Source organism: Chelonoidis abingdonii, chromosome 3 (genome assembly GCF_003597395.2).
Source record: "Chelonoidis abingdonii isolate Lonesome George chromosome 3, CheloAbing_2.0, whole genome shotgun sequence".
Lineage (NCBI taxonomy): Eukaryota > Metazoa > Chordata > Testudines > Testudinidae > Chelonoidis > Chelonoidis abingdonii.
The window spans coordinates 14,094,331-14,155,380 of record NC_133771.1 but is presented as its reverse complement, the minus strand read 5'-3'; the positions used below and the strand labels follow the sequence as shown (position 1 = coordinate 14,155,380).

General features: G+C 43.7%; 2 protein-coding genes across 2 annotated transcripts in view; both read left to right on the top strand.

Moving 5' to 3' along the window:
- Positions 1 to 5,222, top strand: part of LOC116832876 (cytochrome P450 2K1-like) — a 17,854-nt gene extending 12,632 nt beyond the window's left edge. Inside the window, exons 7-9 of the mRNA XM_032793969.1 lie at positions 2,007 to 2,191; positions 4,048 to 4,189; positions 4,954 to 5,222. Of these exons, the coding sequence (XP_032649860.1) occupies positions 2,007 to 2,191; positions 4,048 to 4,189; positions 4,954 to 5,141 (515 nt within the window). The 3' untranslated portion in view covers positions 5,142 to 5,222. The remainder of the gene's footprint in view (positions 1 to 2,006; positions 2,192 to 4,047; positions 4,190 to 4,953) is intronic.
- A 14,643-nt stretch (positions 5,223 to 19,865) lies between these two features.
- On the top strand, positions 19,866 to 54,401 carry LOC116832875 (cytochrome P450 2K4-like). Its single transcript, XM_032793968.2, is given in 10 exon segments — positions 19,866 to 20,145; positions 23,308 to 23,470; positions 25,191 to 25,340; positions 29,518 to 29,678; positions 34,733 to 34,906; positions 39,898 to 40,039; positions 43,574 to 43,758; positions 43,991 to 44,012; positions 44,015 to 44,131; positions 47,768 to 54,401. Coding segments are annotated over 10 exon segments (1,503 nt in total). The 5' UTR covers positions 19,866 to 19,959; the 3' UTR covers positions 47,971 to 54,401.
- Positions 54,402 to 61,050: the final 6,649 nt, after the last annotated feature.

The window sequence follows — 61,050 nt, the reverse complement described above, 5'->3', positions numbered from 1 at the left end:
ATTAAGAAGTGATGGGGCCAAAAGAAACCTATTGAGGTTAAAAAAGGACAAGTGCAGGTCCTGCACTTAGGATGAAGAATCCCATTCACTGTTACAGACTAGGGACTGAATAGCTAGGAAGCAGTTCTGCAGAAAACGACCTGGGGGTTCGGTGGACGAAAAGCTGGATATGAGTTGAAGTGTGCCTTGTTGCCAGAAGGCTAATGGCATTTGGGCTGTATAGTAGGGGCATGCCAGCAGATCGAGGGACATGATCGTCGACATTGTGTAGGCTCATCTGGAGCTGTGTCCAGTTTTGGGCCCACACTACAAGAAAGAGTGAAAAATTGGAAAGAGTCCAGTGGAGCAAAAAAATGATTAGCACAGAGAATCCTGTGGCACCTTATAGACTAACAGACGTTTTGGAGCGTGAGCTTTCGTGGGTGAATACCCACTTCGTCAGACGCAGATATGGGCAATTTCCAGGGGTAGTATATATATGCTAGCAAGCAGCTAGAGATAACGAGGTTAGTTCAATCAGGGAGGATGGGGCCCTGTTCTAGCAGTAGAGTGTGAAAACCAAGGGAGGAGAAACTGGTTCTGTAATTGGCAGCCATTCACAGTCTTGTTTAGTCCAGAGCTGATGGTGTCTGACTACCAAAGGAGGCCGCCAGACAACTCTCCAATACCAAATTCTACAGGCCACTTCCTCAGATCCCACTGAGGAATACCACTAAGGAACTGCACCATCTACTCAGGACACTCCCTACACTAACCCGCCGGAACAAATCAGCATACCTTAGAGCCCCGACCAGGGTTTATTCTCCATCTACCTACCACCAAAGATTCTGTTAGTCTATAAGGTGCCACAGGATTCTCTGCTGCTTTTACTGATCCAGACTAACACGGCTACCCCTCTGAAAAATGATTAGGGGGCTGGAGCACATGACTTATGAGGAAAGGTTGAGGGAACTGAAATTATTTAGTCTGCAGAAGAGAAGAATGAAAGGGGATTTGATAGCTGTTTTCAACTACCCGAAAGGGGGTTCCAAAGAGGATGGGTCTAGACAGTTCTTTGTGGTAGCAGATGACAGAACAAGGAGTAATGGTCTCAAGTTGCAGTGGGGGAGGTTTAGGTTGGATATTAGAAAAAATGTTTTCACTAAGAGGGTGGTAAAGCACTGGAATGGGTTACCTACGGAGGTGGTGGAATCTTCTTCCTTAGAGGTTTTTAAGGTCAGGCTTGACAAAGCCCTGGCTGGGATGATTTTGTAGGGAATTGGTCCTGCTTTGAGCAGGGGGTTGGACTAGATGATCTCCTGAGATCCCTTCCAACCCTGATATTCTATACTTCTATGATTCACACACACACAGACACCACAGTCCTCGCCCATGTTCAAATACAAGACCTCAGGCATGATGTCATCCCTCACAGTAGGGAGAAAACAGACTCAACTGTCATGAAAGTAAAGAGAATTCTTTATTGAGGCTGCTGGACTCAGAGAGGGCCCTGCAGTTTTCCCTCGGACGAAATCACTCTTTGCTGCCTAATGTCCCCAGACAAGGTCTCCCTAAATCCTGCACTGCAGTAAGGATGGAAGGGACCACTGTAAACCTCAAAGAGCCTGATCATAGCAGATGTGGAGCACACTCAACTCTCATTAATCAGTGGAATCTGAGGATGTTTAGCACCTCACAGGATCAAGCCCTAAAAGGAAAAACCCTGCCCTTTGCACTGAGACAGTACCTTCTCTGCACTCAGTAGGTTACTACTATTCACAGCTAGAAGAGGCACGCTTACCTCTGCTCCCAAATTACCCATCTGAGCCTTCTTCCATTTCAGCCTTGGTAACTAAGGTTGTCAGCAGCAGCATTTTAGAAACAAAATGTTTGCGTCCTAAAGGGTTTGGATTATATTGTTTAGCGGGTGTCAGTTGTATGTTTTCTTCTCTGTGTCTAGTTTCTCATAGGAGTTCCCACCACCATAGTATCTGAGCACCTGCTTTCACTCTCTTTTAATTGTTCAGAAAAAGTCCATGAAGAGATAGAAAGAGTTATAGGATCTGCCCAGCTTCGTTATGAACATCGGACACAAATGCCATATACGGACGCAGTCATCCATGAAATTCAGAGGTTTGCTAATATCCTGCCAATGAGCTTGCCTCATGAGACTACTGAGGATGTCAGACTTAATGGCTATGTTATTCCTAAAGTAAGTTTTTTTTAAGAAGTACTTTAATTACCAGGACCTTCAAATTCACCAATTAAAACAGAATAACAATGGATTATTTAAATTCCTCCAGACCAGAAATCACATGACCTCATGCACCTAAATGCCATGGTGATCAGTAGGGATTGAACCTGGGGGCTTCAGCTTCAAAAGTACTAGCCCATCTAACTGCAGCTAAAGGAGTTACTCTGATAGCTCTGGATAAAGTAGAAGGCCATTCTCCTCACTGGGGCTAGCACAACCCTAGAGAGACACACATGAGAAGGGAGGATATTTTTTGAATATTTCCTTTTCTCTTTAACTTAAGAGAACTAAAGATGTTTTATCATGAAACTGCCAGCAGACTGAATTCTCTGTGAGCACTTTGGCTTCACATGTGGTGATGAGTTCACTGAAGCCAAGTCCTTCTCAAACAATAGCCTCCTCTCCAACACAGTCAGTTCTGGCTCATAGGGCAGGAAGATGGCCACTTCTGGCAGCATTCTTGAGTGAATCTGGACAACTCCCATCCACAGACTAATCAAACTTTGAACTTCTTAGCAGCTGAGCTCAGATAAGGCAAACCACAAAGTAACACATGCAGTGGTATCTGCAGTGCTCTGGTTCAAACCTGTGACATGCTTATGGGAAAGAGGGCAGGGGGATGCTGTCCTGAGAGTTTGTCAGCTATTACAACAGGAAATATTAACAAGTCAGGGTGGGAAGTGGAAAGAGCCTTAGCTCTGGGCACCCCCAGAGGGGAGATATCTGCAGGATACTGGTCCTCGGTCAGATCCTCAGCTGGTGCAAATGAACTGAGCAGAGCTCAGGTGTGAAAGTAACTTACAGGACTTTCCGGTACTGCTGGAGTCCTGAGGGGGGCGTGGCCTCATCCAGAAGAGGCATGGCTTCATCCGGAAGAGGTGGTGCCACTCAAGATTTAAAGGCCCCAGGGCACCGACTGTGGCTGGGAGCCCCAGGGCCTTTAAATCAACCTGGGGCTCCCAGCTGCAGAGATGGCTGGGAGCCCCCGGGGCTGAGCTCCGGGCCCTTTAAATCCCAGCCCCAGCCCGGCCGCCAGAGCCACAGGCGGGATTTAAAGGGCTCTGGGTTACCCACAGCTGTGGGAGCTCTGAGACCTTTAAATCCCGGCCTCAGGAGCCGCAGGAGGGATTCAAAGGGCTCTGGGCTGCCCGCTGCGGCGGGGAGCCCAGAGCCCTTTAAATCCCCACCGTGGAAGCCAGTGCGGCCTGACATGGTGTACTGGCTCTTGCTGGTACGCCGTACTGGCTTACTTTCACTTCTGGCAGAGCTATGCCAGTTTACACCGGCTGATCATAGAATCATAGAATATCGGGGTTGGAAGGGACCTCAGGAGGGCATCTAGTCCAACCCCCTGCTCAAAGCAGGACCAACCCCAACTAAATCATCCCAGCCAGGGCTTTGTCAATCCTGACCTTAAAAACTGCAATGAAACCTGATGATCTGGCCTGTTATCTTTCTGAATGAAGCTCACAGTTTGTGGTCAATTTGATATTTTTATTAGAGCTGGTAGAAAAATGCAATTTTTTAATGATTATTTATTTTAAGGATTTTATTTTTAATTGAGGGTTGTTTTTTTTTTGTTTGTTTTTTCCTCTCCCAATTTCATAGAAATTTCCAGGAAATAACAGAGAAGCTGTTTCTCAGTTTAAAATAATTTTTCATTAAAATTTTCTATTTTCAAAAACAGTTCTTAGTAAAAGTGTTGGTTTGGGGAAAATTGTGCCAAAAATAGAATTTGCCATTTTTGTTGTTGAAATCAAAGTTCAATGGAAAAGTTTTGAATCTTCTAATTTTTATTTTGTGATGATTTTTAGGGTACTTATATCATCCCCTTACTGGCTTCTGTGTTGTATGACAAGACTCAGTGGGAGAAGCCTGGAGAATTCTATCCTCAGCATTTCCTCAGCACAGATGGAAAGTTTGTGAAGAATGAGGCATTCATGCCTTTTTCAGCAGGTAACTTTGCTTCAAGGACAGCAGTTTGCCTTCGCCTTGTATCTTCCCCCTTCTAAAGCATCATGTTGGATCTCAGTTTGTATTCAAGGAAGGACTGGGTAAAACTCTCTCAATGCTGCTCCGCAGTTGGCTAGACAGATACACTCCTTGTCTCTGTGGGTTGAGTTTGATACTTCTAAGCCCTACTGAGTAAGAGACATGAAAGGACTAAGCGTGAAAATCACATTGTTTCCAGAGATGAACCAAAATCCAGAACCAGACACTCTGAAATCTTAGAGGCAGTGGACTCTGGACCCTGAGCCAAAGGAGAGCAGGAGATGGCTCTTGTCAAAACCCATCATTGCCAATCCTTGAGCAAGTGAAAATGGCCCTTAGAGACAATACAGTGTGCTCCCTTCAGCCTTTAGGCTGTTCAGGAGGTTCTGTCTGTCCCCTTGCATATGGGCACTAGCTTGCCTGGATGACCTTTATGGTCTGGTAGACTGAGCAAGGTACTAGAAATGGGGAACATTTGATTTCTAGTCCTTCCTTTGCCCGTTACATCCAGTGTGACCTCAAAGAGGTCACTTAGCCACTTTATACCATAGTTTCCCATCTATAAAATGGAGGTGATAACACTTATTTTCTAAGACTGGTGTTGTGAGGATGAATTAGCTAATAATTGCTAAGCACTTATCTACAACTCTTTCCTAGAGTTAAAACTCAAATCTGTTGTGTTGCTGCTAATTTTGAAATCCTTCCATCCCTGGTTAATTTCATTACAGGTCGGAGGATCTGTGCAGGTGAGACTCTTGCCAAAATGGAGCTCTTCCTCTTCTTTACAAGTCTCCTGCAGAGGTTCACTTTCCATCCTCCTCCTGGAGTTACCAGCTCAGACCTGGACCTCACCCCAGCAGTTGGGTTTACCACACCCCCAATGCCCCATAAGATCTGTGCTGTGCCATGCAGATAAACTACAACTTCTCAGGAAAGTCACACAAACTCAACCTTACTTCATCCTACTGCTTATTCTTCCCAGATACAGCCAGCTACATGTGACCCATCTTTATTTGCAGTATCTATGGATATCTTAATAGTATTGTACTATATGCTTTGAGAACCACTGTAACCTGCTAATTTCTATCAGAAAACAATAACACATATATAACTCTTGCAATGTTGTGAAAGATCCATTTCCAACCCTGAGTACATGGCCATATCTTCAAACCAGCAATCATCATTGCCCAGAGTTGTAGTTATTATTTAGCCATTTTTAAATATTTCACCCCAGTCCCAAGTGTAACTGGGCGTCTTGCCCCTAGGCTGGAATGCCTGGGCCCAAGACAACCCTGATTACAAGATGAACCCCGCCAAAGAGAATCAGGTGATTCTAACATAAAGGCAGCAAGATGTTGTAGTACTGTCTGTTGTACATTGTCTGGAAGTCAGCTGGGGCTGGTGGAAGGAACTGCTCTGAGAAGCAATTTGGGCTTCTGCAGAGCCCTAGCCAGATAAAGCCTGTGACTGACTGTTAAAGAAGGGAAGATGAACTGAAAAACGGAGTGTATGTTTGAGTTGTGGTTTTTTGGCAGACCGTTGCCAGCCTGAGGAGAACTAATGAAGAGTCAATTAAAGCCTTGAGTTTAGAAGGTCTGGGGAATGTGTGAGTTTTGAAAGGGGCCGGGATGAAGGGGAAATAGAGGCAGGGTAGCTACATAGGCAGCCGAAGCCATGAGGGGGCTCTTGGAAGGCAGTAAACAGCCATGTGCTGCAGCAATATCCAATAATCATGTATTACGTTTATTGAGGAGCTTTCATCTATTGTATCAATTTAGAGGGAGTATATGGGCCCAAAGAGTCACAGCAGTTAACTTCCTCCAGTCACTGTCCAATATTATATGGTGTTAAATACAGTTTGGCATTTGTTATACAGAGGCCTCAACCCGTTTAGTACCATAGCAAACACACTTTTTTAAACCTTTTATTAAAGATAAGGAAAAACCATTAATACGTTACAAACCAAATGCTTTAAGTAAGGTTTATTTTTACAATATCCTTTGTTCCCTGTTCCTTTAGCTGGAGGGAGTATTTATAAAGAGCCCTCCTCCTGTACGTGTGTACACACACACACCCTCAGATCTGGGCACAGCATTTCAAGAAAGATGTGGAGAAATTGGAGAGGGTCCAGAGAAGAGCAACAAGAATGATTAAAGGTCTTGAGAACATGACCTATGAAGGAAGGCTGAAAGAATTGGGTTTATTTAGTTTTTGGAAAAGAGAAGACTGAGAGGGGACATGATAGCAGTTTTTCAGGTATCTAAAAGGGTGTCATGAGGAGGAGGGGCAAAAACTTGTTCACCTTAGCCTCTAATGATAGAACAAGAAGCAATGGGCTTAACTGCAGCAAGGGAGATTTAGGTTGGACATTAGGAAAAAGTTCCTAACTGTCATTCAGGGTTAGTTAAACACTGGAATAAATTGCCTCGGGAGGTTTGTGGAATCTCCATCTCTGGAGATATTTAAGAGTAGGTATAGATAAACTGTCTATCAGGATGTGTCTAGATAGTATTTGTCCTGCCATCAGGGCAGGGGACTGGACTCGATGACCTCTCAAGGTCCTTCCAGTCCTAGAGTCTATGATCTATGAATTTATTTTGCAGACAAATGCTTCGAGGTGGGGTTGGGGGCGGTTCTGTCGCAAATGATTGGAGAAGAGAACACGCCGATCCTCTACCTAAGCAGAAAGCTGCTCCCAAAAAGACTGATAGTATGCAGTAGTCGAGAAAAGAATCGCTTGCTGTCAAATGGCCATGGGACACTGCGTTATTACCTCTTAGGCCGGCGATTTACTCTGTAGTAACAGACATGCACCCTTCAGTGGATGCAGAGAAACAAGGAAAAGAATTCAAGGGTCACCGGTGGTTCTTAATCCCTCCAACCATTCCATTTCCGCATAGGACACAGGGCTGGATGCCACTATGGCAAACGCTGATGGCTTTCACGAGCACCGCCTGCTGCATTCCAAGTTGCTTCAACCCTATGATGTTGAACAGAGAGGGGGGATAGTGTGATGGGCAAGGCCAGTGGCTTAAAAGTACTAAGAAACAGGTATGTTAGCCCCAGGCTAAACAATCCTAGTATCCTTGTAACCAAATGGCTAGTTTGCTCCAGGTTAATCAAGGCACCTGGGGCCAATTAAGATCTTTTCTAGAAGGCAGTGGAGATAGCTACTTTAATTAAAACACCTGCCTGCCAATCAAGGCAGGTAATCAGGGCACCTGGGTTTTAAAAAAGGGCTCACTCCAGTCAGGCAGGGAGGAGCCAGAGAGGAAAGGAGCGTGTGTGAGGAGCTGCGGAGCAAGAAGGCAAGAAGCTGAGAGTGAGGAAGTGTACTGCTGGAGGATTGAGGCAGGAACAAGCTTATAACGACACCAAGGAGGACAGGTCGCTGGGTGAGGGATAAAGAAGGTGTTTTGGATGGAGGCCAATAGGGGAAAGTAGCCCAGGGAGTTGTAGCTGTCATGCAGCTGTTACAGGAGGCACTATAGACAGCTGCGATCCACAGGGCCCTGGGCTGGAACCTGGAGTAGAGGGCGGGCCCAGGTTCCCCCCCGCAAACCTCCCAACTCCTGATCAGACACAGGAGTAGCTGACCCAGACTGTGGGTTCCACAAGAGGAGAAGATCACTGAGGTGAGCAAATCTGCCAATAAGCGCAGGACCCACCAAGGTAGAGGAGGAACTTTGTCACAGTTTTAAGTGAGTTAGTTCAGTAAAACTCTAAGTTAGCTTCAATAGCGCTTAGGTCTAACTTCTTCTAACCTCTGCACCTCCCACTCAGAGAATTAAGGAACCTGGACCTGAACTCTTTTGGCATGTCAGACTTTAAGACTATATTGGTCTCAATGTGAGCATCCTGTCATACCCCCAAGGGTTCTTTCCAAACTCTGTGTAGTCTGATTCTGGCACAAGAGCCTTATTATCTTCTGATTAGATTAATTGGTGAGCCTAGAGCCCATATTATCCAAATTAATAACATTGACCTCCTAAATCAGGCAACATTTGCAAAAAATATTTTATCAGCTCTAGTCAAAATCGACATCTTAAACTGCCCCTGCAGACCAACAGCGCATATCACAACATGCTGGGGCCCTGTGATCGGGATGAGAAACTACAAATAAGCAAACTGCCGCAATTTGCATTTTTTTCATCTTCTGAGCTCATTTACAGTGTAACCTCAAAGGGGTCTGTCTACACTGCAATTAAACACCCATGGCTGGCCCAGCCAGTTGACTCAGGCTCACAGGGCTTGGGTTAAAGCTGTTTAATTGCAGTGTAGCCATAGCCTCAGGCTGTGGGACCCTCCCAACTTGCAGGTTCTTGAGCCTGGGGTTCAGCCTGAACCCAAACTTCTACACTGTAATTAAACAGCACATTAGCCAAAGCCTAAGTCAACTGGCATGGGCCAGCCTTGGGATTTTAACTGCAGTGTAGACATACCCAGATAGGCTTCAGTTCAGGACAGTGCTTAACTTTAAGCAAGTGCTTAAGTCCCATTTAAGTCAATTGATGATCACCTTCATTGGAGCCATACTATCCAAGTAGCCTAATAGTGAAGTGACTAACTCATGGAGGATTAGCAAGATCCTCATTAGAAAGGAATGATTGCAATCTCCCAGCCAGATCTAGGTGGATAATAACCCATCTGGGTCACAGCTGCTATACAGAATCACAGAAATGTAGGGCTGGAGAAGTCATTGTAAAACTCTATGCTTCAAAGCAGCAGTCTGGAATCCACATATTCACTACTGTCTTATAATTAGGTTACGTTTTGTACACAGAATGCCTTTTAAAAGTCTTGATCTGTTGAACATTAACACCCTGTAGGACTGTATGTGCTGTCACTCTGTGTCAGGGGTAGGCAATCTATTGCACGTGAGCTGAAGGCAGCACGCGAGCTGATTTTCAGTGGCACTCATACTGCCCGGGCCCTGGCCACCGGTCCGGGGGCTCTGCATTTTATTTAATTTTAAATGAAGCTTCTTAAACATTTTTAAAATTTTGTTTACTTTATATATAACAATAGTTTAGTAATGTATTCTAGACTTATAGAAAGAGACCTTCTAAAAACATTAAAATGTATTACTGGCATGTGAAACCTTAAATTAGAGTGAATAAATGAAGACTCTGCACATCACTTCTGAAAGGTTGCTGACTCCTGCTCTATGTGACATTAGAAGTTTTACTAGGTGTGGGTTACTGAAATATGTTGTGAGGTTGGGTTCACCCACAACCAGCCTTTCAGGTAGAACGATGGAGTAGCCAGACAGAGGTTAATGGTTCATCAGCACCCACCAAGGAAAGAATCCACTATCCCAGAAACTGTACACCATGGAGACTTCTGAGAGAGCACGTATGCAGTGGATACTGTTGACCAATGGGGACTGACTGATCCCCAAGTCACAGCATAGGTCTTTCCAACAAGCTGGAAGAAACTATAAAAGAGGGGAAGTGACATCACCACTTGGCCGCACTCCTCCACAACTCAACACCTGGAAACACATCTGTCAGACAAAGACTGAACTGGGGGAGCGTGGTCCCAGGCTGGAAGGCAGTCCCAGCCTGTATATTGAGGATCTGTGACCTGCTTGTACCATCCGTCAGGTTGAGACACTGCTTGATTCAAATCCTGTTTAGTTTGTTGAACTCAGACTACAAATTTATTTTTGTTTCTTAAGTAACCAACTTTGATTTCTATGCCTGCTATTTATAATCACTTAAAATCTATCTTTCTGTACTTAATAAATCTGTTTTATATTTTATCTAGAGCAATGCGTTTTGGTTGAAGTGCTTGAGAAATCTCAGCTCAGTCTACAAAGACTAGTGTGTGTCGTTTCCCCATCGAGGGAGGGGCAGACTGAATAATGAACTTACAGTGGTCAGGCTTCTGAACGGGGCAAGATGGTACAGTTCTGGGGAGCTGCGGGGAATTGGCTGGAACCTCTCTATTGTTGGTTCAAGAGCGGCTGGGTAAAGCATTCATGTAACTCAGTTGGGTGTGTCCCTGCCTGTGGCTGTCCATGTAAGTGCAGTGCCTGCCAGAGGTTTGTGGCTTGACAACAGCATCACAGAGTGAAAGGGATCCCCCAAGTTGGTGGGACAGAGGGCTCAGCGACTCAACAGTCCAGCTTCCTCCCCAGGGACCCCATCACAGTAATCTAGTCTATCCCCCACAACAATCAGGCAGGACCATCCCTCACAGGTGTTTGGCCTGTTCTTAAAAACCTCAACTGACAAAGATTCCACAGCTTTACTAGGGAACATTTGAAGACACTTATCAGGTTCCCCTTGATATATGATCATTTAAAACCAGCTGGGACTCTAACTGCACCCTCAAGTTGCAAATTAGAGTACCCAACCGTGCACATGTGCTTTCAGCAGTAGCACAGTCTAAAATGGGAGATAATCCCACATAAGGGGCAAATAGTGGATGAGATTTAAAGACCCACAACTTTATGTTGTAGTCTGGTGAATCTTGGATATCATCCCCACAGCAGTAAATGAAAATAGAAAGTACCTGCTTACAAAAGGCAGAAAAGGGGCCTCTTTCTTTACAAAAACTTTTCTTTTAGAGTCAAAGAAACATTTGGCTCAGAATGAATTATTCGGTTTTCTTCCACTTGAGATTCAATCCCGCAGGTACGAGATGCCAGTAAGGATGTATTAGTTTCCCTGCAAATCTAAACAAGATCCAGGTGGAGTTATTCCAGCTAGGTCAATATAGTCTTCATTGACCTATAGTTGATATAAGCATTTAAGCAACACGATAACTGAATGCATGCTCATTGGCAAATACTGCCACTGGGACGTTCCAATGCGTATTTCAACATTTTAGTGAACCAGGACTATAGGGTCAATCAGTCTGAACACAGTGCCGTTAACGAGTCGCAAGAACACAACGGAACTAAGCAAATACCACAACTCGTTCCACCTTTTGGATATAAGGGAGTGTACAGGAGAGAGAAAAGCTCTAAGTAACTGAGCAATATGGCGTGAGTGGCTGCGTCCAGAAGTTTACATTCTTAGGCCTGCTAGCAGTGCATAAGTACATTGACTTATTTATTCATTTCTTTTTGTCTGTATTTGTTGGTACAGGAGGTAATCGAATCAAAGGGGGCGTCAGTATAGTATGGGTGTAAGGATATAGTTTAATTAAAAGATACTGGTTAGTAATTTATTTTGAAATGAATGGAATGTGGTTGAGACTGTGAACCACTCTGTAACAAGTAAGATATATAAGACATGGCAACGGATAGTAATTCGTGCATATGATTTGGAGAGTTGCATCTCCTGTGCACCTTATTTGAGCTCAAATAAAGTAATACTAGCCTCTCCCACTTCCGGTGTGGTTATTTGGAAGATACGTCACACCTGGGGGCAAATGAACCCAACCGTTCTCTCCCGCAAAGTACCTTTAAGAATAACATCACTCAGTGGATATTCATGAGAGCAAATGCCAGTGAGGACAAGATATTAGCGAACCTCTGAACCATATGGACCAACTGCACTGATGCTACGGCACTTTAGTGCATGTTCAATTGTCGCTGGAACAGACCACTATAACTCTTGCGACTTCTTCTTGGACTTGCCTGAGAAATATCATAGAGGTCAGGATAACAATTATCTCTAGAAGATGTCGATGCATTAGTGCCTTAAGAAAGTGCAACAAGCGATAGAGGATGAATAAGCTCCTCCAATACAGCGCGAATTATGTTGAGTAGTAACTGATAAATGAAATGTTTTTAATTGATCATCTTATTAAGTACTATCTGTTCATCATATCAACTGCACGTTTGCCTACATTGTTAACTTCTGTTCACTGTTTGCTATATTGTAATTCAAACCCCATTAAACACTCACTCCACTTTGTAAAGCTTCCTCCAACCGCTTCATTGAAACCCGTTGTAAATCTAAGTTAGTTTAGATGTGTGAATTGAGGCATGTATGGATGAATGGAATCAACCTCCAGCCCCAGTCCTGTCCTGATGAGAAAAGTTCAACTACCAAGGTCTGAAGACCTAGATACACCAGCTAAACAAGAGTAAAAAGCATCCACCCTAAAAAGAAAAAGAACAAAAAGAACAGTGAAGATCAAAGCCAGGTTCAAGCTGAAAGTCACATCTGCAGTTGACGGGATTCAATCCAACCCAAAGCAGCTGACACAGCAAGAACTATAGACTTTGAATCAACATAAAAGCCTGTAAAAAAGAAAGGGTGAAGATGAGAGACTTTGTGGTGTAACATTCTGCTGCCAACATGAGCCGCACCTGCTGATTGATAACAACAGCAGAATGAAAAGCAACATCCCATGAACTACAATTAGGAAAATCCCTTATAAGCTGGACTCTGAAGACTGAGGACTTTGAGTTCTATGGTTCTTGCTTGCAGGGCCTCCAGGAGGCATCAGTTGCACCTGACCTCGGACTCGGCTTTCCACTGATGTACTAGAGTACCTGGCCAAGTATTCTGTCACAAGCAACTTTAGGCAGGTAACTTATAATATTCTATAGCAGTAACTTGAAGGAATGAATAATGTGTGAATGGCAATAAATATGTGTATATGGTAATAATATATATTAGTATATCATATAACATTATTATATATATATATATATAATCATAGGAATAAGTAGCCAAACAACATTGTTTGCTCTTATCTTTTATTTTATTATGGTATTTACAATAAATGTGACAAATGTCTTGTCCCCTTTAATAAGATCCTGCTAGTTTTTATTGGTATAACATCTGTTTCCAGAAATGATGGGGATACTGACAGTATTAGAGCTTATAAACATTTATTTGTCAATATCAAAACTAAATAGACAACTTCTGAAAGCACAGATAACCTATCCTATTACTTGGCTTGCCAAAGAATAATAAACAGTCATTTAAACTAAAGCTCACTGCAGAAACTTTGATGGCACTTATTCTGTTGGAACATGTCCTTCTGTTAAAACTGAAATGCTTCATGAAATCGTGTCAAGTCTGCTGAAATTTTGTTCAGGAAGAAAACTGGGGAAAAGTAAGTTCTGGTAATGTAAAAAATGTGACATTTTTTACATTTTTGCAGTGAAATATTTTGATTTTTTTGCTCTGAAACTTTTTGTTTAGAAATTTTATTTTTTTGTATTACATTACACATTTTATATGATAATATAATACAAAATTAAAATGTCAACTTTTTTACATGAAACATTTTGATTTTGTTGAAATATTTCAATTGCCACAAAACATTTTTTTTTTTAAATTTTCCCCCATGAGGGAATCTCAAAAGCCTTTATGAATGGAACTTCCATTTTTGCACAGTCCTATTTTTAACCATCAGAACTTCCCAACAATCCTGAGATGCATGAGTACTATTCCTCATTTTTACAGAGGCTGGCAAGGCCACATACAGGTTCAGCTTTCAGGAGTTCCTAGCACCCAGGCCTGCGTCAGACCACTAGATCATGCCCTTCTGTACTTAATCAAACAGGAACAGGCTGTGCTACATTGTGAAATAAAATCCTTTACTAATCATAGGTCAAACAGTTTTCAATGCCTTTGCAACTGAGGCTTCCTTGTTGACTCTGTCAATTTCATGCATGAAAGATTTTTCTCATGGTGCCCTGAAGCAGCCTTCAGGCAAGAAGCCACCAAGTAGAACTGGAAAGGAATGATTTTGTGAATGTCAGAAGCAGAGTTTGAGATATGCAGGCAATGGTTTTGTGTGTGGTTATTATAAGAGCCAAAGAGAAAGGAGTTAGGAGAAGCAACTGAAAAAACATAAAAATAAAACCAGCAACAACAAAACCCTTGCTTTATTATAGAACCAAACTCTTGTCCTCCAGAACATAAGTGGCCAGAGTTTGACCTCACCTCATTGTAATCAGAAGTAACTCCACTGACGCCAGTGGAGCTGTAGCGATGTAAATGAGAGCTGGTGGTGTGTGGTCTATATATGCAAGTCATGCCCAACTTACGGTGAGTTGCCCAAAGAGCGAAAGATGTTAATATGACCCTGTCACTGTTCAGTGTTAAAGAGTGTTAAGCAAGGTTTGGAGTTTGGTATACAGAGGCCTGGGCCTGCCTACTATTATGGCAAATGTTGTCACAGGTGTTGTCAGATGCTACCGGTGTGGTGCTCTGCTCTCTCCTTGTTGGTATCACTTGGCTGCGTGTGTGTGTTCCCTCTTGATACTGCCCCAGCTCTGCAGATAGCTGACACAGCAGACCCGAAGAGAACCCCCAATGACCACAGAGTCTAGTAAGGTTCGAAGTCACGTCGGCTAGGTTTATTGCAATCTTGGACACAATGGCAGTTCCCCGTAGATTACTTAGTCTACTGGGCATACTACGAGAAAGTGCCTCTTGGCAATGGACCCGGCTCAGTCAGTGGCAGGACTTTCCACTGCCCCCTCGGCTGGACAAAGACATCGCCCCAGGGATGCATTCTTATACACAGGTACAAACAAGTTACACATCACTCCTGACGTACTGAGGTGCAACCCCTCTACATAGCCAGGTACAACCCCTCTACGTAGTAAGGTGCCGCCTCTCACCTTGTACATGTTGGTTTGAACAAAACAACTCTATCCATCATATTACCCTTTTGCCCCTGTCATTGGGATGGGTCGGCCTGTTCCTTGTTATCTGTGTGGAATGTGCAAGTATGTGAATGTTCTGATCTCTAGTGTTCAGTACCTTTTAGGTACGTATCTTCTTGCAGCATCAGCCCTTTCCTTGCCAGCTTCTGTGAGCAGGGCCTGCCTCTGGCTCACAGCTTAACTTTGCTTTATGTTAGCAAAGTCTTGACCATTACTTTAGTTCAGGCCTTAGGCCTCATACCAGGCCTCTGATACCAAGGTTTATATCTCAGGGCCTCCTCTTACTACAGCAAACACATTAGGAAATTCCTGCCAATGGTTAAAAGTGTATTGATTGAAATGTACAAAAGGGAAAGAATCAGAATAAGGGAAAAACCATTGCAACTGAAATGGAGTGATTATGCAAAACAAACAATGAAAAGCTGTCAATGGTTTTTTTTTGAGAGAGAGGTTGAATATTGGTTAAAATTTCTTATTCTATCACAGAGTCCTTCTTGGTGGGCATAAACAGATTATTTCTGTCCAGTTTTCAGTTGGGAATATATTTGCTTTACTGCTTTTGGCAAAACACACAGAAACAGAGGGGAGAGAAGAGATAAGATAGGACAGGTGGGGAAATACAGCTTTTGTTGATGTTCTCAGAATGCAGGGCAGCGGGTCAGTCACACACAGATAGATGTTTTAGGCTGGTTGGCCATGACAGCTGTTGCTCTGGATCCCAGCTTGCTTCCCTGACCAGGAACATCAAATGGTTGGTTGGCTAATGTTCCTTTCCAGTTTAGGGCAACCAGATTTATAGTTCATTCTCTCATTCTTTTGTGACGCACGTGAATGGTATGCATGTCTGGGCAGCTGGGAAATAATCCAGCAACAAAGAAAAAATCCACAGGAAGTTTGGCACCTTTTGACCAAGTACACCAATCTTTTTGTAAATATTTGAGATATTGACTTTTCCTGGCAAGACTATTCATAGAAAGTGCATTTCAAAGTGGCCTGCTTGTCCCTCTGCCCAAGGAAAGATCCTTTCCTAGCCAATTGGTTTGACCATGTTACCTCTCTCTGCATCCCTCCACTGGCTTCCCCTTCTGATTGCTTCCAACAGAGAATCATAGAAACATAGGGTCAGAAGGAGCCTCAAGAGGTCATCTAGTGCAGGCCCCATGGCAAGGCAAGGTTAAGTATACCTAGACCATCCCTGACAGGTGTTTGTCTAACTGTGTTCTTAAAAACCACCAATGACAGGGATTCCACACATAGGCACCAACTCTCTGTGAGAACTCCGGGGTTTGAGTTCCCTCCCAGCACCTCCCGTCCCCCACCAAACACCTGTGATTCCACAACAACCTTCCTACGTAACCTGTTCTACTTAACTATCCTTATAGGTAGGAAGATCTTTCCTAATATTCAACCTAAATCTCTCTTGCTGCAAACTAAACTGGTTACTTCTTGTCCTACCATCAGAGGACATGAAGAACAATTGATCACTGCCCTCTTTATAACAACCTTTTACTCATTTGAAGACTATTATCATGATCTCCCACAGCGTCCTCTTTGCTAAGTTAATCATGCTCAGTTCTTTCAACCTTCCCTTATAGGTCAGGTTTTCTAAACCTTTTACCATTTTTGTTGCTCTCCTCTAGACTGTCTCCATTCTGTTCACATCTGGTGCCCAAAACTGGACACAGTGTTCTCACTGATGCCTCACGGTGCTAAGCAGAGCGCGACAATTATCACTTGCCACTTACATATGACCCTCCTGTTAATACATCCCAGAACGTCATTTGCCTTTTTCTCAACTGCATCACAGTGTTGACTCACAGTCAATTTCTGATCCACTATAACCCCCAGATCCTTTTCTGCAGAACTGTTGCTGAGTCAATGAGTCTCCATGTTGTATTTTTGCTTTTGATTTTTCTTTCCTAAATGCAGTTTTTGTCTTTATTGAATTTCATCTCATTGATTTTGGACCAATTCTCAAATGTATCAAGCCTTCACTCTCAAGGCCCTTCACCACCAATTCCCATCCTGCCCATCTTCTCTCATTCACTGTTAAGATGTTGAGTCCTGGCTCCAGTTGACCAGTGACACCAGCCTTCATTGCCCATGTGTTACATTTTCAAACAAGCACTCTGGTGTTTTCATAGAATCATAGATTCATAGGACTGGAAGGGAGCTCGAGAGGTCATCTTGTCCAGTCCCCTGTACTCGTGGCAGGATTAAGTATTATCTAGACCATTCCTAATAGGTGTTTATCTAACTTGCTCTTAAAAATTTCCAATGATGGAGATCCACAACCTCTCTGGGCAATTTATTCCAGTGCTTAACCACCCTGACAGTTAGGAAATTTTCCTAATGTCCAGCCTAAACCTCCTTTGCTGCAAATTAAGCCCACTGCTTCTGGTGCTATCTGCAGAGGTTAAGAAGAACAATTCTTCTTCCTCCTGCTTGTAACACTCTTTTATGTACTTGAAAAATATTATCATGTCCCCTCTCAGTCTTCTCTTTTCCAGACTAAACAAACCCAATTTTTTCAATCTTCCCTCATAGGTCATGTTTTCTTGACCTTTACTCATTTTTGTTGCGCTTCTCTGGACTTTCTCCAATTTGTCCACATATTCTGAAATATGTCATACAGAGCTGGACACAATATGCCAGTTGAGATCTAATCAGCGTGGTGTAGGGAGGAAGAATTACTTCTCGTGTATTGGTTACAACACTCCTGCTAATACGACTCAGAATGATGTTTGCTTTTTTTGCAGCTGTGTTACACTGTTGACTCTATTAAGCTTGTGGTCCACCATGACCCCCAGATTCCTTTCTGCAGTACTCTTTCCTAGGCAGTCATTCCCCATATTGTATGTGTGCAACTGATTGTTCCTTTCTAAGTGGAGTACTTTGCATTTGTCCTTATTGAATTTTATCCGACTTACTTCAGACCAGGGGTCAGCAACCTCTGGCACGTGGTTTGCCAGTTTGTTTCTCTGCCGCGTTGACAGGTTTGGCAGACCATGGCTCCCACTGGCCATCCCAGGCCAATGGGGGTGGTGGGAAACTGTGGCCAGCACATGTCTCGGCCCGTGGCACTTCCCACCACCCCCATTGGCCTGGAATGGCAAACTGTGACTAGTGGTCCACAGAGTGTAGCTCAGCAGGGAATAACAGAAAGAGAAAAGGAGCTGGCTGCACCTCCCTGATCTGAGGTCCAGTTCTATTGCAGCCCAGAGACAGAGTTTAGAGCAGTCATGGGGCTGTTCTAAAGTATGCTGGCTGGATTAGTCCCCGGGGTTCATTTACACTAGCTAGGGATTGTTGGAGCACAGCAGCACACCAATCATAGCCCCTTCCACTTCTTTGCCAGATGCTATGTGGGGTGGTGACCCAGGAGCCAGAGATAATAGCCTACCCAGGTCTGAGGACACCTCCATGGTGAAGGAGCTGCCCAACTTGTTAATCAGTTTAGCCTCATTTTGACCTTAAAAGCCTAACTCCGTTTCTCATGTTACCATTTTCCTTTTGTTTCATGCTTTTCAGATCAAATTTCCTCCTCTGCGGCTCAAAGAGGCAGAGAAAGTTTGGTTTCAGAGTCTTTAGTTAGGACTGAAAGTATTCTCATTGTTTATATGTGCACGCACACCCATAAGTCTATTTTTAAGCCGTATTTCTCAGATTTGTTCGGTTCAAACTTGAAGTTGATTTTTTTGCCCTGCATATATATTTTCAGATGCCTGGACTTCTGAGTCATTTCATTGTCTACAATCATCTCATAAAGCAATTGTATACTAAAAAAATACAAGTATTCAACAACCACAGGAGATATACAGTTAATGAATCTAGCTAATTATAAGCAAAGCATGAATCAAAGTCGTGAAATGAGCTACAGATGCAATAAAAATAGGGTATTAAAAAGTTTAATAAATGGAGTAGGGCACCAAAGATCTCCTCACCTTGGGCACTGTTTGGTCTAGGGCTGGCCCTGCCCATGTGTTTTGAGGACCTTGACAAACACATTCAGAAGAGCAAGTACAGATCAGCTCCCTGTTTGTCTAAAACACATACCTCAGCAATTTCAACAGAGATCTTATCCAGAAGGACACATGGTTGGCCTCAACCCTCTTCTCCTAGCTTCTTGCTTAGCAGGCCTCTGTAACAGCCTTAGCATATCTAAGACCTACTGATTTAGCTGTTTTTGGCAATAAGCACAATCATGGATATTCTACTTTATTGGCAGTGGTTCAGGCATTTTGCTGGTCCGCCAAAATCTCCCCGTACATCCGGAATCTGCAAATTCAAGGGGCACGATCCTGTGAGTTGCTACTGCTACCCATATGAATATGGCAACCAGAATTTGGCCTTTGTAGAAGTCATTTTCAAAGGAATCTAAGAGGATTGGGCCTTTAATTTCCATTGTAAGTCAGTAAGAGCTGGGTTCCTGACTCCTGTAGGGTTTTTGAAAATCCCAGGTTAGATTAAAGCAGGCCCACGTGAAGATCATACGAGGTCTGAATTGGAGTGGTAATTGAATTTGACTGAATGAAGTGTAGTGGAACTTTCAAAATTATTCAGTATTGGCCCAGTTCTGTTCCTATTGAAGCCAGTGGTAAATATCTCAGATTTTAAAGGGAGTAGAGTTAAACCAATGCTGAACACTTTGGAGACATTCCACCTTCAGAGCTCTATTCATCCAGTTTTGGCACTTGCATTTGACCAGCCCTCTGGCTTCAGGGGATAATCTGTCAATAAACTTTGCAGAGTTTGCAGTTTCACTCTTTCCTTAAATCACTAACTGGACTGACTTTTTTGCTAACCTGGACTGCTGGGCTTTCAGCCAGCACAATGAGATCCATAGAGCTCTCTGTTAACCTGTTACATAAGCTTTGGTTTGACAAGCCAGGCACTGCCCCTTTCACTGTGTATTGCAATCGTCACTTATTCACTGAATGGGAATTAGCAAATGACTGGGGAGGAGAACAAATTATTTTGCAATTACCTGATAGTTTAAATACTATATTATAGGCAAGGTCTATGCAGTAGCTAATATGACAGGCATTAGTGCTTCACGCTGCTAATTTCGGTCAACGGACACTGATCTTATTTTTATTGCACCCTTGCATTTTACCCTGTGCAGCAATTTGATTATTGAAAGGCAATGGAGTGGACGGACCCCATTTCCATATTTTTACTTTTTGTCCTGACTGTTCTGTTTATTATGAAAACTGAAAAATTCTGGAATAGCAGCTTCAGAGAGGATTTGCCCCCGGGACCAAAGCCTTTACCCATCATTGGAAATCTGCATATAATGGACCTGAAGAGGCCCTACCGGACTATACTGGAGGTAAATTATTTTGGTGTTTGTACTATCACATTGTTCACCAAACCACGTTATCCCCAAGATCAGAGAGTATCCTCCATCCTTTCTACCTGTTACTACCCTGATGTGTAAAGCAAAGTTAAATATAGGATTATTTTGCCTCACCCTTTGGGGGTTGAGCAAGAGAGACAGAGCTTTGAGCAGGGGCGGCTCCAGGCACCAGCATGCCAAGCGTGTGCTTGGGGTGGCAAGCTACTGGGGGTGCTCTGCCGGTTGCCGCGAGGGCGGCGGGCAGACTGCCTTCGGTGGCTTGCCTGCGGAGGGTCTGCTGGTTTCGTGGCTTTGGCGGACCTCCTGCAGACTTGCCTGTGGAGGGTCCGTGGGACCAGCGGATTCTCCCCAGGCAAGCCGCCGAAGGCAGCCTCCGTGCTTGGGGCAGCAAAATGCCTAGAGCCGCCCCTGGCTTTGAGATAGAAACCTGTGGTGAAAACCTGGCCTAATTGAAGGCAATAACAAAACTCCCATTGGCTTCACTATGACCAGGATTTCACCGATGGTGTCCATTTACTTTGGAATGTTATGGATCCCTAACATCAGTCATATCCATGAGCCCAGCATTGTATATAGATGTTCACATGCTTATACTTGCCACCTCTAGCATAAATTTGACAGACCTACTTTTAGTCATTCTACTGCATGCTAGAAACTGACACAAGGTCTGGTTTTCAGCTGAATCTGAATAGATTCCATTTGGGGGACACACGTTTGCATCAACAAATAAGTCTAGCCACTATGAATTCTGGGCTCAAATAGAAGTTAGACATTTTATTATGTAGTTTATATGTTTCAGTACTATAATAGCAGGTGCAAATTTGTATCCAGAAACATGCATGCCTTCCCTAAAGATCAGACTCAGAGGGGTCAGAGTTGTGTTGTATGACCATTTCTTTGAATATTTGTCTAAGTTACTTTTTGCCACAACAAACTCTACAAGCAAAGTGGACCAAATAGATCCCTGGTGCAACACCACTGACTTCAATGGATGAATTTGGCCCACTATGTTTATCATTTAGTATTCAAGCCTCTACTAGATACATAGATAAAAAGTCTGAAACCTTATACTCACACTGAACTGAAATGTTTAAAATTATAGAGAACCCTGACTTGAGAACATATTTTTTTTACCAAATCCTGCTCTCAGCTGCACCAGCCTTACATTGGCGTAATGGCATCAGAGGGTTGGCAGGCATCTGGTTTTGGATGTTAAAAGTCTGGTTGGCAATGCAGCACAAGCCCGGGGTTAAGACAGGCTCCCTGTCTGTCCTGGCTCTACGCAGCTTCCTGAAGTGGCTGCCAGGTTCCTACGGCCTGTAGGCACATGAGTAATCAGGGAGGCTTCATGCGCTGCCTTTGCACAGTGTCAGCTCCCCAACCTCCTGCCCCAGCCCCTAGCCCCTTCCTGCCCCAAACCCCTGATCTCCGGCCCCACCCCAGAGCCCGTGCCCCCAGCCAGAGCCCTCACATTCCCGCATCCATACCCCCTGCCCCAGCCCAGAGCCCCTCCCTGCCCCAAACCTCTGATCCCCAGCCCACCCCTAAGCCCGCACCACCCAGCCGGAACCCTCACCCCCGCCCACACACCCCAACCCCCTGCCCTAGCCCAGTGAAAGTGAGTGAGAGTGGGGGAAAGCGAGCGATGGAGGGAGGGGAGATGGAGCAAGTGGGGAAAGGGATGTTGGAGAAGGGGCAGGACCTCAGAGAAGGGGCCGGGCAGGGGTATTTGGTTTTGTGCGATTCGAAAGTTGGCAACCCTACTGCATTACCATCAATGGAGTTACACTGGTTTTATTCAAGTAGCTGGCTCTAAGGTATTGCTTATAATTAGCTAGATTCATTAACTGTATATCTCCTGTTGTTGTTGAATACTTGTATTTTTTTAATATACAATTGCTTTATAAGATGAGTGCAGACTATGAAATGACTCAGAAGTCCAGGCATCTGAAAATATATATGCAGTGCAAAAAAATCAACTTCAAATTTGAACCAAACAAATCTGTGAAATACGGCTTACACACAGACTTATGGGTGTGGTGCACATATAAACAATCAGAATATTTTCAATCCTAACTAAAGACTCTGAAACCAAACTTTCTCTGCCTCTTTGAGCCAGCAGAGGAGGAGATTTGATCTGAAAAGCATGAAACAAAAGGAAAATGGTAACATGAGAAACGGAGTTAGGCTTTTAAGGTCAAAACGAGGCTAAACTGATTAACAGGTTGGGCAGCTCCTTCACCGTGGAGGAGTTCTCAGACCTGCGTAGAGCTAGTATCTCTGGCTCCTGGGTCACCACCCCACATAGCATCTGGCAAAGAAATGGGAGGGGTATGACTGGTGAGCTGCTGTGCTCCAACTATCTCTAGCTAGTGCAAATGAACCTGGGGAACCAATCCAGCCAGCATACTTTAGAGCAGTCCCATGACTCCTCTAAACTCTGTCTCTGGGCTGCAATAGAACTGGATCTCAGATCAGGGGATTGGGGATTGGTCCTGCTTTGAGCAAGGGGTTGGACTAGATGACCTCCTTAGGTCCCTTCCAACTCTGATAGTCTATTATTCTATGAGTCTATGATCAGGGAGGTGCAACCAGCTCCTTTTCACTTTTTGTTATTCCCTGCTGAGCTGCACCCTGTGGATATTGGGTACAGACAAGAATCTGTCCCTATATTTTCATGCTCGTCGTCTGAACAGATTGACTTAGACTGTAAGATCTTTGTCACAGTGACTGTATTTATGCGGCATCTAGCACAATAAAGTTCTAGTCTGGACTGAACACTTTGGGAACTATAGGGTGACCAGCCCGCAAATCTGTAAAATCAGGACACATTTTTTGTTTGTTTGTTTGTTTTTATCAAATTGTGTATATAAGACAAAGCTAATATCAGGATGTCTGTAGACACTTAAATACCTTTGAGGACACTTTATGTTTGTAGACACTTAAATACCTATCATCAAAATTAATCATTAAAAGATCGAATGATAACGTTATTACTAACCACTGGTTCCTTTTCTCTGCACTTAGGAAAGAATTTGACATTGAAATAACATACAGTCATGATGGCAAAATAGTGTTTCACCAGCTGTGAATTTCACTTTTCTTTAAGTCATTGTATTTTCTTTCCCATTTAAGCTGTCAAAAAAATATGGCCCAGTCTTCAGCATTCAGATGGGATGTCAGAAAATGGTGGTGCTGTCGGGATATGAGACAGTGAAGGAGGCTCTTGTGAACCAGGCAGATGCATTTGCAGAGAGACCTAAAGTCCCAGTATTTGAAGAGATTTCAAAAGGATATGGTGACAGTTTTCTTGTTACTCATAAGCCTAACTTACTCAAATAAGTGGAATGGTTTCTCTGTGGAGGGAGTGAATGGCTTAGGGGCTGGCATGCCAGTTTGGATCAGTATGTATCTCAATCAGCATAAATGAGGAGCAACTTCAGAGAAATCCATGGACATGAGGCTAAAAGTGGTGTGAGTGAGAGCAGAAACAGCCTTAATAAGCCATGAGTTCCTTAGAACTAGTCATACCCCTGTACCCATGTCTAAGGGAGGCTAAGTTGAGGTCCCATGCTGCAGAAGCGTAAGGAGATGTACACTGAAATGGTAGAATAGCTGACTTTCATGATATTGTTGTGAGCCTCATGATATTGAGTGTTTTTCATAAAGCCTCAGCTCCTGGAATCATGTGAAAACATCTACTTGTATTTTTTTTAAAAAAAGTTTCTCTTGGAAGCTGCTGGTGAGTGTGTTACAGGTTCCACACTGTGCTGCTGCACAGATGATGTGAGTTGTTACAATCCCAAATTACAAGAGTGTGTCTGTTTAGCTCAAACAGTAGCTGTTAGTGCTTTTAGCACTGGAGGTGCTTGATTTAATCCCCTCTGTGTCAGCCGTGAAAGCCCCTGTTAAACTAGTTCTGGTTGAGGTAAAAGCTTGAAAATATGAATCTGAAAGACTGAAAACCCAGAAGGCGGGTACAGATCATTTTTTTTTTTTAAATTGTTTCTTTTTAAAATCTTATGATTTTTTGAGACCTGACTGGTGATTTTTAATGCTTAGGGTTGACAATATGGAAATAGTATCCTCTCTAGTTTCACTTACACCTTCCCTTGTCTCTCCTTCTGGGTCCTCAGCTACCATCATAGGCCCCAATCCTGCAATGAGCTCCATGCAATGGAATTCTATGCCAATGCAGAGCTAATTCCAGAACTGAAGTAATTATTCTCTTCTAACCATTGGTAGGACGGTTATAAATAGGTCTCGGGCATACAATCTTCCCTATTCAGAAAAGTATGCAAGCAAATTCTGTACTTTAAGCATGTATTTAACTTCTGTTGACATCAATGGGACTTAAACTATGCTTAAAGTTGAGCATGTGCTTAATACTTTACTAAATAGAGATGTCTTTCTGAATCAGGGCCTCACTGAGTTCAAAGGGATCGAGAGGAAGGGAATGTAACTAATGCCACCTTGAGTGATGACCTCTGAATTTGGCCCATGCTCGAGATAGTGATTTTTATGGATGTTTTTGCTAGACTGAGTGATTATAAAGCTCAATAAATATGTTTTAAAAATTACAATTTAAAGAACTTAGATAAATTCTTTCATCTAATTTATCACACTGCCAAAACATAGCAAATCAATATCATGCCAAAACCATTCTGATTACTGTAGGCTATCAAAAAATATTAATTTATTATGGTGTGTCTTAAGGCTGTAGGAAATGTTTCTCATTTCAAAATGTCCATGATACTGGGATGGAAAAAACAGAAAAACATGTAGATTAAATTTTCATGACCAAAATCTGTTCTTTTGTCAGATGTGTAACTGGGCAAACATTCTCATCCATCAGATTTTTAATGAAAATTTTTGTCTGTATTTTGACTCAAAATCCCCTCCAAATTCCCCCAGCTCTAGCGTATGAAAATGAATGAACATCCTGGGTGTAATGTTATATCTCTAATTAGTATTTATTTTAATTATTCTGCTGACTTGAAGTTGTCCCTCCACTTCAGGTATTATTTTTTCTCACGGCAATAACTGGAAAGTGATGCGAAGATTTACTCTCACGACCTTGCGAGACTTTGGAATGGGCAAGAGAGTCACAGAGGACCGGATTGTTGAGGAGTACAGATTTCTGATGAAGGATATTGAATCTCGTAAAGGTGGGTGTGTGTTTCACTCCACAGACACTTCTGATTTTTGTTGCATGTGCCTTTGAAGAGGCACCCAGACAAAATTTGTCATCATTTTATCCAACATCCACCTTTTTAGGAAATGTCACCATCCATGTTGTGTTGTTTTTGACATCTTTTTTTCAGCAACTGGTTGCACTGCGAAGTGTTTTGTGAAGCAGTGAGATTTTACACCCCTCTGTTGCTCTCTCTTTCTGCTGGGCACGCATGGCCTGCTGAAGCCAGCCTTTCGATCTAAAAAGCGTGCAACCATAGCCCCTCCCCTTGTTGATCCCCAATCTGTGGGACCTGGAAATGTAAGGCCTCATGCACTGTGAGCCATGTGAGCAGATCTATTAAACACTGGGCCAGATTTTCAGTGGACAAAATGTGTCCCTCCATGTGTGGTTCCTCCATTAGTGACAATCTTTGATTAGTTCAGAGGCACCAGGAATTGAAATGAAAGGTAACTGCAAGAACAGAATATTTATAAAACAAACATGTTTGCTTCCCTAGTTTAACAGAGCCCAAAATGCCCTTTGATGCAAGATACCCTGGGATAGGATACATAGTCCCAGATCTTCAAAGATGTTTAGGTGTCTAATTCCAACTGAAATCATTATACCTCTGAGGATCTGGGCACTAATATACAATTAGTTTTCTTTTTATTCAGTATTACTTCTTACTTGGCTTTTTATCATTTCTGTGAATTGCAGTAGACAGCTGTTAGATTCTGAGAGTTAGTTGGGTGTCTGTGATGACCTGTGGCACTTATCCATATACAGTTTTGTGAAAGCTGTTTGATTTTATCAGCTCTCTGCATATTTATGCCCTTATGGCTGCCCTCTGGTGTATTCTTGAATCATACTTCTTGGGCTAAGGAGAGAGGGGCTGGTGTCTGGTTGTCTGCCTCTGAATGGGACAGTCTTTGAGGATCATCAGTTGAATGAGACTTCCCCTAGCAGAACAATGGCATGGTAGCAACCTAAGTAAAACCAGTTTTTCAAGTGTGGACTCTATTGAATGGTAACCACCTGAGAGAAGTCCTTGGTTACCTGAGGGAGGTTTTGAGGCTGACCAGGAGGTTCACATGACCAAAGGGATTAGAAGTTACAAAAGGAGCAGGTCTGTTTGTGAGCAGCTCTGTCACACCAACTAGAACAGGAAGAGAAAACTGACCTGAGGAAGAGAGGTCTATGAGAGGGGACCGATTAGAGTTGCCAACTTTCTGTTTGCTAAAACCAGACCTCCAAGGCCCCATCCCCTCCCCACCTCTTACCTTGAGGCCATGCCCCCTGCTCCACCTCTTCCCCAAGGCCTCATTCCTTCTCCCCCTCCCTGTCGCTCCCTGCTCTCCTCCCTCCCTCTTCCTCATCAATGGATCATCTCTACCTCCCACCCCCCCATCAGCTGGGCTCACTCTGCAATGGGACTAGGACAGGAGTTGCAGCCTGGCTCAGAGCCTGCCTGCCTGCAGAGAGGAGGTGGCACTGGCTGAGCAGGGGCTGGCATGGGTTGATGACCAGGCGCCTGCATCCCACTGCACTCCCAGCTGTAACTAGACTTTTGGTGTCTGGTCAGTGCATCTGACCAGACCCTGCCAGGTCCCCTTTTTGACCAGACTTTCTGATTGAAAACCAGGCATCTGGCAACCCTTCCTGGGACCCTAAAAGACATTGAACAGATCCCAAGGAATGCTCAAGAGTGGTGAGGAAACTGAGGCATACAGGGAGGGGAGGTGGAGGGAGGACATAGTTTGGGGGAGCTGGAGGGGTGTGTGTGTACTGGGAGGGGAAATTTGGGGAGTGCTGGAGGGGTGTTTGTGCACTGGGAAGGGGTATTTGTGGAGTACTGGAGAGGCTATATCGGGGTTGCTGGAGGGAGATCTGCAGTCTCATGCCTGAGATGGGAGGGAATGTCGCTCCCTGTCATGGTGGCAGGGTGGCTGGCTCAGACTCAGGACACAGTGCCAGCCACCAGTCAGCACCTCCTTGCGTAACTCTCCCCTTCCCCAGGGTTGGGGTCCAGGGCCAAGATTGGTGGGAACCGGCAGCTCTGGCTGCAGGGCAGGGACCAGTCCAGGCACAGAGACCTGCTGTTTCTCAGCTGCAATGTCTGCTCCCCAAAAAGCCCAAACATTTCCTCTGATTTGAAAAATCCACCTGGACAGAGGGCTAGAGTTGCCAGGTGTCCAGTTTTTGACCAGAACACCCGGTCAAAAAGGGACTCTGGTGGCTCTGGTTGGTGGCATGGGGGCGTTGGGGGTGGGGGGGAGGGGGCAGGGCTAAGGGAGGCTCTCTGCCTGCCCTAGCTCTGTGCGGCTCCTGGAAGCGACCACCAGGTCCTTGCGACCTGTAGGTGCGTGGATGGCCAGGGAGGCTCTGTGCACTGCCCCCACCCTGAGTTCCTGCCCCACAGCCCCATTGGCCAGGAACCCCAACCAATGGGAGCTGCAGGGACGGCATCTGTGGGCATGAGGGCAGTGCATGGAGCCTCCCTGGCCACCCAAATGCCTAGGAGCTGCAGGGACCTGGCAGCTGCTTCCTGGGAGCTGCAGTAAGCGCCACCGGGGTTCTGAATCCCCTCCCACACGCCAAACCCCTGCCACAGCCCAGAGTCCCTTCCTGCATGTAAACTCCCTCCTGGAGCCCACACCACAACCCCCTGCCCCAGCCCTGAATCCTCTCCAGTACCCCAAACCCCTCATCCCCGGCCCCACCCCAGAGTTCACACCACCAACTAGAGCTCTCACCCCCTCCTGCATTCCAGACCGCCAGCCCAGAGCCCCGTCCTGTACCCCAAACTCCTCATTTTGCGGAGAAGCAGAACAGTGGCGTATTCAGGGGAGCAGGCAGAGTGGAGGTGAGCTAGAGTGGTGGGGTGCAGGAAGTAACGAGGGGTAGAGGAACTGCTCCCTGCTCCAGCTCACCTCTGCTGCACCAGTGCTGCCTTCCTCGAGTGCCCCGCCGCTCGGCTTCTCCTCCCTCCCAGACTTTCTGCGTGTGAAACAGCTCTTTTGTGTGCAGCAAGCCTGAGAGGGAGGGGGGAGAAGCAGAGCGGCGGTGGTGCGCTCAGGGGAGCAGGTGGAGGCGGAGGTGGAGGTGTAGCGGAGGTGAGCTGGGGCGGCGGTGGGGGCACTTTTTCCCCATGCCCTGGAGTCAGCACCTATGATGGACGGTGCCAGAATGGTGCCCCTAGAAATGTGCCGCCCCAAGCACCTCCTTGTTTTGCTGGTGCCTGGAGTTGGCCCTGCCCACCTCAGAGCAGCATCTCCCAGCTGGCGTCCTCCGCGCTTCCCCTCCCCCTGCACTCCAACTTTCTGGCCCAGCCTGGAGCCCTCTCCCAGACCCTGAACCCCTCATTTCTGACTCCAGCCAGAGCCTGCACCCTCATCCAGAGCCCTCAGGCCCCTCCTACACCCCAACCCCAATCCCCCGCTCCAGCCCGGTGAAAGTGAGTGAGGGTGGGAGGGAGTGGGATGGGGTAAGTGGGGGCAGGGCCTGGATGAAGGGGCATGGCAGGCTGTGCTGCGGAGATGTTCGGTTTTGTGCCATTAGAACGTTGGCAACCCTATGAAGGGCAGAGGATCAACAAAAAAACAAAGGGAAATGTCTGGGAAAACATGGATGAATGGTAACCCTAACAGGATCCCACTTCCTGAGAATGGGTACCAGACAATCTATGCCCGGGGAGCGAGCCTAGAGGCTGAAGAAAGTTCCAGAAGCCTACTCAGACCCATGTGAGCTTAAAAGATCACAGAGCCAGCAGATGGGCCCAAACCCAGCAGCTTGGATAGTGTCACAGAAAAGGATCATTGGCCTGTGATAGTGGTTAAGGCAATAGGCTGGACCTCAAGTAGAGCTGGGGTCAATGCCTACTTCTGCCAATCTTCAAGAAAGCCACTTAATCTTTGTTTGCCTCAGTTCTTTCTGTAAAATGGGAATTAATAATCATTCTTTTCTCCACTCTTTTTCCTGTCTATTTAGGTTGTGAGCACTTTGAAGCAGGGACTGTTTCTCACTATGTGTATTTACAGTGTCTATCACAACAGGGCCATGATCTTGATTTGCCGACTCTAGGTACTACCGTAATAGAAATACGTTGTAATAAGTCACTATTAACCGCACTCTTTGCACAATCTCTTCTTGCATTTGAATGCTGTTTTTAGGAAAGCCCTTTGATATCGCTACAATTATGAATGCTGCAGTTGCCAATATCATCGTGTCAATATTACTTGGAGAACGGTTTGACTACAAAAATCCCATATTCTTAAGACTACTAAGTTTGATAAATGAAAACGTCAGGCTGGTTGGAAGTCCATCAGTTATGGTAATTCTGGTGATTTTAAAGTCACTATTCAAGTGCATGCAGTACACCCACAGTAACTGTGCTGTATACTTACATGACATCAAATCATTTCTACCAATCAGAATAGTCCAACAAATTAGAGGATAATACATGTCTATCTAGCTATACACCCCTACACTTATCATCATAGTAAGTGGGTGTCCGCCAGATATTTAAGGATTTATCCTCACAACATCCATGTGAAATACTAGGGTTTGGCTACACTTGCAGCTGTACAGTGCTGGGAGTTAAAGCTGTCTTCGTACAGCTGTGTAGGGAAAGCGCTGCAGTGTGGCCACACTGACAGCTACCAGCACTGCAGTGTGGCCACATTTGCAGCGGTGTTGGGAGTGGTGCATTATGGACTGCTGTCCCAGCGTTCAAGTGGCTGCAACGTGCTTTTCAAAAGAGGGGAGTGGGGTGGAGTGTGACAGGCAGTGTAGGGGAGATAGAGAGAGTGGATTTTTGGAGCAGACACTGTGTCAACTCCCTGCTTTGCAAATTCTGACCACTTCCCCCACCCCTCTCTCATTCACTAAATGCAAATAGCCTTCAGACCAGATAAGCAGCTGCTCCAACAGACTCCCCCTCCCCCCCCCCGCCCCGTGCTGTTTCTCTCCTCAAGCAAACACTAGCTGTGGCCATTCCATGCCTGCCTCTGCTTGAGCAAACAATTGCTATGTTTGTCTTTTAGAGCCCGGAGTTGACAACAAAACAAAGAGAGGCATCACAACAAAACAAAGAGATTTCTTTAGTTAAAAGCATTATGGGAAAATTCCGGAGGTCAGTTACAGTGTAGTAAAATTAATCACTGTTTACACTGGCGCGCCAGCGCTGCAGCACCAGTGCTGTTCTCTTTATTCCTCTCGTCCATGTGGAGTACAACCAGCGCTGTAGCCTGGGAGATACAGCGCTGTATGTTCCTTGCCAGTGCAGAAGGGGAGTGAGTTGCACCACTGTAAAGCCACCACCAGAGCTGTAACTCTTAAGTGTAGCCAAGCCCCTAGTTTCCTTATTTTACAGATATGAAATGAGGCATGGAGAGATTAAGTGACTTGCCCTAGGTAAGATAGGAAGTCTGTGACAGAGCTGGGAATTGAACCTACCTCTCCTGGATCCCTACATAGCTCCTTAATAAGAAACCCATTAAAAACTGTCTGACAATAATTCATTTGAAGTTCAGTGACAGTTGTATATAAAGTCTGGAGGACATGAAACAAACTAGCTCTGAAATGAATTCCTTAGTAGTTCATATATTTATATATGTAGATGAAATGATTTTGCATTATAACAAATCTATAGAGATTTAGGACTTCCAGGCAGTCAATTGCTAGCATTTTACACAGCATAGTGGTAGTGGAAATGCAGGTAAAATCCTTCTGCTCCAGAAAAACGGAGTGTTTCAGTTCCCAGACTAACAGCCCCTCTAATCCCCTCTGGTCTCTCTGAGCACAGCCTCTTTAGGTCTCATGCCCTAGGCCATCACCTGCCTTTCAAGATGGAATCCGGGAATTCTCCCACTCTCAGACAAGCTCCTGGGTTGCACTCCCCAGCTTAACAACCATGATCATTCAGGTCTGACCTATGCAGTGGCCTTGGGCATTGGTACATCTTGATTCACTGATCATAGATTCCAAGGCGAAAAGGTTTATTGCGATCATCTAATCTGACCTCCTGTATCACCCAGGCTGTAAAACTCCCGACAAATAATTTCTAGAGCTGATCTTTTAGAAAATCATCCAATCTTGATTTAAAAATTATCAGTGATGGAGAATCCACCATAGCCCTCAGTAAATTTTTCCAGTGGTAATTACTCTCACTGTTAAAAATGTCCACTTATTTCTTATTGACTAGCTTCAGCTTCCAGCCTTTGCATCATATTATACCTTCTCTTCTAGACTAAAGTCCCCATTATCAAACATTTGTTCCCCATGTAGCTAAGTATAGACTGTGATTAAGTCACCTCTTAACTTTCTCTTTATAAAGATAAATAAGCTGAGCTCCTTGAGTCAATAAGGCATCTTTTCTAACCCTTTAATCATTCTTGTGGATCGTCTCTGAAATCTCTCCAATTTTTCAACATCCTTCTTGAATTGTGAAAGTATGACCAAGATTCTTTGCTCCTAGATGCATACATTTACATTTAGCCATACTAAAAAGCAAGGCCGTCCCTAGGTGGGTGTGGAGCCTGGAGCAGAAGCAGAAGCTCTCCCTCAGGTGGAAGGGGCGGGGTTGGGAGTAGCCTCCCCTAGCCAGCAGTTAACATGTTGCCCATGTGGCCAGGAGCGGTGCCAGGGTTTTTGGCTCCCTAGGCAGGGGTCCTTCCCCGCTCCTGATCGGTGGCAATTCTGCGGTGGGGGGGTCCTTCCGCACTCCTGGTCTTCAGGGCACTTCAGCGGCGGGTCCCGGAGCGAGTGGAGGACCCGCCGCAGAATTGCCGCCAAAGACCCGGAGCGCGGAAGGACCCCCCGCCGCCGAATTGCCACCGAAAGCGGCAAAATGCCGCCTCTCCAAATCCTGGTACCCTAGGCGACTGCCAAGGTCACCTAAATGGAAGTGCCGGCACTGCATGTGGCACCAGCCAATTGCGTCGACCTGCAGGGCTCCCTAAAGTGCCCAGAGCAGTTGCCCCAGTTCACCGTCCCCTAGGGATGGCTCTGCTAAAACAAATAACACTTGCTTGCACCCAGTTTACCAAGCGATGCAATGTCTTGCTGTATTAAGTCAAAGGCCTTATAGAAGTCTAAGTTTATTACATCAGCACTATTGCCTTTATCAAACAAATTTGTAATCTTATTAAAAAAATCAAGTTAATTTCACAGGATCTATTTTCCATAAGCCCATGTTGATTTCCATTAATTAATTTACCCTTCTTTAATTTTTTATTAATCAAGTCCTATATCAGCTGCTCCACTATCTTACCTGGGATCAATGTCAATTATCTGAGTCACCCCATTCACCCTTTCTAAAAATTGTCACAACGTCTCTGCTTGTGGCACACAATAGTTTAGTCTTATCCAGGTTATTGTGCTCAATTAGGGGTAACTGGCTAGGGTTTAGAGTGGTCTCCCATGTGTAGAAGATCAAACTAGACGATCTGGTGTGCCAATTGGCCTACGTCTATACCCTGCTATTCTGTTCCCTCCGGGGCAATGACAGTAGCAATTATCAACCAAAAAGCCTCCTTAGAAGAAAGTATTATTTATTTAGAACAAAAGCAATTCAAAGAAAACCAATCTTAAAACAAGCAAATCTCCTGTCATCATCATGATGTTCGCACTACACCTTCGGTGTTTAGGGCAGCGATGAAGCTCCTCCACTCCTGTCTGGTTTTGGCAAGTCTTTCGATGGTTCCCCAGCTATGCTCCAGGTTTTTCAGCTCGGCTTCCACAGCTCTTCGCTATGTTGTTTTCGGGTGGCCTTGTTTTTGCTTGCCTTCAGATGTCCATCTTATTGCTACTCCAGTGATGGAATCATTTTCCATCCAAATCACATGGCCAATCCATCTCCAGACCTCCTGGCAATGATAGTGCTCATATCTTCTTGGCTTGCACTGTGTCAATAGATCCTGCTTTGAGATTGTTCTGGGCTGAAAGATACAGAGGGTTTTTCTCAGACAGGTTAGATGGAAAGAAGACAATTTGAACATGTGTCATACTTTGTCATTCCCCAGCATTCTGCATATAAAATAATGTTGAAAAGTCTCCTGTATACATGTCTAATTCTTTCCTAAGGCTGCCCATGCCCTGGGCCTGGGCGCCCAATTCCTTCAGACTCTTCCGCAGAACCTGTCAGTGTCAGCCTGCTGCCTTAGAGTAGTGACCCACTGGACAGCCCCTGGTGACTGACAACCTCTTCAGAGATTCAGAGATCTTATGGCCAGAAGGGACCATAAAACCATCTAGTCTGACATCCAGCGTATCACAGAACATTAAATTTCATCTAATTACCAGTGTATTGAGCCCAATAACTTGGGTTAGACTAAAGCAGTGGTTCTCGGCCCACGGGCCGCTTGTGGCCCAATCAGCACGCATCTGTGGCCCATGTGACACCCTCAGGGCCGTACAGGTAGTATATATATTGTGTGGATGTGGCCCACATAACACATAGAGAGCTGCATGTGAGGCCCACCATGGTAAATAGTTTGAGAACCACTGGACTAAAGCCTTTCAGTCCCCAGGAGACTAAACTGTTGTGTGCCACACGCAGAGAACAGGAGAGACCAAGGTGCCACCAACGCTTGAGGCCCCTGCAGTGGCCAGGAAATGATTAGGTAGGACATGCCCAGTTGATCCCTTAAGTCTGTACTAGGCATTCTTATCTCAGAAGCCATTGTGTGGCTTCCTTGTTTGCCCTTCCCACAGCCACTATTGAATTCAAGCATTATCGTATATAACAAGCATTCCCCTATACTAATATGTGTTATGCAGCCCATCTAAATAACTAGGATACACGCCAGTATTCATGGATTTTTACAGAGCACCTCCTACAGGATTCACAACATTTATTCCATTTCATCCTTCCCTTCTGTCACAGTGAATTTAAAAGAGAATCTGTATTAGCAGTAGAGCTGGCTCAAAAATGAAATGGGACTTTTGGGAAAAAATCATTTACTTGTGGTTTTTTCTGTACAAATTTAACATTTCAAGGATTTTTTGACCAGTTCTGGTTAGCAATATAGACCCTCTGAGATACTGTTGAGCAGTTCTGATTCCATCCAGTGGAGGGCAGTAGTTATGCATTCACACTATCCAGATAAAAGAACCAGGATGGACAGCAGTCTAGGAATTCTTGCCCAATTCTGTGCCTCAAGACAGGCAGGGCCTCTGAGGAGTGAGGGCTTGTTAGCTGTTCATACCCCCAAGCACATCACATAATCTTCCTGTGCCTCAATTTCCTTATCTGCAAAATGGGCATAACGACAGTCACTTGCTTTTATGAATTGCTTTTAGATCTTCGGGAGATAAGTGCTATAATAGGTGTTAAGTATTCTCATAACTTATTTTTGCTTACTCTGACATCTTAAATTCTTTCAGCTATATAACATGTTCCCAGCCCTTGGATTTCTACTCAAGAATTTCAAGATTCTTTTGCAGAACACAAGTGAATTGCATTCTTTTATACAGCTTATTTTCATAGAACGCCTCAAAGAACTGGACAAAAATGATCAGAGAAGTTTTATTGATGCATTCCTTGTAAGACAACAGGAGGTAATTATGATTGCTGCAGACTTATAGGTTTCCTTTTCATATTTTATATTTAAAAACATATTTGCATGAAAAATTAGCATTGGTAAAGTATGCACCTAACAAACTAGCAGAATTGAGCAAATAGCTTGCAATGACTAATGTATACAACAAATTTTGGCCCCAACTTTGCAATAAGAATTGCTTGAATGGTACATTTGGCCTGCATGGAGTCCCACTGGTTTTAGTAGTTCAGGAGGTCCATCTATGCAATTCTTGCAGCAATCAGGGATAAAAATCTCTCATTGCTAGTTGAATATCCCTCCGTTAATTGCAATTTCCTCCAATATACTGATTGTTCGAATTTGCTTGACAAATGTCTTTCCAAATGTTTACCTGATGGAGTAATCCATAAAGATTCAAAGTTCTAACTGTTTTGGTTACTTGTGATTGGTCAGATTAGTCACATCAGGGCTGGCTCCAGATTTTTTGCAGCCCCAAGCAGTGAATCGAAATAATTAAATAAATATGATCGATGTCACTTCGGCGGCAGCTCCATCATGCTGCTTCATTCTTCTGCGGCAATTAGGCGGTGGGTCCTTCATTCCCTCTTTTCCTCTTTGGCATCACTTTGGTGGCAGCTCAAGGAGGAAGAGAGGGACTGAGGGACCCGCTGCCAAATTGCCGCTGAAGACCCGGAAGTGCCGCCCCTTTCCATTGGCTGCCCCAAGCATCTGCTTCCTTAGCTGCTGCCTGGAGCCGGCCCTGGTCACATAATGTTTTTTCTATGACTATTTTATTATATTACAATAGCACCTAGGAGCCTAGTTGTGGGCCAGGACTCCATTGTGCTAGGCAGTGTACAAAAGACAGAGTAAATAGCCAGTCCTTGTCCCAGAGAATTTACAGTCTAAGAATAAGACAAGAGACAACAGATGGATATGGAGATGTGAAGCGATGTGGGCATGAGGGAGCACAAGGAAACTGAGACAATATTGGTCAGCATGATAAGCCATGGTCTCACTAGACCAGTGGCCTAACTGCTGTCAAGCTTTCTGTAGACATCAAAGCAAAGGAGAGTTTTACGAGGAGATTTAAAGAAGGAAAGTGTGTTAGTTTTAGAGATGCTTGTGTGGAGCTCCTTCCAAGTGTTTGGGGCAGCATGGGAGAAAGGAGCTGTTTGAAGAGATATCTGAGTCATTAGCGATGGGGGGAAGCGGTAGACATGGTATATTTTGACTTTAGTAAAGCTTCTGATACTGTCTGTCATGACCTTCTCATAAACTAGGGAAATGCAACCTAGGCAGCGCTACTATATGGTGGGTACATAACTGGTTGAAAAACCGTTTCCAGAGAGTAGTTATCAGTAGTTCAAAGTCATGCTGGAAGGAGATAATGAGTGGGGTCCTGCAGGGATCAGTTCTGGGTCCGGTTCTGTTCAATATCTTCATCAATGATTTAGATAATGGCTTAGAGAGAACACTTATAATGTTTTCAGATGATAACAAGCTGGCTGAAGTTACAAGTGCTTTGGCAGGTAGATTAAAATTCAGAATGATCTGGACAGGCTAGAGAAATGGTCTGAAGTAAATAGGATGAATTCAATAAGCACAAATGCAAAGCACTCCACTTGGGAAGGAACAATCAATTGCACACATACAGTATGCGGAATGACTGCCTTGGAAAGAGTACTGCGGAAAGGGATCTAGGGGTCATAGTGGACCAGAAGCTTAATGTAAGTCAAGAGTATAACGCTGTTGCAAAAAAAAAGCAAACAACATTCTGGGATGTATTAGCAGGAGCGTTGTAAGCAATACATGGGAAGTAATTCTTCTGCTCTAATCTGCACTGATTAGGCCTCAACTGGAGTATTGTGTCCAGCTCTGTATGACATATTTCAGGAAGATGTGGACAAATTGGAGAAAGTCCAGAGAAAAGCAACAAAAATGACCTATGAGGGAAGATTGAAAAAAATGGGTTTGTTTAGTCTGGAAAAGAGAAGACTGAGAGGGGACATGAAAACATTTTTCAAGTACATAAAAGAGTGTTACAAGCAGGAGGAAGAAGAATTGTTCTTCTTAACCTCTGTAGATAGCACCAGAAGCAGTGGGCTTAATTTGCAGCAAAGGAGGTTTAGGCTGGACATTAGGAAAATTTCCTAACTGTCAGGGTGGTTAAGCACTGGAATAAATTGCCCAGAGAGGTTGTGGATCTCCATCACTGGAAATTTTTAAGAGCAGGTTAGATAAACACCTATTAGGAATGGTCTAGATAATACTTAATCCTGCCACGAGTACAGGGGACTGGACAAGATGACCTCTCGAGCTCCCTTCCAGTCCTATGAATCTATGATTCTATGAAAACACCAGAGTGCTTGTTTGAAAATGTAACACATGGGCAATGAAGGCTGGTGTCACTGGTCAACTGGAGCCAGGACTCAACATCTTAACAGTGAATGAGAGAAGATGGGCAGGATGGGAATTGGTGGTGAAGGGCCTTGAGAGTGAAGGCTTGATACATTTGAGAATTGGTCCAAAATCAATGAGATGAAATTCAATAAAGACAAAAACTGCATTTAGGAAAGAAAAATCAAAAGCAAAAATACAACATGGAGACTCATTGACTCAGCAACAGTTCTGCAGAAAAGGATCTGGGGGTTATAGTGGATCAGAAATTGACTGTGAGTCAACACTGTGATGCAGTTGAGAAAAAGGCAAATGACGTTCTGGGATGTATTAACAGGAGGGTCATATGTGAGTGGCAAGTGATAATTGTCGCACTCTGCTTAGCACCGTGAGGCATCAGTGAGAACACTGTGTCCAGTTTTGGGCACCAGATGTGAACAGAATGGAGACAGTCTAGAGGAGAGCAACAAAAATGGTAAAAGGTTTAGAAAACCTGACCTATAAGGGAAGGTTGAAAGAACTGAGCATGATTAACTTAGCAAAGAGGACGCTGTGGGAGATCATGATAATAGTCTTCAAATGAGTAAAAGGTTGTTATAAAGAGGGCAGTGATCAATTGTTCTTCATGTCCTCTGATGGTAGGGCAAGAAGTAACCAGTTTAGTTTGCAGCAAGAGAGATTTAGGTTGAATATTAGGAAAGATCTTCCTACCTATAAGGATAGTTAAGTAGAACAGGTTACGTAGGAAGGTTGTTGTGGAATCACAGGTGTTTGGTGGGGGACGGGAGGTGCTGGGAGGGAACTCAAACCCCGGAGTTCTCACAGAGAGTTGGTGCCTATGTGTGGAATCCCTGTCATTGGTGGTTTTTAAGAACACAGTTAGACAAACACCTGTCAGGGATGGTCTAGGTATACTTAACCTTGCCTTGCCATGGGGCGTGCACTAGATGACCTCTTGAGGTCCTTTCTGACCCTATGTTTCTATGATTCTCTCTTGGAAGCAATCAGAAGGGGAAGCCAGTGGAGGGATGCAGAGAGGAGTAACATGGTCAAACCAATTGGCTAGGAAAAGGATCTTTCCTTGGGCAGAGGGACAAGCAGGCCACTTTGAAATGGACTTTCTATGACAGGGGTCGGCCACCTTTCAGAAGTGGTGTGCCGAGTCTTCATTTATTCACTCTAATGTAAGGTTTTGTGTGCCAGTAATACATTTTAACGTTTTTAGAAGGTCTCTTTCTATAGGTCTATAATATATAACTAAACTATTGTTGTATGTAAAGTAAATAAGGTTTTTAAAATGTATAAGAAGTGTCATTTAAAATTAAATTATAATGTAGAGCTCCACAGTCCGGTGGCCAAGACCCAGGCAGTGTGAGTGCCACTGAAAAGCAGCTCACGTGCTGCCTTCGGCACCCTTGCCATAGTTTGCCTACCCCTGTTCTATGAATAGTCTTTCCAGGAAAAGTTAATATCTCAAATATTGCAGAAAGATTGGTGTACTTGGTCAAAAGGAGCCAAATTTCCTGCGGACTTTTTCTTTGTTGCTGGATTATTTCCCAGCTGCCCAGATGTGCATACAATTCATGTGCATCAAAAAAGAAGGAGAGAATGAACTACAAATAACAATAAAGTATAAAAAGAGAAAAAAGAATAGGACGTGATTGTGGCTTAATGGATCAAGAAACGGAGTGGGACTTGGATGATTTCCGGTTCTGCTGCTCATCTCCTGGGTGATCTTAGATAAGTCATTTAGCTTCTCTGTGCCTCCATCTCCCCATCTATAATAATGACATTTGCCTCCATTATAACCACTTTGAGATCTACTAATTATTGTTTATGAAATAGGTATTAATGTTATTAAGAGTCCATTTGCATTGCCATTGAAGCCTCTAGCACAGATACAACTGACACCAAGAAGAGCGGGATCACTGTCCAGTAGGCTTTGCATATGTAGCCTTTACTGGCCAGGACTAAGTCAGTGCAGAATATTTCACCATAATAGTGTTATGATAATCACCTGTCCTGATCTCCATTGTTTGCTTAGATGCATGAGTACAGGTGGTTGATTGTGCAAGATGGCAAGCTGCACATGTGTGTGTCTGTGGTTGGACTCAATCATATATGGAGTAATTGTCCTGAGCTTACTCAGATAGATCTGGAAGACCATAGATTGAACTGCACTCAGCATGTTAGCTTCCCAAGTCTATGGCACTCAGGTTGGTTGTGGTTGCATAGGAAAAATACACTTCTCTATGAGCTTGATTGTGGAAGGTGATGAGCACTCTGACTGTGATCCAGTGAAACACTTAAAACATGCTTGACTTTAAGCATATTCCTGATTCCTGGCATAAGTGGCTCTGTCCCTGTGCTTTAAGTTAAGCACATGCTTATGTGGTTTGGTGAATTGGATCCAGAGTGCTCAGCACTTTTCAGGACTGATCCTTTGTAGAGAAGATACCTATATGTTTCTGAGGGCATCTGATCAAAGCCCTCTTGGTTCTTTTATATTTATTTTTTACTATATACTTTCTTATTTAGTAAATATGACTTAGCTCTCTAAGTTATAACTGCCTACTGGAGTTTTTAGTGTGTTAATATTTTTTTTTTCAGGAGAAAGATAATATCAATGGATATTTCCATAATGCCAATTTAATAAGACTTGTGACCAACTTATTTGCTGCTGGCATGGAGACCACTTCCACCACGCTGCGCTGGGGACTTCTGCTAATGATGAAATACCCCCAAATTCAGAGTAAGTGCTTTTATGTCGGCTGCTAGCTTGACTGGCACAGGAGGGTTGAACAGGAAGCTGAGGAGCTAACAGCATAAACTGCTATAGCTTTAGAGCTAGAGAGTCATGCCTGACAGCAGAGAGCTGTAACAGATCCATATCCTCAGTAAATCAGGCACAGAGTGGGACATGGAACATGTATTTACCAGTGGGTTATGCTTTTATTTCTTTAGAGCCAGATTCTGATTTCAGTTACACCTATGTAAACCTGGAGCTATTCCATTCTACTCATTAGAATTGCTCCAGACTTACACTAGAATTTTGCTCTTGAGAAGCAGAACAATACAGAGCAGGATTTAAATGGTCATGTCTGTGAACACAGTTGTAATAATTGAGACCACACAGACCTACTTGAACTGTGAGCCTAACCCGTGGAAAGTGGGTGAAGGGTCATGAATTGTCACAATGACGTGTTATAGAAAATTGTTTAAGAAAAGATTTAAGAAGGAGACAAATGGAATTAATTTAAATAGTGGGGAGGAGGTGTCTACTGGACATTGTTATGAGCATGATTAGTAAATAAGAGGAAAAGGGAACCAAAATCATTAGATCAAAATTCAAGTATCAGAGGGGTAGCCATGTTAGTTTGAATCTGTAAAAGCAACAAAGAGTTCTGTGGCACCTTATAGACTAACAAATGTATTGGAGCACGAGCTTTCATGGGTGAATATCCACTTTGTCAGATGCAAGTGGGTATTCACCCACAGAAGCTCATGCTCCAATACATTTGTTAGTCTATAAGGTGCCACAGAACTCTTTGCTGCTTTTATGGATCAACATTGTTACTTTGGAAATTAGACCTAATTGGTGCACAAAATAATGAGAGGATGGACCATTCTACCCACCACTCTTGGGGTGGGCCTTAAAAAGACACTTGGGAAGTTAAAAAAGGAACTTCTACAAACCCCGCAGTTGCAGCAGAAGGATTTTTACCATAACATTCAGACTTTAATACATCAGTAGGGATGTTTGACCATCATCACTGCCCCAGCAAGGACCCAACCTGATACATGTGAGATCTTGTTCTGTGTTCCCTTCCTTCTTGTGTCTCTTTCCATCCTGCACAATCTTTCTCCTCTGCTCTGTGTGCGTATGTGGGTATGTGTGTTTGTGTGTATGTCCCTCAGCTTTTCACCTGACCCTGAAATCAACAGCACTGTACTGCACCGGCATGACCAGGTGAGACAACCCAGCCAGCTCTGGTTGTCCTAAGAAGGACCAGTGAAGGAGAGGGACCTTAGCCAACCAACCGGATGATGTTCCTGGTCGGGGAAGCAAGCTGGGGTTCAAAGCAACCGTTGTCATGGCCCAACCTACCAGCCTAAAGCATCTCTCTGTGCGTGACTGACCCGCTGCCCTGCATTCTGAGGACATCAACAAAAGCTGTATTTCCCCCACGTGTCCTATCTTATCTCTTCTCTCTCCTCTGTTTCTATGTTTTGTCAAACTTTGCCTTCCCCATCCCCCAGAAAATAGACAAAACTTTTTTGAACATTTCTATGGTGGTTTGTCATATTCCATCCAGCTCTAATTACTTGTTAAATCCCAGTGGTATGTTCACCACTGAACAAAACAGAAGACAGAGTCCATGCCCCCAGAAAACTTCCAGTCTCAATAGACAGGTGAAATAATACTAGATAAAAAGGAACTGATCTCACCTGTGGTGTGTTGAGGCAGTTTTAGTAAGCCATGCAGCAGCTTGCTTGTATGCCTTAGAGAGACAAGGTGGGTGAGATAATATCTTCCATTGGACCAACTTCAGTAGATGAGAGAGACAAGCTTTTGAGCTTACAGACAGCTCTTTTCTGTACAAAATGGTGTACTCCATACGGTATGACCTCATAGGAGGCACATGCGAAGTCACACTGTGCAGAGGTTTGTTCTACAAAACAGAATCATCCATGGGGGCTGGACAAGCCAGATTCAGCCTGCCAGCTGGGTAACACACAGTCAGTTGGGCATGACTTGCATTTATATAACACACACCACCAGCTCTCATTTACTTCAGTACAGCTCCACTGGTCTCAGTGGAGTTACTCCTGATTACAATGAGGTGAGGTCAAACTCTGGTAACCTATGTTCTGGAGGACCCAGAGTTTGGTTCTATAATGAAGCAACGATTTGGGGTTTTTTTTGTGTGTGTGGCTGGTTTTACTTTTATGCTTTTTCAGTTGCTTCTCCTAACTCCTTTCTCTTTGGCTCTTATAATAACCACACACAAAACCATTGCCTGCACATCTCAAACTCTGTTTCTGACATTCACAGGATCATTCCTTTCCAGTTCTTCAGGGCACCATGAGAAAAATCCTTTATGCAAGAAATTGACAGAGTCAACAGGAAAGCCTCAGTTGGAAAGGCATTGAAAACTGTTTGAAATAAAATCCTTTCTTAATCACAGGTCACAGTGGCCCACAGCCTGTTCCTGTTTGTTTGATTAAGTAGATAAGGGCATGATCTAGTGGTCTGATGCAGGCCTGGGTGCTAGGAACTCCTGAATGCTGAACCTGACTGTGGCCTTGCCAGCTTCTATAAACAATAGGATAATAGTAATCATGCATCTCAGGATTGCTGGGAAGTTAACTAGTTAATGTTTGTAAGTGCTCTGATGGTTAAAAATAGAACTGTGCAAAGATGGAAGTTCCATTTCATGAAGGCTTTTGAAATTCCAACATAGGGGAAAATTCAAAAAAAAAGTTTTTAGGGCAATTGAAATATTGTTTCAACAAAATCAAAATGCTTCATGTGAAAAGTTGACATTTTAATTTTGTATTATATTATCATATAAAATACACCTCTACCCCGATATAATGTGACCAGAAATAACACGAATTCGGAGATAACACGGTAAAGCAGTGCTCCATGGAGGCGGGGCTGCGCACTCCGGTGGATCAAAGCAAGTTTGATATAACGCTGTTTGACCTATAATGTGGTAAGATTTTTTGGCTCCCAAGGACAGGATTATATAGAGGTAGAGAGGTATGTCTTGTAATACAAAAAAAATAAAATTTTGAAACAAAAAGTAGTTTCAGAACAAAAAATATCAAAATATTTCACTGCAAAAATGTTAAAAATGTGACATTTTTGACATTGCCAGAACTTACTTTTCCCCAGTTTTCTTCCAGAACAAAATTTCAGCTGACTTGACATGATGTCATGAAGCATTTCAGTTTTAACAAAAGGGTATGTTCCAACAGAATATGTGCCATCAAAGTTTCTGCAATCAGCTTTAATTTAAATGACTGTTTATTATTCTTTGGAAAGCCAAGTAATAGGATAGGTTATTTGTGTTTTCAGAAGTTCTCTATTTAGTTTTGATATTGACAAATAAATGTTTATAAGCTCTAATATTGTCAGCACCCCATTATTTCTGGAAACAGAGACAGATTTTGGAGAGCTTACAATATCACTTTAACATGCGCTTGTGCACCTCTCAAAGCCACAATGCACAGCATTTCTTAGAGTTAATGATTCCTGATCTCTATGATATTTTCTCAGGCAAAGTCCAAGAAGAGATCACAAGAGTTATAGGATCAGCCCAGCCACGAATCGAACATCGAACTAAAATGCCGTATACGGATGCAGTTGTCCATGAAATTCAGAGGTTTGCTAATATCCTGCCCATGAACTTGCCTCATGAAACCACTGAAGATGTTACTCTTAAAGGCTACTTTATTCCAAAGGTGAACAGTTTGTGGTATTGCTTTTCTTGTGTTCTGCAACATCATTAAAGTCCTGGTTCAGCTGATTGACCCTTTAAGTCCTTGTTCACTAATCCATGTTGAATTGCATTGGACGTCCCGTGGCAGTATTTGCCATAGCATCATTCACTTACTGTAGCTTAAATGCTTATATCAAGCTATAGTCAAGAGACTATATTGACCTATGGAATAACTCCACTGACTTGATTTACAGGGAACTTACATCATCCCCTTACTGGCTCCGTACTGCGGGATGAATCTCAGTGGAAGAAACCAGATACATTTAATCCTGAGCATTTTCTTGACTCCAAAGGAAAGTTTGTAAAGAAAGAGGCTTTCATGCCTTTTTCAGCAGGTACTTTCTATTTTCATTTACTGCTGTGGGGATGATATCCAAGATTCACCAGACTACAACATAAAGTTGTGGGTCTTTAAATCTCATCCACTATTTGCCCCTTATGTGGGATTATCTCCCATTTTAGACTGTGCTACTGCTGAAAGCACATGTGCACGGTTGGGTACTCTAATTTGCAACTTGAGGGTGCAGTTAGATTCCCAGCTGGTTTTAAATGATCATATATCAAGGGGAACCTGATAAGTGTCTTCAAATGTTCCCTAGTAAAGCTGTGGAATCTTTGTCAGTTGAGGTTTTTAAGAACAGGCCAAACACCTGTGAGGGATGGTCCTGCCTGATTGTTGTGGGGGATAGACTAGATTACTGTGATGGGGTCCCTGGGGAGGAAGCTGGACTGTTGAGTCGCTGAGCCCTCTGTCCCACCAACTTGGGGGATCCCTTTCACTCTGTGATGCTGTTGTCAAGCCACAAACCTCTGGCAGGCACTGCACTTACATGGACAGCCACAGGCAGGGACACACCCAACTGAGTTACATGAATGCTTTACCCAGCCGCTCTTGAACCAACAATAGAGAGGTTCCAGCCAATTCCCCGCAGCTCCCCAGAACTGTACCATCTTGCCCCGTTCAGAAGCCTGACCACTGTAAGTTCATTATTCAGTCTGCCCCTCCCTCGATGGGGAAATGACACACACTAGCCTTTGTAGACTGAACTGAGATTTCTCAAGCACTTCAACCAAAACGCATTGCTCTAGATAAAATATAAAACAGATTTATTAAGTACAGAAAGATAGATTTTAAGTGATTATAAATAGCAGGCATAGAAATCAAAGCTGGTTACTTAAGAAACAAAAATAGTCTGAGTTCTACAAACTAAACAGGATTTGAATCAAGCACAGTCTCAACCTGACAGATGGTATAAGCAGATCACAGATCATCAATACACAGGCTGGGACTGCCTTCCAGCCTGGAACCACCCTACCCCAGTTCGGTCTTTGTCTTCCAGATGTGTTTCCAGGTGTTGAGTTGTGGAGGGAGTGCGGCCAAGTGGTGATGTCACTTCCCCTCTTTTATAGTTTCTTCCAGCTTATTGGAAAGACCTATGCTGTGACTTGGGGATCAGTCAGTCCCCATTGGTCAACAGTCTCCATTGCATACGTGCTCTCTCAGAAGTCTCCATTGTGTACAGTTTCTGGGACAGTGGATTCTTTCCTTGATGGGTGTTGATGATCCATTAACCTCTGTCTGGCTACTCCATTATTCTACCTGAAAGGCTGGTTGTGAGTGTACCCAGCCTCACAACATATTTCAGTAACCCACACCAAGAAAAACTTCATAATGTCACATAGAGTGACAGCACATCCAGTCCAATAGGAAGTTAATGTTCAACAGATCAAGACTTTTAAAATGATACCTCACAAGGCATACTGTGTACAAAACCTATCCTAATTATAAGACAGTGGTGAATATGTGGGTTCCAGGATGCTGCTTTGAAGTATAGAATTTCACAATGACATCTCGAGTCCTACATTTCTGTGATTCCATAAAGCAGCTGTGACCCGGATGGGTTATTATCCGCCTATATCTGGCTGGGAGGTTGCAATCATTCCTTTCTAATGAGGATCTTGCTAATCCTCCATGACTTTGTCACTTCACTGTTAGGCTACTGGGATACATTCTATGGCTCCGATTAAGGTGATCACCAGTTGAAGTCAATGAGACTTAAGCACTTGCTTAAAGTTAAGCACTGTCCTGAACTGAAGCCTAGCTGGGTATGTCTACACTGCAGTTAAAAACCCATGGCTGGCCCATGCCAGCTGACTTAGGCATGGCTAATGTGCTGTTTAATTGTGGTGTAGATGTTTGGGCTCAGGCTGGACCCCAGGCTCTAGAATCTGCAAGCTGGGAAGGTCCCATGGCCTGAGGTTAAGGCTACACTGCAATTAAACAGCTTTAACCCAAGCCCCGTGAGCCTGAGTCAACTGGCTGGGCCAGCCATGAGTATTTAATTGCAGTGTAGACAAACCCCTTTGAGGTTACACCGTAAATCAACTCAGAAGCTGAAAAAAGTGCAAATTGCGGCAGTTTGCTTAAGTGGAGTTTCTCATCCCGATCACAGGGCCCCAGGGTGCTGTGATGTACGCTGTTGGTCTGCAGGGGGCAGTTTAAGATGTCGATTTTGACTAGAGCTGATAAAATATTTTTTGCAGATGTTGCCTGATTTAGGAGGTTAATATTATTAATTTGGATAGTATGGGCTCTAGGCTCACCAATTAATTTAATCAGAAGATAATAAGGCTCTTGTGCCAGAATCAGACTACACAGAGTTTGGAAAGAACCCTCAGGGGTGTGACAGGATGCTCACACTGAGATCAATATAGTCTTAAAGACTTTTATTGAGATAAATGGAATTATAATAAACTAGTAATCAAATGGTAAAATAATCAGAGTTCCCAATGCAATACTATTATTCTAAAGATACATATAGTATTATATATTACACAAATTTTGATTAATATATTGACCAGCCTCGCCTCTGGCATGCCAAAAGAGTTCAGGTCCAGGTTTCTTAATTCTTTGAGTGGGAGGTGCAGAGGTTAGAAGAAGTTAGAGCTAAGTGCTATTGAAGCTAACAAAGTTTTACTGAACTAACTGACTTAAAACTTAAAATTAAGACCTCACAGACTAATAAAACAAAGAACTAAGAAGCTTGGATCTTTGAACACTTAGAAAACAAGCCCAGAAGCTCCCTTGGCATGGTGGTTCACGCTTGCATAGGGCCTGGGTGCTTGAGCCTTCCTTCTATGTCCAAACTTAGTTTCTCACCCACTGAAGTGTTGGGGTACACTTACTCCATAGGCTGTTATGTTTGTACAGATAGATGACATATACATACAGCTTAATAATTATAATAAAGTAATCAAAACACTAAGAAAATAAGAAACCTATAAGAAAAGATATATAGGCAAGCAAGCAGGCTAGCTCTGTAGGCTATGCAAATAGTCATAAATATTTTGAAAGTAACTTCATGCTGTGGAGTTTTGAAGCAGTCTGTTTTTCACAACATTTTGCACTGATTCTTTTTTTTTTATTTTCAAAAGTTGCAGTTTTCTTAAATGAAAATTTTCACAAAAAGTCAAAATTCTTTGTTTTAAAAAATTCAGTTCTGAAAAGTTGGCAATGGAGAACGAAAGTCAATCCAACCTCAATACTGAAAATGAAGGAGGGAAAAATCCTGAAAATGTTAAATTAAAAATAAAAGCCAAAAAAATCCCTGAACATTTTTTTTTAAAAAATGGGGTAGGAGGGTTATTTACTTGGTTGAGGTTTTTTAATTTATCCTGGAATAGAGGCCTGGACAATTATATATATATATAAATTAGTGGCTGCACCAGTAATATTTTTGAAGAATAAATTTGTTCCGATTGAAAGGTTTAGAATATAATCAATTTCCATTTTTTTTTACTAGTAGGTGTATTTATAAGAAGAACTGTTTTAAATCACACCTGTTTATTCTTGAAGTAAATCCATGTTCAAGCTCTGGATTTACCCTGTATTACTAAGAAGTTGTGCTGTGGTTTTTACTTCTTCTTCGAGTTAAACAAGCAACTGTTTTTTGTTGTGCATTTCATGACAGGTCGGAGGATTTGTGCAGGCGAGACTCTTGCCAGAATGGAGCTCTTCCTCTTCTTTACAAGCCTCCTGCAGAGGTTCACTTTCCATCCTCCTCCTGGAGTTACCAGCTCAGACTTGGACCTCACCCCGGCGGTTGGGATTACCACGCCCCCAATGCCCCATAAGATCTGTGCTGAGCCACGTTCTATGAGCTCCTTGTCTTAGGCCAGTTTGGCAGATATAGGTATGATGGTCAGAAAATCACATGCCTGACCTAGCTATGCCAGCAACACCCTCCCCCCACCCGCCATGTAGATGCAGCTTATACCAAGAAAAGAGTCTTTGTTATCATCTACTTGATGTTGTTCAGGGAGGTAGTTTAAGGTCCTGGCAAAATAATTCATTTTGCCAGCATATGCTGTGTCTCCACTACAGGACTTTGCTGGTATAGTTACACTGGTATAGCTGTATCATCAAAGCTGTTGTGGTGTAGACTAACCCTTTCTCATGTATATCATCAGCCCTCCCTCTGCAGACTCTCCCTGGTACCCTGCCGTGCACTGGCCTTTGCCTGTGGTTTGGCTCGTGATTTGTTAGGACCCTATCCTAGCCTCAGTTACTCCAATGGGCAACCCCATTGACTCCAATGACGTTAGCAAGTTTGCACAGGTGTAACTGGGACTAGAGTCTTGTATTGTCTGTTACATTGTACAGCCTCAGAGGAGCCTCCGTGCCTAGCCCAGAACTTGGCCATTCGCAATGAAGAGGCAACATCCACTGGAGAGAGAGCTGAAACAGCATAGACTGATGCAGAACATATGGTCAAATGTCCTCTGCACCAAAATCCCCTGGATGTTGCTATCTCCACAGATGCTGACCCTGCATCTTCAGTTGTTATTACTCCCTACGTTGGTGATTTCCAACTCGGTGGGAGGGACACAGGAGAAGTGAGGAGTCTGCTCTGGAGGGAGATGTAGTGATGACATTCGGTAACAAAAAAGGAACTTCTGCACTCCCAGGACTGCCCTGATCTCTGAGACTATGTCTACGCTAGGGGATCACACGTTTTGTACCTTGTGTAGGAAAAGCACATTGCACACATGAGCAGCTCCTGGCATCTCTCCAGTCCCCACACAAGCTCCTTCTGTGCACCCTCCCATCCTCTTCTTTGTCAGGGACCCCCTGCAACTCCCGCCAACCTCCCCCATGCTAGAAGTTTTGTGAATCTCAGTTCCCACTCCTCCCATATCAGGATTCCCCATTCTCTCCTCCTGCCACAATGGCTCTATGTGCACCCCATCTCCTAATTCCCTCCATTCCCTTCCCTGGCCGGGGCTCCGTGTGCCCCCCTTCACCCATTCTAGCTTCTTCCAATCTCCCTACAACAGAGGTTGTGTGCCCCCCATGCTGTCCTCCCACCTTTCCAGGGTCCTCCATTCTCTCCCCAGGGCAAAGGTTCTGTGTGCACCCCCACTCTCAGCTAAGCCTCCCATTCTTCTCTATACCTATACTGGCCACAGAATTTTCTTTGATACCTTTAGCTTCTCCCATCAATTGTATGCATTTTTTAGCCACTACTTTGTACTCATTTCTATCAGATCCCCCACTTTTCTATTTTATATATATATATTATATATATATATATGTTATGGTTGCTTTCATCTCCCCTCTTAGCCAGATATATAATTCCCCCCCTTAAAAACAAAACAAAACAAAACAAAACAAAAAGCCTTTTCTATGATTGTGAAATTTTGTTTTTGGGCAGCTAATAAAGCAGTGGTTCTCAACCAAGGGTCCATGGGGTATGCAGGGGTCTTCCAGGGGGAACATCAACTCATCTACATATTTGCCTCATTTTACAACAGGCTACATAAAAAGCACCAGGGAAGTCAGTGCAAAGTAAAATTGCATACAACAACTTGCTTATATTGCTCTATATACTATACACTGAAATGCAATTACAATTTTTATATTCCAATCAATTAATTTTATTAATATATGGTAAAAAATGAGAAAGCCAGCAATTTGTCAGTAACAGTGGGCTGTGACACTTTTGTAGTTTTATGTCTGATCTTTTAAGCAAGTAGATTTTAAGTGAGATTGAACTTGGGGGTACGCAACGCAAATCAGACTCCTGCCAGGGGTACAATACTTTGGGAATGTTGAGAGCCACGGTAATAAAGCATTCTTAAGCACTTCCCAATTATTATACTTTCTTGTGTTTACTTTTTTTCTCCCACTCAGTTTCATGATTGTCTTTAGCTTTAGGAAATTAGCTTTTTTAAAGCCGCAACTGTATATATTACTAATTGGGACTATCTTCTGTTTGCACGTACCAAATGAAATTAGTTCATGAACACTTGCACATAGGCAACCTTCATACATAACAAAGTGGCTGAATGACTTGTTTAACTACAAAACTCTATTCAGTATTAATTATGGAGCTGTGACCAATGCGTTCATAATCTCGGTATCAAAACAGGTCAGTCATTGTTAGCGTCAACAAAAGAAAATACTTCACTGGGTGTTTCAGTCCAATTTTATGATGGTGTAACTCCTCTGAAATAATTGATTTGTGTGAATGTGAAACTGAGTACAGCTGTAGTGAATCAGTCCCATAATACCTGCAGAACTAAACAAAGATGAAAACTGCCCCTAAGCATGGACTGAACCGGTTAGTACCTGTTATAGATGTACCTCCTTGTTAATGTTTATCTACAGCTTTTTCAGCCTGGTGGATCTAACAAACAAAAGCAACAAATGAGTTGACACTAGCAACTCCAACTACACACCGGAACGCTGCTGCTAACCTGGACTCTTACCATTCAGCTTTTAGTGAAGGACATGGCACACATGTTATTCACACTAGTCAACGATCTCCCGGACATGGGTAATTTAAAATAGACAAACCTCTTTTAGGGAAGCAAAGTTGGATTATTCTGATATTTATCAATTTTTAAGGCAAGGAGAGATAATTATGATAATCTAACCTGACCCCCTAGATAACAAAGGCAACAGATTTCACCTTGTGATTCCTTCATTTAGCCGAGGGGTTCTCAAACTTCTCACACCATGACCCCTTCTGACAACAAAAATTGACCTCAGGAGGGGGGGACTGAACCCTGAGCCCACCTGATCCCCACAGCCCCAGGCCAGGGACCAAAGCCAAAGCCCGAGGGCTTCAGCCCTGGGCAGGAGTCCTGTAACCTGATCCTCTCTGCCCAAGGCTGAAGCCCCTGGCTTTGGCCCTGGACAATGGGGCTCAGGCTTTGGCCCTGGGCCCTAGCAAGTCAAATGCCAGCCCTGGCAACCCCATTAAAATGGTGTCATGACCCAATTTGTGGTCCCGACCCAGAGTTTGAGAACTGCTGAAGCCAAACAACTTGTGGTTGACCTACAGTATTTCTTTCAGAACGATATCCAGTCTTGACTGAAAGATTCCAAGCGATGAAGAACTTACATGTAATTACTTACCCTCATTGTGAAATGTGTGTGCCTTATTTCTAGCTTGAACCTCACTGACTTCAGTTCCCAGCCAGATCATGTTATGCCTTTGTCTGCTACACAATGAGCTCTTTAAGATCAGATAACTTCTCCCTGTGCTGGTATGTTCAGACTGTGATCGAATTACTCCTTAACCTTCTCTTCAATAAACTGTATGGATTGATTTTGATTTTCAGTATAAGAGATGTTGTCCAGACTTTCAGTCATTCCTGAAGCTTTTTTCTTAACCCTCTCCAATTTTTCAACATCTTTTATAAGTGCGGACAGCAGAATTGGACCCATCATCCAGTCAGTGGTCTTACCAATGCCTTACATACACACAGGTACTTCGTCCAAGCTCTTAGAATACCATAGGTCTGAATCCATGTCAACAAAACCAGAGATGGAGATTAAAATATTTTGTTTATTAATTTTAGTTCCTTTAAATTCACTGAGCTATGCTTTCTTGCAGTTACTGTAGGCTTGATTCTGCAAGACTTACTCACGAGTAGGAATTGCACTTGCAAGTAGTTCAGTTGAAATCAGTACTCACAATGTCTGAAATTCACCCCTGGACTGATGCTGAATTTAAGGCTATGTCCACGCTACACACCTTTTAGAGACAGCTGTGCCGCTAAAAGGTACGCAGTGTAGCCACTCTTCGTTGGCGGGAGACAGCTCTCCTACCGCCAAAAAAATTCGACTCCCAACGAGTGGCAGTAGCTTTGTTGGTGGGAGAGCTCTCCTGACGACAATGCACTGTTCATACCGGCGCATTTCATCGGTAAAACTTTTGTCATTTGGGGTGTGTTTTTTTCACACCCCTGAATGACAAAAGTTTTACCTACAAAAGTCCAGTGTAGACAAAGCCTAAGTCCTACTTAAGTCCTCAAAATAGGGTGTAAATGAATCTTAAATGGCAGCTGTCTCTCTGCACAGAGATTAATTTAATCCATTGCACGTATGATTTGCAGAACTGGCCTACCTTTGGGATCTTTATCAGTAAAGCTTTGGATTTACTCTCAGGCCTTTTTTCTGTAATGGCAACTTTGTGTTTCTAAAGTATGCACAGAATATTGATAAGATCTTTACATGTTCATCAGACTATTTCAACAAAGGAATAAAATGTGGGACATCTGCAAAAGTGAACATATCTGTGTTTCTGAAAATAGTATAAAATGTGTTACAACAAACAGGCTTTTCATTCAGAGATAAAAGCTTATATGTAAAACAGTACACATAGGATTTGTCATATTGGTCTGCCTAAACCAGTCTCCTGTTCTACTTTGTCCAATGTTGGATACTTCCAGAAGAACATATAAAACCTCCAATGGGATATTTACTTTATGTAATTCTACATTATAGAGGTCATTTTCTCTCCAACCCTCAGAGGCAAGCCCTAAAACAAGGTAACAAATGATTGTTTTAATTTCATGCTTTAACCTTTTCAAAATCTTTCTGGTACCACTATTTGTCAGAACTGTAGCTTGAAGGAATGAGTTCCTTAGGTTAATCTTACACAATTCCTCTTATTTTTAAATTAGTTTCTTTTCTGGTTCATCAGGCACCCTCTTGTCACTGAACTATGACACATGGTGTACAGGAGCTAATCTTCTCTTTGCTATTATTTTATGCACCTCTTTTCATAGGGAATTTTGTGGATGCTTCTGATTTTAATTTTTGTTGATATTCTTGGCACTTTCCCCTCTCTGTTTGTTGAGATGTGGTGTGTCCCCAGAGGAGGAGGACATTCTAATATTCTGCCTCTGATTCTGCTGTGGCTTGAACAAATGTCCTTACTGACTTTCCTCAACGGTACAGATCTCTTTATTGAGAGAGCCCTTAGCTCAGTGCCAGTCAATGTACTTGAACAGGCTTCACTTTTTCCTTCCAATGTATACTGGTTATTTAGTTTTGGTAGGTCCTTCTGGACTGGCTCATCAAATACTGCGTTGGCTGGATTAATTTAAATAATTTGGTGCCAATAAAAATGTTGTCACCTTACTATTCACTTCTTTCTCGGGATCATTAATAAATGATATATTGAAACAACAACAACAACAAACTACATCACACTGTCTGGCTTTCCCAGTCAACTTGGTTAAGAAGATAGGCACCTCTTTATTCTCTGGGATCTTGTGGATCCCACACAGTCTCTCAAAGATGGACAGTTACTCCTCAGTGCAGTCAGTCTCTTGATAAATTGGGCAGGCTTTCTCCCACTCCTTTCTAGTGAAAGGGGAAGTACTCACAGTCTGAGACTGCTCCTTGTGCTGCTCCAGGACACTGAGCTGCAACGTGTGAGCTTCCCTCTTTTTCAGCTTCTAGATGTTCAATGTGTCTTTCGTGAGCTTCCTCCTCCATTTCAGTGGTGGCTTTGTGGCTTTGGTAGGCTCTCTTCTCAGCCTTCTCGGTTTCTTTCTTCTTGATCTGGAGTTCCATCATCAGTTTCTGGTGCTCATGTTCTTTCTGGGCTTCCTGGAGCTTTAGCAGAACCAGTTCCATTGCAGCAATCTCTGTGGCAGCTGAGGTAAGGGTTGCTCAAACCCTGCTGCTTGGTCAAAGTCTCTGTGCAAAGCTCTCAGTTCCTCACCGCGGCTTTCTTTTTATGGGATATTTCCCTATTTTTATTTTTTTCAAGGTCTTTTGGGTCAAGGCCCTCATATGACTGCGATTCACTCATTGTGACTTATCTTTAACCCTTAAAACTCTCCATCAAATTTAAACTTTTAACAGGTCAACTCAGTTGACCTGTGGCAAGTGAATCCTGCCAAGACTATGCCAATTGCCAGGCTGTCTGGAGTTCTCATAACTGTGAGTGGCTACCTCAGGGCAGATTGTCAGGAAATAGGGCAGACATCCCAAATGGATGGTGTGTTCTATAAATTCAATTTCGCCAAGCCAGGGCCAACTGTGAACTCCTGGATCTCCATACCAGTCTTACCATGGAGTTACAGACAGTCCCTTTAGACTCTCCAGTCTGTTTTGTGATAAAGTGGTTAGTTACACCAAAACTCAGACCATATTTAGGTTGCTTCCAATCCCAAGAAAAGAAAAGAGCTGGTAGGAAGCAAACAGCTCCCAACCAAGATACAGACATTTGCAATAACTGCCAAAGATCATGCAAATCTCGGACTGGACTATTCAGACACATGAGACATTGGAAACCATCCACATCAGGCAGCATTCCACCATCTCTCGCAGACGAAAGGATGCCAGCAAAAGTCCAGAGACCAGTTATTGCCCCAGATCAATTGGCACTGATCTTACAGCAAAGACAATGCCTGTAGCCAATCCTGTAATAAATGACCTAATGGTTTATTAACTAGGAAAAAGAAAATAAGAGCACTATTACAGGTTGAAGCAAGCAACAATACAAGCAAATGAGTTACCATCTACTTCTAAGGTCTGGGCTACACCTTGAGAGTTTACAGCGCAATAAACATAAGAACATAAGATGGCCGTACCTGGTCAGACCAAAGGCCACCTAGCCCAGTATCTGTCTACCAACAGTGGCCAAATGCCAAGTGCCCCAGAGGGAGTGAAGCTGACAGGCAATGATCAGTGATCTCTCTCCTGCCTCTGATGAACAGAGTCTAGGGACAAGTTCCTTACCCATCCTGGCTAATAGCCATTTATGGACTTAGCCACCATGAATCTATCCAGTTCCTTTTAAACATTGTTATAGTCCCAGCCTTCACAACCTCCTTCAGGTAAGGAGTTCCACAAGTTAACTGTGCGCTGTGTAAGAAGAACTTCCTTTATTTGTTAAACCTGCTACCTATTAATTTCATTTGGTGGCCCCTAGTTCTTATATAATGGGAATAAGTAAATAACTTTTCCTTATCCACTTTCTCAACATCACTCATGATTTTATATACTCTCTCATATCCCCCCTTAGTTTCCTCTTTCAACTGAAGAGGCCTAGCCTCTTTAATCTTTCTCTCATGGGAGCCTCTCCAAACCCTAATCCATTTTAGTGCCCTTTTCTGAACCTTTTCTAGTGCTAGAATATCCTTTTTGAGTGAGGAGAATATCTTTTTTTGAGGTGTAACACAGAATTCGAGATGTGAGTGTACCATGGATTTATAAGGGCATAATATATTCTCAGTCTTTATTCTCTATTCCCTTTTAATGATTCCTAACATCTTGTTGCTTTTTGACCGCCCTGCACACTGCGTGGACATCTTCAGAGAACTATCCACGATGACTCCAAGATCTTTTTCCTGACTCGTTGTAGCTAATTAGCCCCCATCATATTGTTATGTATGTTGGGTAATTTTTTCCAGTGCTGATCACTTTACATTTATCCACATTAAATTTCATTTGCCATTTTGTTGCCCAATCACTTAGTTTTGTGAGACTTTTTGAAATTCTTCACAATCTGCTTTGTGGTCTGTTACAGCTATCCCCCTATTCCATTTTGTTTCTTACAGCTGTCCCATACTCCATTTTGTTTTTTGTTCTCCTGTGCCTCCCCTCCCTGGCTGTTAAGTTGTTTACCAGGGCCACTGCCTTCTCAAGGGAGGCCCCTTAAAGTTGTCACCAAGAGCCATTTCCTTTCAAGGGATGGCCACTTGTGCTAAGGGGACACATGCCCTGTTCAAGGTTATCCTGTTCCTTGTTAAACCTGATCAATTTAGGGTAGGTAATGTCCAGAGCTGCAAGACCTATTGTGTTTTAAGATCTTGGCATGAGTCATGGCCTCATGTGCTTTTAAGTCCACCTATGCACAGGACTGCCCAGACATTGTCTCTGTGCTCACACTACAAGTTTTTCCCTGCTCCTCTTCTCTTCCTGTATCAAGAGGAGCCATCAAAAATACTGGCGGGTAAACTGCCTGAGTTTGCCTTTAAAAACAGACATTTTTAAAACTAGATCAGAAAGGTTCCTGCATTGCTGCCTGTCTGATCGCCAGGTGGTGCTGGGGTCCTTTCTCCACTCTCATTTATTTTTGAGCATACCCCTTTTTTGAAACCCCCCATGAAGATGAATTGCTCCTGGAGATCTCCTGATTATGAGACGTACCTAGCCTTCTTGGTTCTTGGTGCTTTCCTTTGCTGCTGCCTTAGGGGACTGGTAAGAATCCCTTGGTTGAACTCTCTATACTTTAATTTTATTATTTTAGCTGCTGGCTCTGTCTCCCCAGCACGGCACTCAAGCTAACCTGGTCGTGTTGTCTTTAAACCTCTCCTAAACTCCGCGCATTGCTGCTAAAATAAGTTTGGACCGCTTGCTAAGCTCTGCTCCTGTGGGGCTTTGCCTTGGGGCTCTCTGCTTGCGCTTGTCATCTGCTTGAGCCACCATCCCTGGGCAGATACCACTCTGCCTCTGATAACTCCCCATAATAAGGTGCACATAGGTTTTGTTTTTTGTAGTTTAGAGTAAGTTATAGTTTGTTAGATTATAGAGCTGCGTGAACGTTCATCATGCCTTGTTTTTTGTTGCTCCTATAGATTTGTAGAGCTTGTAAGTTTACACCTGGCCTTGTTATAGTTTCGGCTGTTTGTTTGTCTCGTATAGTTTGTTGTTATTAGTTTTGCTATAGAATGTGTGATAGTTCTTTGTTTTGGGTTAGGTTGTTTGGTTTAAATAGATTAGCGTTTTTGCTGCTTCTCCCTTGTATAACTTTGGTCTGTTTCCCGCTCCAATTATCTCTTCTTTTAACTTTTGTTTAACTAACCCCCTCATTTTTGTATAGTTCCCTCTTTTTGAAATTAAATGCCACAGTGTTGGGCTGTTGAGGTGTTCTTCCCCCCACAGGGATGTTGAATGCTATTGTATTATGGTCACTATTTCCAAGCAGTCCTGCTATAGTTACCTCTTGGACCAGCTCCTGCGCTCCACTCAGGATTAAATCTAGAGTTGCCTCTCCCCTTGTGGGTTCCCGTACCAGCTGCTCCATGAAGCAGTCATTTAAAGTATCGAGAAATTTTATCTCTGCATTTCGTCCTGAAGTGAAATGTTCCCAGTCAATATGGGGATAATTGAAATCCCCCACTATTATTGGGTTCTTAATTTTGATAGCCTCTCTTAATTTGAAGCCTTAATTTCCCCTTACATTTTCTCATCACTATTACGTCCTGGCAGGTGGTCGTAATAGATCCCTATGTATATTTAGAACATGAAATTTCTATCCTATAGTGATTCTATGGACATGTCGGATTTCCTTAAGATTATACTTCATTGAATTTACATTTTCTTTTCACATATAGTGCCACTGCTCCACTGCTACGACACTGTTCCTGTTCCTTCTGAATATTTTGTACCCTGGAATGATGTGGCCCATGATTGCTCTTCAGTCAAGCCAGGGTTTCTGTGTGCCTATTATTATCTAATATCCCTCCTTTATCAAGGACTAGTTCACCCATCTTATTGTTTAGACTTTAGGCATTTTGTGTACAAGCACTTAAAAACATTTGTCCCTGTTTATTTGTCTGCCCTTTTGAGGTGTGCCCGATTCTTTTTTATGTGACTGTTTATCATTGAATCCAGGCCCTCCTACATATCCTCTTCCGTCCTCATGTTCTGAATATTAAACCTGGAAATTCTCATCCATCAGACTCTCCCCAAGAGAAGTCTGTGTCCGATCCACATGCTCCTTGCCAGCAGTCGGCTTTCCCCATCTGTAGTTTAAAAAACTGCTCTACAACTTTTTTAGTTTAGTGCCAGCAGCCCTGGTCCACTGTTGAGTTAGGTGAGGCCCAGCTTCCTGTAAAAGGTCTCCCATCCCAAAAAGTTTCCCCAGTTCCTAATGAACGTAAACCTCCTCTCTACACCATCGTCTCATCCACGCATTGAGACTCTGAAGCTTGCCTGCCTACCTGGCCTAGTGTGTGGAAAACTGAGCATTTCTGAGAATGTCACATAGAAAGGTCCTAGATTTTCAGTCTCTTCCCTAGCAGCTTAATTGGCTTCCAGGAATCTCTCCTACTTCCTATTCATTTGGCCACATGTATCACGACCACCAGCTCTCCCAGCACTGCATAAGTCTTTGTCTAGATGCTCGAGAGATCCGCAACCTTTGACCAGGCAGGCAGTCACCATACGGTTCTCCCGATCATCATAAACCCAGCTATCTTGTTATCTAATGATCGAATCATCCCATTACTTATACCTGCCTTTTCCTAGAACTGGAGTTCCCTCCCCGGAGGAGGTAACCTCAGTGCGAGAGCAACCCAGCACATCTGAAGGAGGGTCCAACTATGGGGAATGTTCCTCTGCTGCCACTGAACTGCTCTGCTCCCCTGGCTTTCTTCCTCCTCAACAGCACAGGGCCTGTCTGAGCGGAGGGGGACAATTCTTTACAGTGTTCCTTGGAGCTCTCATCAACATACCTCTCTTCCTTTCCTTAGCTTCTCAGGTTCCGCCACCCTGGCCATCCAAGTCCCTACGTCGGTCTCTTAGAAGCGAGAAGCTCCTTGCACCGACTTGCAACATACGCCACCAAGGCCACAAGGCAGGTAATCATTACATGTTACACTCCGTCGCAATTAACTGGATAGGCCCCCACTCTCTGCTGGGCTTCTGCCTGCATTTGTCTCTTAGTTAATTGAAAGGGTGGGTTTAAAGAAAGGGGTTTTGGAATATGGTTTGAAGTATGGTTTTAGGGCCTTACAGGGGGACAGGTAGACTGGCAGGCCCCGCTCCCCCCACACTCCCCTCCAACTTCCTCGCAAAAACTCCCCGTTAGCAGTCCCTTGCGTTCGCTTGTGCGAGCTTTATAAAGCCCTGGCCTGACGTGAATGGCCCACGCCACTTGGTTAAGGCTCAGGCCAATTACCAAAGGCTTCGAGGCTTTTCAAACCTTCTTGAAGTCACGGCTCCAACTGCCAGCCACAGCACATGGTCTCAAAAACCAACCACCGGCTGCGAACCAAACAGACTGACAAACACCAAGTCAGCACACAGCACACAGCACACAGTAAGTAACCCCCAAACACAAAACACACACACACTACAGACAGTCACTTTACCCAGCAGATGCTGTATTTTGCTCCTCCTTCACCTTTGGAGAACTTCCTTTGCGAAGCTCCTGTTAGCAGCCCTGTCGCCAACCAACAGCGCCATACCTACTCCCCATTCCACCACTTGGCAAGGCACATATAGCGCTGCATCTCGAGGTACAGTGCTGCTTCGTACTCCACCTCCTTGAGGAGGATTAAAGAGGAATAGCGGCTGCTGTAGCAGCGCTGCAGGCTGACAGATGTAAACAAGGAATATCTTAATTACGCTGTGACTGACCTCCAGAAGCTTCCCTAATTTCTTTTAAGTGAAGGTCGCTCTTTGTTTTGTGTTGAATTTCCGGACTCCGGAGCTGCTTATTCAAAAAACAAACACAGCTAACTGTTTGCTAGTAATGAGCAGACGGGTGGGGGGTCCTTTGGAATGCCCACAGCTTAGGTTCTGCTTGAGGAGAGGGGGAAGGAGGGAGGGAGCTGATGAGAGAAGCTGTGCAGCAGGGAAAAGGGGTCGTTCGGCAGCGGGCTGCTTTCTGGTCTGAGAGGAAAAAAACAAACAGCTGTTGTTTGCTTTCGTGAGTGAGAGAGGGGGTGGAGGAGGAGGTCGGAACTTGAAGGCAGTTGCTGACAGTTTCGGCTCCACAAAAATCCACTCTCTGTCTCCCCCACGCACCCTGTCACACTCCACCCCCTCCCCCTTTTGAAAAGCACGTTGCAGCCACTTAAACGCTGGGATAGCTGCCCATAATGCACCGCTCCCAATGCCGCTGCAGATGCTGCAAATGTGGCCACGACAGTGTGCTGGTAGCTGTCAATGTGGACAGACTGCAGCACTTTCCCTACTCAGCTGTACGAAGACAGGTTTAACTCCCAGCGCTGTACAGCTGCAAGTGTAGCCAAACCCTAAGAGTGACAGAGTTGCAGTGATCTGTCAATCCAAAGTATCTTTCAGGGTGGACCCAGGAGGTAAGTCCTGGGGGTCTCCAGCTTCAGTTTGGTTTCTCTGGCCCTTTGGGATTTCCAACAGCAAAAGAGAAGAAAAATCTTTATGTCCAGTACTTTTATTTCCCTCTTCCAGCATTCAAAGGGATGGGGCAAGTCCTTCTGCATGTACTTCTCCATGGGTGGATGGGGCAATTAATGGCCCACTTAAATGTTGATAGCTCTCCTGGATGGGCTGGGGGAGGAGAAATTCCCTTGCATGGGTTCACAAATTCAGAGCAAACATTTTCAAAGTTACAAAGCAAAACTTACACATTTTCTTATAGCCTGGAATATAGACATTGTGAGTGAGATTCAGGCATGCAGCAACTTAGAAGCATCTCGTAGAGTCTAAACACTAAAAACATTCTTATATGACTAACACCTATTTTGAACAAAACTAACATACAGGTGAAATGATCTGATCTCCAGCTATGAGTTTGTCAGTTCTTAGCTAATGCCTGAAGTCTTGAAAAGAGCTGGCACCTGCTCTGCCAGCAGCACAACCTGATTATTATACTGCTGCCTGGGATATCTCACTGTTACCCATTTTTCATATTTAGAATTGGCTATAAATTCCCAATACTTTGATTCCTATTGCTTATCCAGTTTTTAATCTATGGCAGGATTCATCTCTTGACCCAGAGTGAGGTAAGAAAGGTTTCACAGAATCATAGGACTGGTAGGGACTTTGAGAGTTCATCTAGTCCACTCCCCTGCACTCATGGCAGGACTAAGCATTATCTAGACCATCCCTGACAGGTGCTTGTCCAACCTGCTCTTAAAAATCTCCAATGATGGAGATTCCACAACCTCTCTAGGCAATTTATTCCAGTGCTGAACCACCTTGACAGTTAGGAAGTTTTCCCTAATGTCCAAC